This window comes from Macaca nemestrina (assembly GCF_043159975.1).
Source record: "Macaca nemestrina isolate mMacNem1 chromosome 4 unlocalized genomic scaffold, mMacNem.hap1 SUPER_4_unloc_7, whole genome shotgun sequence".
NCBI lineage: Eukaryota > Metazoa > Chordata > Mammalia > Primates > Cercopithecidae > Macaca > Macaca nemestrina.
Window position 1 is genome coordinate 351,758 of NW_027257561.1, and position 69,712 is coordinate 421,469.

The following is a 69,712-nucleotide window of genomic DNA, read 5'->3' on the forward strand; positions in this document are numbered from 1 at the left end:
TATGAACTTTTAGCAAATAAAATACGTCATTTTACCTTGCTACTTTGGAAATAGTACCTTTATCTTTCAAACTGTACTGACAACATGTATCTTACAGTCAATGAAAAACTGAAACTCATGGCCGGGCGCGGTGGCTCAAGCCTGTAATCCCAGCACTTTGGGAGGCCGAGACGGGCGGATCACGAGGTCAGGAGATCGAGACCATCCTGGCTAACACGGTGAAACACCGTCTCTACTAAAAAATACAAAAAACTAGCCGGGCGAGGTGGCGGGCGCCTGTAGTCCCAGCTACTCGGGAGGCTGAGGCAGGAGAACGGGCCTGAACCCGGGAGGCGGAGCTTGCAGTGAGCTGAGATCTGGCCATTGCACTCCAGCCTGGGCGACAGAGCGGGACTCCGTCTCAAAAAAAAAAAAAAAAAAAAAGAAAAACTGAAACTCATATAAGCGGACAAGCCTTATCAAGGTAACAAACTCAGGGAGAGGCAGCGCTGACTCCAACACAGACCTTTCTAAGTGTCACGGCAGGCCATTCTATCCCTCAGGACACCCACCCTGTTCAGTAAAGTCCTCAGTGACCACCTAGGAGGCACTGGCACTGCTCTTTGTCCTCCTGTGTGCCTTGAGTGCATTTTCATATTCAGGTTCTTGCACATCCTCTCTGGGGTGGGTTTTCCTTGTCCTTTGGGACAGTTTTTCTCTCTTCACAAACCTGAGACAATCTAGAGAGCAGAAATCATTTCTGCCCTTTCCTCTCAATATCAGCATCCCATTGGCAGACCGTCAATGTGTCTCTGAGGAATAAAAGCTCCGGCTGGAGGAACAGTTTTAATGACCTAGCATTAATGACATTATGTTGTATTGTCCATTCATTTTAATGTCCTAAAATTTTAATAACCCTAAGGGGTCACCATTTTAGGTGAAACTATACCAGGAGATTCCTCTAAGGCCAAGAGCATCCAGCTGCTCCCCTGAGAGACTCTACCCCCTACCTCAGGCTGTCCTTGGTGATGAGATGACCCCGGGGCTGATACTCACTAGACCCTCCGATAGACATGGCCACAGCGGGTATCCTGGATCATCCCCAGACAGTTCTAAAATGCCAGGACTAGGAAAAGACAGGAGGGTGTCTGAGGACACACACCCTGTAAAGTTTTCACGGGGGGACCTCAACCTAAAGACATTTTGGTAATATGTACACTTAGGAAAGATGAAAAGAAGAGAGGCACAAAGATTTTCTTTTTATTGTAGTATGTCAGATGATTTATTCTCCGCTTTCCTCTCTTGTAAAAGGTTTGGAAACAGAAAAATATTTTGGACAAGGTGGCTCACGCATGCATTCCCAGCGCTTTAAGAGGCCGAGGTGGGCGATCAGTTAAGGTCAGGAGTTCAAAACCAACCTAACCAACATGGCAAAACCCTGTCTCTACTAAAAATACAAAAATTAGCTGAACGTGGTGGTGGGCGCTTATAAGCCCAGCTACTTGGCACGCTGAGGCAGGAGAATCACTTGAACCCGGGAGTCAGAGGTTGCAGTGAGCTGAGACTGCGCCATTGCACTCCAGCCTGACGACAGGGCAAGACTCCGTCTCAACAACAACAACAAAATATATATATATATAAACATACATTTAAAATTACTACATGTAGATAGTATTTGAAGTCATGGGACTGACTGTAGGTAGAAACAAGAGAAGGCAAGGAAAGGTTTTATATTGATATTTACATATAATTATATAAAATATACATAATTATAATATATAAATATATCATATAGGCTGGGCACAGTGGCTTACACCTGTAATCCCAGCAATTTGGGAGGCCGAGGTGGGCAGATCACCTGAGGTCAGGAGTTTGAGACTAACCTGACCAACATGGAGAAATCCCATCTCTACTAAAGATACAAAAATTAGCCAGGCATGGTGGTGTGTGTCTGTAATCCCAGCTACTCAGGAGACTGAATCAGGAAAATCCCTTGAACCCAGGAGGTGGAGGTTGCGGTGAGCCCAGATTGTGTCATTGCACTCCAGCCTGGGTGACAAGGGTTAAACTCCAACTCAAAATAAATAAATAAATAAATAAATAAATAAATAAATAAATAAAACAAGAAATATATATTTATGTCTAAATATATAATTATAATACATACATGTATATGTAAATATACATTTATTATAAATTTGTTAATATATGAAATATGTTTATTTCTGAGACAGGGTCTGGTTCTGTCACCCAGACTGGAGTGCAGTGGCACTATCATAGCTCATTGGAGCCTTGAACAGGTAGCTCAAGCGATCCTCCCACCTCAGCCTTCTGAGTGGCTAGTATTGCATGCACACACCACCATGCCTAGCTAATTTTAAATTTTTTGTGGAGACAGGCTCTTCCTTTTTTGCCTAAGCTGGTCTTGAACTCCTGGGCTCAAGTGATCTTCCTGCCTCAGGCTTCCAATGTGTTAGACGTGGGCCACTGCATCTGGTTTAATGCATTTTTTAATTTGCGAGTTTATATTATTTGATATTTTTAAGTACTGAATGTGTTGAACAATCAACTTGCAGAATTCCTGAACAATGGACGGTCAGCTCTCATGTCCTGGTTCAAATCACCCCAGCACACCACGGCTAGAAACCTTTCAGCCAACTTCCACTTATATCTCCCGGGGCAGGACAATGTCACTTGGCCCATCCCCACTAAGAGGGACTCTGGAAAGGCATGAAACTATTCTGTTTTCTATAATGGAACATGACCAGGGAGGAGGCAGCTGGGAGGGCCAGCTGGGCCCTCCAACCAGCAGTGTCCACCATTGACCAACTGCCCTAGAACTACACCGTGCTGGGCATTTGGGACACTCTTATGAGCAAGAGTTTCCATTTTTCTTCTCATGGGACCTTCACACTAGTGGCAAGAGACTTTTTTTTTTTTTTTTTTTTGAGACAGAGTTTTGTTCTTGTCACTCAGGCTGGAGTGCAATGGTGTCATCATGGCTCACTGAAACCTCTGCCTCCTGGATTCAAGCAATTCTCCTGCCTCAGCCTTCGGAGTAGCTGAGATTACAGGATTACACCACCACATCTAGCTAATTTTTGTATTTTTAGTAGAGATGGGGTTTCACCATGTTGGCCAGGCTGGTCTGGAACTCCTGAGCCACTGCACCCAGTCAAGAGGGAGATTTTAAATCAATAAGTAGAATTGTGATGAATGCCAGAAGGAAGAATGTGTGTGATGGGGAGGGGACCTAAGTTATTGTCTCACATTTTAACACTTTCATAGGCAATAACTAAAAATGTAGAAGCTTAAAACAACACAAGCCAATTTTGGCAAGCTAGGAGTTGAGCCTATTTAAGCGGGTCCTGTGCTTGGGATCTCATGCTAAGCAGCTGGGCTGCATCCTCATCTGAGGCTCCCCCAGGGCAGAATCCATTTTCAGGTCCGCTGAGGTTACTGGCAGAATTCATTTCCTCAGACCCGCTTGGCAAGGGCCCAGCTTTTTGCTTCCTTGCCTATGGGGCCCCTCCAAAGGTCTTTCTCAGCACAGCATCTCCCTCCAGCAGCACCTGCAGGTGGAACATTTCTCTCTAGTGTGCGAAGGTGATGCACTGTGACAGTGACATCCCATTGCTTTTGCCAGGGCCTATGGCTTAGAAGCCAGTCACTGGTTTTGCTCGTATCTAAGGTCAGGAAGACTATGCAAGGGCATAGGTCATTGGGGGGTCAGTCACTTTAGGGTATGGCTGTCACAAAAGAAATTGGTGAGACTTTAAGTGTTGGTAGGGCTGGCCAGGTACAGGGGGGAGGGTGTGTCAGGCAGGGGTGAGGGCATGGAGGGGGATGCAGAGGCCTGCACCCTGGAATGTCCTTTCACTCCCTGAGGTTTTGTTCTCCTGATCCCTGAGTACATCCCAGAACACGGTGGGGCCCTAGCAGGGGAGAGGTAGGGAAGCCTGTGTTGTTCATCCGGGGACCTTGTTAGGCAAATCAGATTAGGGGCCAGGCTTTCAGTGGTGGGTGTGAGCGTGGGAGTGATGAGTGTGCAGGTGTGTGTGGGAAGAGCGATGGGGATGGGGTCAGCCCCAGCCACCATGAAGACCTTAACTGTGCATCCACCCATCCCAGCAGCCTCCCTGAGTGAATGCCTTCAGGGTGCAGGTCCTGTTTTGCACATGGAAGTGAATCAGAGTGGGACACTGCCTTGCCTTAGAGAGGTCACACTTCTTCTTCTTTTTCTTCTTCTTTTTTTTTTTTTTTATTTGCAACAGAGTCTCACTCTGTTGCCCAGCCTGGAATGCAGTGCTGTGATGGTGGCTCACTGCCACCTCTGCCTCCCAGGTTCAAGCAATTTTCCTGCCTCAGCCTCCTGGGTAGGGTAGCTGGGATGATAGGCATGCATTACCATGCCTGGCTAATTGTTGTATTTTAGTTTCACCATATTGACCAGGCTGGTCCCAGTCTCCTGGCCTCAAGCGATCTGCCCGCCTCAGCCTCCCAAAGTGCTGTGACTACAGGCGTAAGCCACCACACTGGGCGAGAGGTCACACTTCATGCCAAGTGGGTGGCAGCGACTCAGACAGCACCCCAGCTGGTGCTGGGAGTGAGGGGTGCTCAGCGTCCTAGGAAGGCAGAGGGCTGCATGAGAGGTTTGGGGAGGAAGGACTGGAGGAGGATTTGAGATTTTCACCTGAGCAGCTGGGTGGATGGAGGGGCTGTTTACAGAGAATCACGAGAATGTGGATGAGCAGGTTAGGGCACTAATAAACCACTTTGTTTTGGCCCACGGAAAATTTGAGATGCTTCCGTATGTCCAGCTGGGGCTTTGGGAAAGGTCAGGGCTGGGCATCTGACTGGGATGGATGTCTCTGGCAGGCAGCAGAGCATGTGGATGGTTTGTGAAGCCCGGAAGGGCATGAGATTTCCTGTGGCAGTGCCCACTGCAAATGGAAGGGCATTTGGCCTGAGCCCAGACATATACAAGTTTGGCAGAGCAGCTATGGAAGTACAGGAAAACCAAGGGTGTGGGGGCACATGAAGCAGGAAGCTCAAATAAGATGAGGAAAGAGGTTTGAAAGACGATCAGGCCTGGGGACAGTGCTTCATGCCTGTAATCCCAACACTTTGGGAGGCTGAGACGAGAGGATAGCTTGAGGCTAGGAGTTTGAGACCACCCTGGGCAACATAGGGAGACCCCATTTCTATAAATAAAAAAATTCCATTGGTACTTGGCATTTCAGGCGGGGAACAGCAAACATATGAAAGCTCTGAGGCAGGAAAGGGAAGTGATTAGTGCTCGCTCCTGGTTCCTTTATCAGACCTTAAAGAGAAGCAGAGACATTTCAGGTACTCCTTGGCCGAGCTCCTTCAGGGAAGGCCTAAGTTCGCTTCTACTTCCCATCTATTAATTTTTTTTTTTTTTTTTTTTTTGGAGACAGAGTCTCACTCTGTCGCCCAGGCTGGAGCGCATGCAGTGGCACCATCTCAGCTCACTGCAACCTCCACATCCAGGGTTCAAACGATTCTCCTGCCTCAGCCTTCCCGGTAGCTGGGACCACAGGTACGCGCCACCACGATCGGCTAAGTTTTTGTATTTTTAGCAGAGATGGGGTTTCATCTTGTTGGCTAGGCTGGTTTCGAACTCCTGGCCTCAAGTGATCCACCTGCCTCGGCCCCACAAAGTGCTGGGATTACAGGCGGGAGCCACCGCGCCCGGCCCTACTTCACTCCTAACGCCCACCATACTTGCTTCCAAATGTTTGCTGAACGACAAGGTGAACGAGTGAATGGGACTACGTGACTTCGGGCAACAGGCAATCCTATTCCTTGGACCTCAGTTTCACTTTTTGTAAAGCAAGCCTGTCTCTCGCTGTCTGCCCTAAAAGCCTGAGTTCTGGCCTTGAGATGAGCGCGTCCTGTAGAGCAGACTGCAGGTGGACGTTGAGCTGGGTCTTCTAGGGGGCCAGGATCCGGCCAGCTCTTGGGTCCGGTCCTCCCGCGGGACCTCGCACGCCCAATCCCAGCGCCGCCCCGCCCAACTTCCCTTTGTTCCCCCAGGCCCCGCCCTCTCCGCGCGGCTTGCTCCCCATTGGCCAGAGGGGGCCCTAGGCGCCCGGCTCCGCTGGGGGCGGGGCGGCGGGCGGTGGGCGGGTCCGTGTGCACCTGCATGGTGTGTTTCCTGGCCGCAGCCCCGCGCCAGCTGCAGCTCCTTGATCCGAGCTGGATCCTGAACGGGGAACACGGGCTGAAGCGGCGCGGCGGCCCCTCCCCGGGGCTCCATTGTTGAGGCTGCCGCGTCTCTGTCGGCTGCTCAGCTGCGCTCCAGTGGGCCCAGGCTCCGCTGCGAGGAGCGAGCGATGCGAGGCGGCGGCCTGAGGTGAGACGGCGCGACGGGCGACGGGTTCTCCGGACCGGGCGGGGTTCTCTGCCCCGGGCGTGGCGGCTCCGAGCTGGGCTCCGCAGGGTCCGAGTTCGGGATCCGAAGTCCTTGCGCCTGGGCTTTGTCTCGGCCTCGTGTGGCACCGGGGGCTTCGCGCCTGCTGCGATAAAGCGTGGGCCCGCGCGGCGGTGCCGGTCGCCCTGCGGGTGGGGGCCGGTCCCCACTGCTCCCCGAGCCATCGCGTCTGCCGCGGAGGGGACTTCATGGACCCGGGCACTGGCTTCTGCCCGGTCCTCCGCGGCGTGGCTGGTCCCCGCGTGCGCAGAGGGGGCCCTGCGAGAACCTACTCGTGGGGCGGGGCCCGGGTCACCGCCAGTGGGAGACTCCGCCACCCTCCCCGCCTTCCCTCTCAGCGAGACTGCTTCGCTAGACTCACCGAGGGGACTGCGCGGACCCTCGGACGAGGGAGTCCGTGACTCTGGGTGGGGGCTTTTTCCTGGCCCCGCATGACAGTTTCCTGTTTTGTCACCTATATAGGTGGCTGCGTGGACCCACGCGCTTGGGTCCTGGCCGCCCTGCTAGTGGGGCTGTGCGGCCCCCCGTGGCTCGTCTAGGTCGACCCCGCCTGGGACGCGCGTGTAGTGGGGGTCCGTGCGCGAGGGTCGCGGTTGGTGGGGTCGCACCGCCCCCGCCGCATGGTTTGTCCTCTCACTTGCCCGGCGGGAGGAAGCGAGAGGCGCGGGCCTGGAGCTGTCGCACAGCGGCCGCACCGACCTGTGTCCTGGCCGGCGGGTCCCGGGGGGCGAGGGGATGTCACCAGGCGTCCCACCGCCGCACTTCCTGCTCTGGCCCCGAGCTGGGCTCTGATTGGAGGGAGCAGGGCCCTTCTGCCGGGCGCTTCTTGATTTCTTCCGTTAGTAATGGGAAGAAAAAAAAATCTGGAAAGCCAGATTGAACTTTGTAACTCTCAGCGCTTGGAGTGTGGAAGAAGCTCTCCGAAGAATTTGGCGCGCTGGAAAATGCGTTTCAAGCAGGAGCATCCACACCCATGGAATGAGGCCAAGGCAGTTACAGTTAGAGGTCAGATTTATGAGGGGAGAGCGAGGGTGAGGTCCGTGGGTGGGGAGATTCTGACCTCAGCTTGATGGGAAGACGTGATGCTGCCCCTCAGACGCCTATTTCTCAGCCACCAGAGAAAGTGGAATCACTCCTTAGTGAATGCTTTCATCAGACTTTTGAAAAACCTGTAATGTTCCAGGAAGGAAAATCGAACTGGACAGTTTTCCCCTTTTAAGAGTGTTAAATGTCCCGGAGACAAACAGCAGAAGGTTCAAGGAGTCCAAATACTCAACCTGAAGTTCTTTCTGAACAAGAGATGGTGTATAAGTAACAGGCATACGAGACAAACCTGAACTAATCATCGCAGCTGTGGCTCCTAGCCCTGTAGCGTGTCATGCAGGCCCTTTTGCCTTCTCTGCCCTCCGCTGTCCCAGACCCCAACGCTACCGCGCACCTCCAGTCATCAGCTCCTGCCGACCCATTGCTATGAACTCTGTTTCGGTGGCTCTCTTCTCTCTGAAGTTTTGCTCTTTCTCCTGAAGTCCTGGTCTTGAAGAGCTTATGATCTGCAGGGACAGATTGGATTTGGGCAGTACATAGTTAACTGTAGCACAGCTTGAAAAATGCTCTGATAGAGGTGGGCAGGCAGTTTGTACATGCGGGTAAATGCGAGGTCTTTTTTCAAAACCATGAATCCAAGTATTCATGCTATTTTAGGTCTGCAATTCTTTGACTCTCCAGAGGATTTTTAGATTAATTCTTTTTTCTGTTACTTCCTAGTGTTTGTTGCATAATTCAGAGTACTTGATTAAAACTTACCAGGTCGGCCGGGCACGGTGGCTCACGCCTGTAATCCGAGGACTTTGGGAGGTCTAGGCAGGCGGATCACTCGAGATCAGGAGTTCGAGACCAACATGGCCAACATGGTGAAACCCTGTCTCTACTAAAAATACAAAAATGAGTTGGGCGTGGTGGTGGGCGCCTGTAATCGCAGCTACTCAGGAGGCTGAGGCAGGAGAATAGCTTGAACCCAGGAGGCGGAGGTTGCAGCGAGTGAAATGGCTCCACTGCACTCCAGCCTGGGCCATAGAGTGAGACTTTCTCTCTAAACAAAAACAAAAACAATGTACGGGGTCTACCTCCGGCTCTGGAATTTTCCTGGAAGGCCTTCTCTTCTGGGCTTCATTTTTCTCACTTTTGAGGATCGTAAACTACATAATTTCCAAGATTTTTGCCCTACACTTTTAATTCTTTCAAGCAAATAGAGCAGAGAAAAATTCTCTTCCCCGTAATGGTGTAAGGAATTCTCTCACAGAAGGGAACACATGGGTATGGAGAAGACAGAGGGTGTATATATATATATATTTATATATATATAAAAATATGTGTGTGTGTATATATATAAATATGTGTGTGTATATATATAAATATGTGTGTGTATATATATATAAATATGTGTGTGTATATATATATGTGTGTGTGTGTGTGTGTGTATATATATATTTTTTTGGGGTTTTTTTTTTTTTTTTTGGAGACAGAGTTTTGCTCTGTTGCCCAGCTGGAGTGTAGTGGCAGGATCTAGGCTCACTGCAAGCTCCGCCTCCTGGATTCACTCTGTTCTCCTACCTCAGCCTCCCAAGCAGCTGGGACTATAGGCGCCTGCCACCACGCCCGGCTAATTTTTTGTATTTTTAGTAGAAACAGGATTTCACTTTACTAGCCAGGATGGTCTCCATCTCCTGACTTCGTGATCTGCCTGCCTCGGCCTTCCAGAGCGCTGGGGACTACAGGTGTGAGCCACCGTGCCTGGCCGACAGAGGATATATTTTTGAGCTCTACATTTCAGAGTTCTTTTCTCTAGCCCTGGCCTGGGTCCCAAGCAGGGAACTTAATTCACTCTATCACTGAAGTATTCTCTTGCTTTGATACCATTGATATGTTGTCCTAGAGATTTGCTGTGGCTACTAGGAGTGTTTCACAGTTAAGAACTGATGCAACCTCTCTTTTGTCAGTTGATGAGTCTATAAACCATGTTGTTTCCTTTAGTATTATGTCCCTGGAACTGGAAGGTCAGAGATGAAGTTTTCTTAGATTGTAAGTCTCAGTCTTTGCTATGTACCTTTGTCTGTCTCCCATGTCACCTGCTGTTTTTTTTCCCCGTTTTTCATTTTAATGTTTTTATTGGATAGGTGTCTATTATTGCAGGCTACCTCAAAACGTTTTTGGATATTGACAGGATATAAGTATGAATAATATGTAAAAGATAACTTCTTCTAGTTCTTTTGAGCAGAAGATTTGGTTTCTATATGTGGCCCTATTAAAGCTTTTGTTAAGTCCAAGTGCTTTCTGAACTTCAGTTCCCTTACCTGTAGAATGGAGTTAGTTGTTAGTAATACCTGTTCTGCCTAACTCAGGAGATTGTTTTGAGGATCAAATGAAATCATGAATGTGATGGAATTTTGTAAATTTTAAATGAAATATTGTATTACCTAAGAATTTTTTTTTAATGCCGTATTAAGAATGGAATGAATCTGGGTTTTCCTTTGAAATCCCAAATATTTAATGTACAGAGAAGTTTTAATGTGTCTGTTGGGGAGCTTCATTAGGATTGTTTTCTATCTTTAACTGGCCAGTATTGTTTTATATTTTAGCATTTTTGGGGAACATCAAAATTTGTGTTTCAGTTATCATTAATATTTTACAAAGTTAGTGAATGTGCATGATTTAGTCTTTACCAATCTCTTCAATTATTTACATTCCCATGTAAAAAAATGCAGTAATGGACGTCCATGTAAATAACATTCCCATGCTTTAATGAAGCATAATTTCTTGACATTGCAGTTTCTAAGTGCCCTGTGTTGAGGTCGGGAAAGCTAAAGGGCAGTCAGAGGTCAAGGTCAGCAAAGCACCACCTTTGACATTTGAAATTCAGCAGCAGGTATCACAGTGAACCCCATTCCAGCATCCAGGAAGTTTCTCTGCCCTGCCTCTCCTCCAGCCACCTCGGAATCTGTGTCTGCAGTGTTGGTCCTGCTTTCCTGTCTCTCCTCTGCCTTTTCCTTCTCTTCACCAACTTCTACCGAGTGCCTCTGGTGTCCCAGACAGTGGCAGTGGGAGGATAAAGGCTAATAAACCTAGCCCTGGTCCTCAAAGAATTGATGTTTTCTGTGCAGACATTAAGTTACACTGTCATATATAGTGTTGACAGACATTGATACAGATTTCCTGTGAAGTGCAGAAGCACCATCCTAGAAGCAGAGATGCAGAGGCAGCACTGGTGACTCACACATGGAGAGCTGGAGTTCTTGGTCTAGTGAGATAAACTGACCTGGACATCATTTCAGTGCAGCGGAGTGAGTGCTGGGATGGGCTCCCTCGGGGCATCTGGGGCTGGGTTTGTCTGGTGTTTAGTCTCCTTCTTGGTACTTAGAGTTTATCAGTAAGATGAGCATTGGGAGGTTTCTAAGTGAAAGGAAAGGCAATCACTTACCTGAAACCTGAAATTTGTAGGTGTTCTGGGCCATTTATAATTCACTGAATCTGTTTTGTCAGAACAAGTCTATCATCTATTGTTTTGGATGGAGTGTGGCCAGCCCTGTCTTGCAATGTAAGGAAGTCCGGAAACGCCTGTCAGGTGTCAACACGGTGCCAGACACTCTTCTAGGGGTTTCCATGTAAATCACTGTATTCATTTCTGTTGCTGCTTTACCACATTTCCACAAATTTCGGGGCTTAAAACAATTGAAATTGTATCATCTCACAGTTCTGTGGGACAGAAGTCTGACGTGGGTGTCACTGGGCAAAAATCACCATGTGGGCTGGGCTGCATTCCTCACTGGAGAATTGTTTCCAAGCACTTTTGGCCAAACATAGTTCCTTGTGGTTGCAGGACTGAGGTGTCTCTTCCCTTGCTGGCCATCTGTTGGGGGCTGCCCTCAGCTCCTGAGGCCTCTATCTGGTCTTTGCACGTGGTCCCATCAGCTCAGGACTAGCTAGGCCAGGGACCTGGTCAGGCTCTCCAGTTCCCCTGTGTGCATTTCTCTTCTTCCACTCGGAGAAAGTTCTATGCCCTATTTTAAAATTTTTTTTGAGATGGAGTCTCACACTGTTGCCCAGGCTGGAGTGCAGTGGTGTGATCTCAGCTCACTGCAACCTCTACTTCCTAGGTTCAAGTGATTCTCCTGCTTCAGCCTCCTGAGTAGCTGGAACTACAGGTGCCCGCCACAACGCCCGACTAATTTTTGTATTTTTAGTAGAGATGGGGTTTCACCATTTTAGCCAGGATGGTTTCCATCTGTTGATCTCGTGATCCGCCTGCCTTAGCCTCCCAATGTGTGGAGATTACAGGCAAGAGCCACCGTGCCTGGCCAGTTCTATGCTCTTAGAGGCTCATGGGATTAGATTGGACCTCCCTGGATAGCCCAGGATACTCCTCCTAAGGCCTGTGGCAAAGCCCTTTTGCTGTGTGACATAGTCACAGGTCTCGGGGGTTGGAATCTCCCATCACAGTTACTGATCCAGTTACTACAGCAGCCAGGGAGGTGCTTTTCATTGCCTCTGGTTAACAGATACCAATTTTTTTTTTCATTTTTGCAAATTGGCAAGAACATGAAGATCCCTCTTTTTTTTTTTTTTTTTTTTCCAGACGGAGTCTCATTCTCTTGCCCAGGCTGGAGTGCAGTGGTGCAATTTTGGCTCACCACAATTTCCACCTCCCAGGTTCAAGCAGTTCTCCTGCCTCAGCCTCATGAGTAGCTGGGACTACAGACATGTGCCACCAGGCCCGGCTAATTTTTGTATTTTTGTAGAGACAGGGTTTCACTATGTTGGCCGGGTTGGTCACAAACTCGTTAACTTGTGATTTGCCCACCTTGGCCTCCCAAAGTGCTGGGATTACAGGCGTGAGCCACCACACCCAGCCATGAAGATCCTTCTTAAGTGAAAAAACCGTTCCTCTGACTTGATGTGAGGCTGTTGGTGAGATTGATAGCAATGGAGACAGGTCCATTAGAAATGGAGCTAAACTTTGTGTTTTGGAGTATTTTGATGGCCTGCCCTGATTATGTAAGTTTTGCTAAGAAGTCATTAGAGTCATTCCTCTACTGGAAGAAACACCCATATGGGGAATTTGGGACCTTGCCTTTTCAAGTTTTACACAAAGGAGACTCTATGAGTGAAAAGTACGTGATTCCAGGTCCATTTCTAGAATGGAAACAGCTGCATCAGCCCAACAGCGATTCACATTCCTGAGTTTGAGAGAATCTGACTATTTCAAGGCTGAAGCCAAAAGCCCAATAAACAATGTTTGTACCTTTATTCATAGTTAGGACTTAGGTGTATCCTGTGGTCAAGAAAACAACTGATGGTGGCCAAGTAGTTTAAAACCAAGCAGGACCTCATTTTATCATGTGGGTGTTTTTGATTTTTTAAATGAAGTTTTTATTTTCCTGTGCAATAAACGACAAGCTCTGACTTGAAATACATTTCCTTTAATAAACCAGAATCTAGGGCTGGGCGCGGTGGCTACGACTGTAATCCCAGACTTTGGGAGGCCGAGGAGGGCAGATCACGAGGTCAGGAGATTGAGACCAACCTGGCTATGGTGAAACCCTGCCTCTATTAAAAATACAAAAAATTAGCCGGGCATGGTGGTGGGCGCCTGTAGTCCCAGCTACTCAGGAGGCTGAGGCAGGAGAATGGCGTAAACCAATGAGGCGGAGCTTGCAGTGAGCCGAGATCACGCCACTGCACTCCAGCCTGGACGACAAAGCGAGACTCTGTCTCAAAAAAAAAAAAAGAAAAAAAAAGAAACCAGAATCTATAATCCTAAGGTTTTCAACCTGGCTTTCAGAAATTTATGAAGTCCCCAAAATCCTGTGCAACAATTTTGTGTATGTGCATCCATGTGTGTTTATGGGGAGACGATTTATAGCTCTCCATACATTTTCAAAGTGGTTGGATTCCAAAAAATTTTAGAATACGCCACTTGGGCCTGGTGTGGTGACTCACATCTGTAATCCCAGCACTTAGGGAGGCTGAGGCAGTAGGATCCACTGAGATCAGGAGTTTAAGATCAGCAACATAACGAGACCTCCACCTCTACCAAAAAAAAAAAAAAAAAGAAATGCTGGGCGTGGGGGTGCATACCTGTGGTTCTAGCTGCTCGGGAGGTTGATCACCTGATCCCAATAATCTGAGGCTGTGGTGAGTTAGAATTACACCACGGCACTCCTCCCTGGGCAACAGAGCAAGACCCTCTCAAACAAAAACAAAAAACTGTATCACTTAATATACTATTGTTGGTCAAGTATCAGATTTTGTTTAAAAATTAAATACTCTTTCTTTTTTTTTGAGATGGAGTCTCGCTGTGTCGCCCAGGCTGGATTGCAGTGGCATGGTCTGAGCTCACTGCAAGCTCTGCCTCCTGGGTTCGCACCATTCTCCTGCCTGAGCCTCCTGAGTAGCTGGGATTACAGGTGCCCACCACCATGCCTGGCTAATATTTTGTATTTTTAGTAGAGATGGGGTTTCACCGTGTTAGCCAGGATGGTCTCGATCTCCTGACCTCGTGATCCACCCACCTTGGCTTCCCAAAGTGCTGGGATTACAGGTAAATACTCATTTTTGCAAAGTCGTACAGCCATACAGCTCTAAGAGTCAGAAATTAACAAGGCTTACAATAAAACCCAGCAATCCCCCACCTTACCCTTCTCCACCCTGATCCCTGCTCCTTGGAGGTTACTATGTTTATGTTTTAGCTGGTTCTTCTAGATTGTGTGGAAGACAAGGATTCAGGTTGCTTACCCTCTCCCCTCCTCCTGTTGCCCACGTTTTTCTCCCCAATCCTCTCAGTATAATTATTGTGATAGTGAGGCCAGGCATGGTGGCTTGTGACTTATCCCAGATTTTTGGGAGGCCGAGGCAGGCAAATCACTTGAGGCCAGGAGTTGAAGGCCAGCCTGGCCAACACAGTGAAACCCTGTCCTACTAAAAAATACAAAAATTCGTCAGTTGTAGTGTCGCACACCTGTAGTCCCAGCTACTCAGGAGCGTGAGGCACAAGAATTGCTTGAACCTGGGAGGTGGAGGTTGCAGTGAGCTGAGATCGCATCATAAGCTGTACACACCACTGTACTCCAACCTGGGCAACAGAGGTCGACGCTGTCTCAAAAAAAAAAAGTATCGTGATAGTGGGATACATAGTACAATAGTGTATATATTTAGTATTCTTCCTGGTTTTTGGCCTAGAGCTTCTAAAACCCTTGTAATTTCCTGAGTGATAGGAACATCATTGGTTATAATATTTGGTCTTAGGTTTCAATACCTGACACAAGAGCTTCTAAGACTTTTGGAATCTCTGGGGTGATAGGAGTGTCTTTTGTATGATAATGAGATGACAGGTGGCTTCAGGCCCCTGGACAGGTTCAGGATTGGGGCTGGTTGCCAGAAAGATTAGTCATGAGTAAAGAGTTGGACATATCAGCCCCACCCCTACCTCTGGGAGGGGAGACGAGATAGGCTGGAGATTGAGCTAGTCACAGGTGGCCAATGACTTCATCATGTCTATGTTATGAAAACTCCATAAAACCCTCTAAATACTGGGTTTGGAGAGCTTCTGGTTTGGTGAACTCATTTGGTGCTGGGGAGGTGGCACTTCCAGGGACGGCATGGGAGCCCCGACCTCTCTGCCCCGTGGTGTGCCCTGTGCATCTCTTGCATTTGGCTGTTCCTGTGTTCTCTTCTTTGTAATAAACCAGTAAAAGTAAGTAAGTGCCAAGCACTTTGCGTCTGTCACCTCTCTTACTTTTTCAGCAACACTGTGTGGCGGATAATGTCCTCATGTTGCTGGTGACAAAATGAGATTGATGCCTTGAGTAACTTGCTCAAGGTCACATAATAAGTGGAATTCAAGCTCTGACTCCAAAGCCTGTGCTTTTAACCAGCATGCTGCATAGCCGCCTCTTTATTTGTTAGGATTTTTGGTGTCTTTAGGGTCTGACACCAAGTTGGTCGTTGTGGCCTAGAGCTGTTATAAGGGAGCTTTTAGCAGCCCTGCTGAGAACAGAGCCAGCACCTCCGGATTGGCAGGGCAGGGGCTGTTCCTGCTGGGACCCGCAGGCCATTCATTCCCTATGGCCCTTGGCTATCTTGCTCATCCACTCCCTCCCTCATTCAGTAGGTCCTGAGTGCCGCCTCCGTGTGGAGGAGAAGGAGGCAGCCTTCCAGCCCAGGTGGGGCCTGCAGGTACACACAGAGAGAGGCAGCTGTGCACTGAGCTGGCTGTCGGCTGGGACAGTGTGGCTCCAGAGGTGGCGATAGAATGCTCTGGGACTGCAGAGGGAGCACGTGCTTCTGAAAGGGAGGAAGGGGCAGGCACCGCAGAGGAGGTGTACGTGAGTTGGACTTTGAGGGAGGAGTTGGATTTCCACAGTGGAACCGAGCAGCTGAGGCTTTCTCAGCAGCTGAAGATCACAGCCAGCCAGCCTCAAATGTTCAGCTTTTCCTGAATTCTCTTCTTTACAACACTGCAGTAAGTTTTCGATCTCGGCTCACCACAACCTCTACTTCCCTGGTTCAAGTGATTCTCCTGCCTCAGCCTCCTGAGTAGCTGGGATGACAGGCATGCACCACCACGCCAGGCTGATTTTGTATTTTTAGTAGGGACGGGGTTTTTTCATGTTGGTTAGGCTGGCCTTGAACTCCCAACCATGAGTGATCTGCCCAACTCGGACTCCCCAACTGCTGGGTTTACAGGTGTGAGCCACCACGCCTGGCCGAGGCCATGTAATTTCTTAAGTGGAAAGATGAAGTACTTGATGAACTCAGAAGTTTGACTTCAAGGCCCTTCATCTTTCCATAACACGTGGTTCCTTCCCTGGTTGGTGGAAGTGACTGAAGAACTCAAGGAAGCTGTGTTTTGTGGAAAGAAGACCTGAGGGGTGTATGGTCTTTCCAGGCTTGGAATCTGCCATGCTGGGCTTCTGAATTGTATAGCTTGGCCATATAGAGAGAAGCCCTTCATTTAAGACTTATTCTTTGGGGGAAATAAAGGAAGGCCACCCGCATGAGACAGGCAGAGGTGATTTTCTCAGAACTGCTGTGGCAAGAGAATCAGCACCATTACTTGCGTGTGGCAGAGACTGACATGCAAGTGAGTGGCTGATGAAGAGTGGGGAAATTTCAGGATGGAAAAGAATGGCTCCCAGTGGAGGCTGTTGTGGGGACTGGAGGCAGCTGTGCAGAAGTGGGTTGTCCTATGTGATTGGTTAGGGGCGTATTTGGCTTTCTCTGAATGATCCTAACTGGAAACAGGGGCCAAAATTAGGGTGGCTGTCAGTTTTGGGTCAAGTCCTGGCCACATGGACAGAGTTGTGGTTTAGTTTCTGGGTTGTGGAGAGAGAGCAGTCTGGCTTCCTGTCTGATGTGCTAGCCTGGCTGGCCTCCTGGCTGTTGACTGTAGATAGGGGATTGGTTTCCTGGGTGGGCAGCTACAGGTTGTGGTCTGAGTTCTGTCTTTATACATATGATCAGGCATGGTCTGTTTGTATATTCAGTCCCTCATTTTTCTTGTCAGTAAAAATATCAAATGACAAATTGGATACATTGGGAACTTTTTAGATGTCTGTGTCCCCTGGAGGAAGTTTTCATGTTCACATTTAATCAGAATGAATATAAACAATTGGGCATTTATCTTAAGATTTAAAATAGGAAATCTTCAACAATACTACCTCGGCGCCATTGCCTCTCTGTCCGTCGTTAGGGAATGTGTTTTTATCCACCGCCGGCTCATCATCCACCAGTTTGTGGTTGATCCAGTTCTCTATACGTCTTGTCTTGTGTGCATGTCATTGTTTGCTAGTGTTAGCTTTCCCCTTCGTCAGTGTAGTTTATTTGTGTAGCATCTGTTGGTAGGAAGTTATTTGTGGAATTTGTGAATGGAAGGGACCTTGGAGGTCTGCTAGGTCAGCCCAGTGATTTTCAAGATAAACGGAAATACAGGGAAATGTTCCAGCTTTTTTGGTGGCAAAACCAGGAATAGAAAGCAGTGTTCTTTGTGCCACAATGTCATTGAAAGACAGCTCAATGTGGGTCTAAAATGCAGAGTAACTAACTTTCATTTATCTCTGCTTCTGACTCTTGTTATCAGACATTTTAAATTGACCTTAATGTGTTAGCAGAAATATGAAAAGTCCTGACTTGTTTACATATAAGGTACTTCTTTGCCTACTCATTTGGTTGTTTGTTTTCAACAGGATTGAAAAGACATTGTTCTAAATTGAATGTTTATGTCTCCCCCAGATTCTTGTACTGGAGCCCTAACTGCCAGTGTGATGGTATTAGGGGGTAGGACCTTTGGGAGGTGATAAGTGTTAGAGGAGGTCATGAGCCTGGGCCCTTGTCTCACAGGATTAGTGCCCTTAGAAGAAGAGAAACCAGGCCGGGTGTGGTGGCTCACACCTGTAATCCCAGCACTTTGGGAGGCCGAGGTGGGCAGATCACGAGGTCAGGAGATTGAGACCATCCTGAAACCCTGTTTCTACTAAACATACAAAAATTAGTTGGGTTTGGTGACACGTGCCTGTAATCCCAGCTACTCGGGCGGCTGAGGTGTTGCAGTGAGCTGAGATTGTGCCACTACACTACGGCCTGGTGACAGAGCGAGACTCTGTCTCAAAAAAAAAAAAAGAAAGAGAAAGCAGGCAGCTCCCACTGCCCTGGTGTGAGGAAACAAGAAGAAAGGTTGCTGTCTGCAAGCCAGGAAGAGATCCCTGTCCCGGAACTGAGTTGGCCAACACTTTGATCTTGGACTTCCAGCCTCCAGAGCTGTGAGAAATAAACTAATGTTTAAACCACACAGCCTATGGCGTTTTTTATGGTATTTCCCTATGGTATTATGGCCATCTGATTTGACTGATACAGAGATGGTTCCAGAATACTGTAGCCTGTATCTAAGTTGGTGATACCATGAAAATAAATGTGGTAGTTCATTCCTTTATATGAAGATAGCGCTGTGAGCCCAGGGCCTTTGCTCATGTCTTAGTTGAGTCTTGTTTTCTTATAATAGCTTCCTAAATTCTCTTTTCCCCCTCTAATTTATATTATATATCTGAATTAATTCATATATGGTATGATTTTATACTTCATGTTTATACAAACTTTTAGTGATTTTATTTCATTTGATTTGATTTTTGAGACATGCCCTTGCTCTGTTGCTCAGGCTGGAATGCAGGCGTACCATCAGAGCTCACTGTAACCCTAAATTCCTGGGCTCAAGTGATCCTCCCGCCTCAGCCTCCTGAGTAGCTGGGACTATAGGTGTGCTATCCTTAGCAGTCCTCTCGCCTCAGCCTCTCAAAGCACTGGATTACAGGCATGAGCCGCCACACCCAGCCCAGTGATTTTTCATTATTAAGATCAAGGACGGGTTCCCTGGCTTGGCATTCAAGGCTCATGATCAGGGCGTGATATGCAAGTTTGGGTTCAGTGTTTCCATTCCCACCATCAGCCTTGCGTTCCAGCTTCTTTCCTAAGCCCTGTTCTGAAGCCCAGCCTCAGAGCTGCACTTAGAATTTATACCTTCTCATCTCTTCATCGTCTTCGCCTATGTTCTAATCTCCATCTGGGACATCGTCTTCGCCTATGTTCTTATCTCCATCTGGGACATCATCTCCACACTTCCGCCTCTTTAAATCTTCTCTATCCTTCAAGACTTGAAATACTCATTTCCTTTACATGATCCCTACTCTGACATCCAAGCTAGAATTAATCTTTCTTCCTTTGAACTCTGATAGTGCTTAATATTTTTCATTCTTTAATTATACGGCAGTCCTGTGTGTTAGATATTCTTATTCTCCCAGTTTTTCATAGTTTCTTTGAAAATATTTGCTGTAGTCATGTATTTTGAATATGTAATGTGAGCGACATTCAAAAGGTCCTGGAGAGTGAAAGGCAGTCCTACTCCCATCACTGCCCTGTGACCACTGTTGCCAGTTTTTGTTTGTTTGTTTTTCCAAGGCAGAGTCTTGCTCTGTCACCAGGCTGGCGTGATCTCAGATCTCTGCAACCTCTGCCTCCCGGTTTCAAGGGATTTTCCTGCCTCAACCTCCTGAGTAGCTGGGACTACAGGCGTGCGCCACCACGCCCAGATAATTTTTGTATTTTTCGAAGAGACGGGGTTTCACCATGTTGGCCAGGATGGTCTGGATATCTTGGCCTCGTGAGCCACCTGCCTCAGCCTCTCAAAGTGCTGGGATTACACGCGTGAGCCACTGCGCCGAGCCTATGTGTCTTGCTTTTAAAAACACAGATGTTGGCATAAGATAAACACGGTTGTCCGCCGGTAAGTATTTAGGTTGTTCCCAACCGTTTGGATTAATCAATGCTGAGTTGTACATAATTCTTGCATATTTGCGTGAATATGTTCATAGGATGCATTGCTAGAAATGGAATTGAGGGATCCAGGGTTCTGCGCATTTTAAATTTTGATGGGTGTTGCTGGATTCCCTTCCGTTAGGGCCATACCGTTATCTCACTGTCAATGTGTAAGGGCGCCTATTTCTATTTCCTTGCCACAGTTTCTTCTCAGCTGTTTTCTTTGACATCACACACACACAAATACCCCTTGTTCCAAAAACATGGACATTTTACATATCTACTTAAAGTGTGCATACACTGATTGAAGCTCTGTGTTGCAGTGATATGTGCTGCTAGGATTGTGGCTCTGTTTCGAATCTGCTAGCCAGGCTATGGCTTTCCAGTCAGGTATTTTTTGTTTTGTTCATGCTGTTGCTGTCATTGGGCTGTGTGAATTTCCCTCCATTGCCCATCCAGATTTCCTTTCCGGTGGGCGGGCTTAGTGTCTAATCTGGCAGCCCTGTTTCCTAGTGACCTGGGCCGAGTGTCTCATTCGGCAGCCCTGTTTCCTGGTGATCTGGGCTGAGTGTCTCTTTCGGCAGCCCTGTTTCCTGGTGATCTGGGCCCCATGTCTCATCCAACAGTCCTGTTTCCTGGTGATCTGGGCCGAGTGTCTCATCCGGCAGCCCTGTTTCCTGGTGATCTGGGCCAAGTGTCTCATCCAGCAGCCCTGTTTCCTGGTGATCTGGGCTGAGTGTCTCCATGAGAAGTTGCACCCATCTTCTCCAGTAGTGCATCTTTTCACAGCAAGCAAAACATTTTCACCACGTTTCCAGTGGGACAGGCACTAGCTCTTTTCTGGGCATCAGGAGACCTGGCTTTGTTCTGGTTCAAGCAACAGCTGGTGAGTTACCAAAGACAATTCGCATCTGGCCCCTGGTCCTTTTCTTTATAAGTAGAATCACAGTCCAAGTGGGCATCACTGCCCTGGTCTCTCTGTGGTGCTGAGTGTTGTGGGGATGATGGCTAAGTGTCACGGTGCATTTCCACCACTAGGGGATTACAGGCCAGCCAAAGACACAGGAGGAAAGCTAACAGCCCCGGGCAGGTACACAGAACCAGAGGAGTTTGGAAGGGTGGTTCCAAGCTCCTTGGTGTGATTGATGTGATCACAATAAACATTTTATCTCTAAGTCTTGGACCGTTGGACCAAGAGAAGAGAGAGCTGGTGTTGAGTTGTAGTGAGAGATGCGTGGTTCCTGTACCTGCTGAACCTGGCTGGGACTCAATTCCATTGAGTCCCATTCCATTTAACCTTCTGTTTCCACCTTTTTCATGCTCCTGCTTGTTTCTCCAGAAAAAAATGCAATAAATTCCTTTCAAAAACTTTACAAAAGCCATAGACGCTTATTGAAAATAGTTCAAATGATATGGAAGTCAGAAAGATAGTGAGTGTTTTTCTGTTGTGTGTTTGGATGAATGTATCTTTGGGGTAGTCACTATTAACACTGGGTGTATTTCCTTCCAGATCTTTTCCAGTGTGCCTACAAATGTGTATGTACACACTGTAAAAAACAAAATAGTACCTGATCAACATTGAGTTCCCCTATTCTCACTGCGTAGTCGGCATGGACATCATTTCATGGTGATACGATGAGGCCGGATCGACTCCTTTTGTTCGCTGGAGTGGCAGGTAATAATAGCTACAGATAACTCACCTTCAGTGGGCATTTACCATGTGACAGGGTCTGTGCTCCAGGCAGGCTACATGAAGTGGGTCTTAAGGCTTTTTACAACAATGCTATGGGTGAACACAGTAATTGTTAACATTTTGCAAATGATAGAATTGCAGTAGAGAGAAGCAAAGCTGCTTGCTCAAACTCATGGCACGATTCCTGAGAGAGAGAGAGAGAGAGAGAGAGAGAGAGAACACTTTTAAAACAGTTGTTGTTATAGTCAGTTGATTTATGATCATTTCAAGAAATAGTGCATTCAGTGAATACATTTCAGGGTCTGGTACAGTCTGGGAGCTGGTTCTGAAAATGCTCTGCGCTAGAGGTAAGGGAGCGATCCATTGGCCCTGGGCTCCTAGTGCAAGGAGGGAGGTCCCGGGGAGAGGGGGCATGGAGAGGAGGTCTCTGAACAAACCTTGCAACATCCATTTCTGCTGAGTCTGGTCCGAGGTCTGGTTCTTGACATGTACACTTTTCAGAGATACTTGGTTTTGATTTTTATCATGGCTCAGCTGAGCAGCCATGGTTGCAAACTGCCTGGAGATGTGGTCTGGCAGGCCAGTGCTATGCCCATCCCTCCCGCTCCTGCAGGAGGGGAGTCATCCTGGGACTAGAGGGCTTCGCCTGTAATCAGCTATCTCATAATAAGTGGATTTGATGCTGGGTTCGCTAGGTCAGGAAATTTCCCATTTAGAAGGAAAACTGATACTTGTTTTTGGGTTTTGCTGAGGAGCCACAGGGTTTAGAGCAGGGACTGGAAGTTTGTTGAGACACACGTGAGTGCACTCAAACATCTTCCATGAAACGTGGAAATAAAGACAGTGTTCCAGAGAGGACCCTGGCTTTGGGATATAAATATTTCTGTAACAGAATGGCACTGGCTGTCTGCTGTATTTTTTTCTCTGCTATTTTGGCAAGTTTTATTTGGGTGTGTGTCTCCTGTACAGAAGGTATGACATCAGTTTTTGCCACCAAGTATTTACAGCCGTTGGTACCTCCTGTGTGGGTCACTTTTGTGCCGTGGTTTCTTTGGGGAAATTGTAGGTCTCCTACCCAAAGCACATTGCCCATTTCAAGGTGCTCCTGGTTTCTGAACACCTGTGGCAGTGCCTTCCATGTGGGTGAAGCCAGCAGAGAAAGTACCCCTCCCCAGGAGGTGGGGACTGGTGATTTCCTGAGTGAGGAGGCCGGGGATGAGCCCTGGACTAGAACTTGTGTCCGGCTGCTTTTCCTTCCCCTCCTCTCCGTCCTATTTTGCCACCATCCCCACTTTTGAAAAATTTCTTATTAAAAATTAAGCAACTATTTTGGTTTCCTTTATTCGCTATTCCTTGCTAATCGTACGCAGAGTGAGCCTGGGACAGTGGAAAGGAAAGTTGCACTTAGCTTCAGATGATCCTACCAGTCCCGCATTGAAGGGTTTCTGCCAGGCGGCATTGTCAAGTGGCGTTGTGGAGGTTCTCCTTTCAGTCCTCAGCATTAACCAACAGAGGCAGGTGGTACTTATTCCTGGTTAATGTTGAGGAAGTTGAGCTCAAATTGGCTAAGGGAACTTCCCAAAGTCACATAGGAAGTAGCAGAGTAGAACCAAACACAGATTGTCTCTGAATCAGGCAGGTTGTCAGATTCCAAAATGGGCTCTTAATTTTTGGAGGTCAAAAAGCTGAACAGACACAGATATTTCTTTTTTCTTCTTCTTCTTCTTCTTCCTTTTTTTTTTTTTTTTTTTTTTTTTTTTTTGGCGCTAGGGTTTCGCTATGCTGCCTAGGCTGGTCTAGGCTCAAGCTGTCCTCCTGCCTTAGCGTTCTGAGTGCTGGGCTTACAGGTTTGTGTCACCACACCCAATAAAACAGACATTTCTTTAAAGAAGACATACAAATGGCCAAAAAATATGTGAGAAAAATGCTCAGTATCACTTATAATCAGAGAAATGCAAATCAAAACCACAGTGAGGTATCATCTCACCTGTTAGGATGAGTATTATCAAAAAGACAAAAAATAGCAAGTGCTGGTGAGGCTATGGAGACAAGGGAGCTCTTACACACTGTAGGGGGGTGTGCACTAGAGCAGCTGGCTGGGCGCGGGGCGCACGCTGACATCTCAGCACTTTGGGAGGCCGAGGCGGGCAGATCACCTGATGTCAGGAGTTTGAACCAGCCTGGCCAACATGGTGAAACCCCATCTCTCCTAAAAACACAAAAATTAGCTGGGAGCGGTGGATCACACCTGTAATCCCAGCACTGTTGGGCAGCTGAGGTGGGTGGGTCACTTGAGCCCAGGAGTTCAAGACCAGCCTGGCCAACGTGGTGAAACCCCATCTTTACTAAAAAATACAAAAATTTACCAGGTGCAGTGGTGGGCGCCCATAATCCCAGCTACTCAGGAGGCTGAGGCATGAGAACTACTGGAACCCTGGAGGCGGATGCTACAGTGAGCAAGCCGAGATTGCACCACTGTGTTCCAGCCTGGGTAACAGTGAGACTCTGTCTCGAAGAGAAAAAAAGAAAAAGAGTAAGAGTAAGCTAGGGCACCCACTATGGCAAACAGTATGGAGGTTCCTCAGAAAACTGCAAATGACTTCACAGTGTGATCCAGCAGTCCCACTACAGTGTAGATACCCAAAGAAAAGGAAATCAGTGTCGGAGGGGCATCCGCACCTCTATTCCTACAGCACTGTTCACCATAGCCAAGATAAGGAATCAGCCTCGGTGTCCAACAGCAGATGATGGATAGAGAAAATGTGGTATTTATACACAGTGGAGTACTATTCAGCCATAACACAGGAAGAAGTCCTGTTATTCTCAGCAACATGGATGGAACTGGAAGATATTATGAAATAAGCCAGGGACAGAAAGTTACACAGCACATGTTCACTTATGTGGAAGGCAAAAAGGAGTGGATCTCATGGAATTTGAAAGTAGACAGAGGATCCTAGAGGGTGAGAAGGGTCGGGGAAGAGGCAGATAGGGAGAAATTTGTTAAAGAATACAAAATTATAGCTGGATAGGAAAAAGTTCTAGTGTTCTATAACATAGGATGACTATAGTTAACAAGAATATATAGTTTCAGGCTGGGTGTGGTGGCTCATACCTGTAATCCTAGCACTTTGGGAGGCTGAGGTGGGTAGATCACCTGAGGTCAGGAGTTTGAGACAAGCCTGGCCAATGTGTAGAGAAACCCCATCTCTACTAAAAATGCAAAAATTAGCCAGGCATAGTGGTGGGTGCCTTGTAACCCCAGTTACCAAGGAGGCCGAGGCAGGAGAATAGCTTCAACCTAGGAAGCAGATGTTGCAGTGAGCTGAGATCACACCACTGCACTCCAGCCTGGGCAACAGAGCCAGACTTTGTCTCAAAAAAAAAATATATATATATATATAGTTCCAGATAATTGGAGAAAGGGCATTGAACGTTCCAACAGAAAGAAATGATAAATGTTTGAGATGGTGGACATGCTAATTATGCTGATCACATACATTACATGTATTATAACATCACTCTGTGTACTTCATACATATGTATAGTACACAATTATGTGTCAATTAAAAAAGAAAAGCTGAACTTAGATTGGAATGGCTATGAAGTAGCTAGCTTTTTCATATTTTTGATATAGACCCTAGGCATTTATTTTAAGTAAACTACAGTTGGCTTCAGGAAGTGTTTAGTATTTGAATTGTAGCCTTGCATTTTATAATACGGAGAAGTAAAACTGTAGGCTTGCTTTAGATACAGTCACAGGGGTTTGCCGTGATGACTTTTTTATGTAATAAGGGGGAAATGTACCTTAATTAATAGGCATATATGATCATTTTTCTCCCTCGTACACATTTTTAGTTGTTGTCCAGGCGTTGTGATACTTATGTAAACAGTATGCGATACCTTAGGGAGGAATCAGAATTTTAAGGTAAGAATACTTAGAGTTATATATGTTTCAACCTTTCAAACTGGACATTTTACATGTCCATTATATAACTGTAATTAAATTTTCAAAAAGACAATGTGTGTCTTTAATATGGGTGATGCTCTAGCTTTTTTTTTTTTTTTTTTGGAGACAGGGTCTCACTTTCTCCCAGGCTGGAGTGTAGTGGTGCGATCACGGCTCACTGCAGCCTCAGCCCCATAGGCTTGAGAGATCCTCCCACCTCAGCCTCCCAAGTAACTGGGACCACAGGTGTACAACACCATGCCCAGCTAATGTTTAAAATATTTTGCAGAGATAGGGCCTCCGTCTGTTGCTCAGGCTGGTCTGGAATTCCTGGATTCAAGTGATTCTCCTGCTTCATCCTCCCAAAGTGCTGTGATTACAGGCATGTGCCACTGCCTGGCCCCATATAAGTGGGATGATGACTTGAGCCTAGGAGTTCCAGACCAGCCTGGGGAACATGGCACAAGACCCTGTCTCTACAAAAACTAACAAAATTAACTGGTCATGGTGGCACCTGCCTGTGGTCTCAGCTACTCCAGGAGGCTGAGGCAGGAGGATAACTTGAGCCCAGGAGTCGAGGCTGGAGGATAACTTGAGTCTAGGAGTCGAGGCTGCAGTGAGCTCTGATCCTGTCTTTGCATTCCAGCCTGGCTGACAGAGTGAGACCTTGTCTCTTAAAAAAAAGTTACTGGCTACCTGATTATTCATAGGAAAAAAACCTGAACTCTGATCGAAACCTCATACCTCGTACAAAAATTAACTCAAAATGGATCATGGACTAAAATGTAAAATGCAAAATAAAGATGAAAAGAGGAGCTAGAGACTGGGAGAAACTATTTGCAAACCACATGTCTGATGAAGGACTCATATCTATAATATATAAACAACTATCCAAATTCAGCAGTGAAACCAAGTCATCTAGTTTGAAAATGAATAAAAAACCTGAAGAGACATTTCAGATAACATATAAGCTCATGAAAAGATGTTCAACATCATGAGCCATCAGGAAAATGCACACTAAAGCCACGTCACTACACACCTATCAGAATGCCTAAAATAAAAAGTAGTAACAAGAGCAATGCTGGTGAGGATGCGGGGAAACGGAATCACTCACACTTGGCTGGTGGGAATGGAAGATGGTACAGCCATTCTGGAAAACAGCTTGACAGTTTCTTAAAAAACTAAACCTGCAATTGCTGTAGGAGGCAGCACTCACATTCACGGGCAGTTATCCCAGAGAAATGAGGACTTATGTTCACACAAAAACCTATATGTATCTGTTCATAGCAGCATTATTTATAAAGTCTAGAAACTGGACACAGCCCGGAGACTGCTCAGCAGGTGAATGGTTAAACAAACTGATGCACCCAGGCCCCAGATACCACTCTGCAGTAGTTAATGACGTCCTTGTTCATCAGTCTTTCAACCTGGAAACCACCATCATGCTTAATCCCCTTTTTTCCATCCTGGGACTGAGTGGACTTCATTTTGCATTTCTTTCTAATGCATTTTCCCTCTGTCCTTTCTGCTTGAGCCTCATGCCTCATTGGAACCATTGTAAGAGCCACCGAATTGTTTCTCTGCCTCATCATGGAATCCTTTCTACACTTCATGCCCCGCATTGCCATTGGAACAATCTTTCCAAAACATGAACAAACTAACTTAAAAGAAATATCCCAGGTAGCCTTCCAAATAAGTACAAGCTTTCTGTTAGAAGTTTGACGTCTTGTCTATAGGGAACCTCAGGACTGTAGAGAGACAGATTTGCTGTCTGCATTTTAAGATCAGGCAGAAATCCCTGGAGGGGCCCATGTGGAATAGTGGCACAAATACTCGTTCTAGAATCAGAAGCCCTCATATCCTGGTTCTAACACTAGCTGGATGTTCTTGGGAAAGTTTTGGTTTCAAACCTCAGTATGAGGAAGCATCATCAAGGGATCACACAAGGCTGCTGGGAGGAGCAGATGAGGGCCATGGTGAACATGCTGTGTAATCCGTGAAGCACGTCGTATGTGTGAGAAGTGGAGCTGTGTGGATAGCGGTTCTGGAATCATTGTATGAAAACGATGGAAAGCACATTCGTAGTTCTGCCTGATGATACCACTGGGCACCTGGGTTGTACACGCCTGCAACATGGGTGAGGCCCGGGTCAGTACAGCTCACAGTTTGGTTTTCATGCAGTTAGAAAGGCCCGAGAGGACCCTTCCCCCCTCCAGCTGTAGGAAGGAGGTGGCTGTCTCCTGCTTATATTTGGTGGGATTGTCTGTGGCTCCTTGAGGACAGGAATGCAGGGAGTGGGGGAAGAAAGCCGGCCTGACTGCTCGCTAGTCAGCCTTCCCCCAGGGAAGAGTGGAGGGGTCATTTCGTGGTAACTTGCCAAGTCTTTCTTAACCCATCTGCTCTTAGAAATGACCAGCATGACAAGTAAAAGACCCATTAGAGACAGATGGGCTGTGTGTCCCGTGCGTTTATGGCTTTGTGGTCTCAGAGCTGCCAGAACTCGATAGCTTTCTGGGGAATGCTGGGTCAGCCAAGGGGCTGAAAATAGTGAGAGGAAGAAAATTCCCCCTCGCTGCTCTGGTCTGGGAGTGATTAGTGAGTAGAGCGGCATGGAGGGCCCAGCCGTGGGGTCCCTCTCAAGCACACCCTCACTGCAGTGGGAACGCGGGTCTCAACCTCCCTTGGCCTCCGTGATTTTTGTCTGTCACATACTCACCTCCAGCAGGGATGTCTATGGTGATGAGATGAGGGAGCATCGTAGCACATGTGGCACTTAGTAGGCTTGTGGTGAGTGGACGCCGGCATCAGTGGAACAGGAGACTGGGCGCTGCGTGTGGACGCACTCACGTACTGGTGGCATGGGTGGACAGAGGAGAGAGGGACGCTCTGCAGTTCTCCTTTTGGTCTGTCACCCCCGCTGTTGTGAGCAGAATCCGGGAGTGTATTCTGTTGCCCCAGTCAACTTGGTAGGCTGATTGCTCAATTTTCTGCTTCCACTTTTGATTTCTTAAGAATGGGAAAACGAATACTTCAGATACTTTTCTGGTTGATGCTATACATTCCTTGATATCAGCTTAATGCTTTTTAATTTCTATGTATTTTGGATGTTGGAGCTTGCCTGACATCTGTGCTTTTATGTCTCAACCTCTCGCGTAACTGTTGGCCACACCAGAACCAGAGAGAAGTGAGTAGACCGATTGGTAGCAGGGCTAGGACTGGAATTCCCCAGCCTTTTGGCACCCAGCTGGCTCTGTTTTCTGTATTGCACTGCTCTTCTCTATTTCGACCCCTGTTAGGACAGTGGATGTGAAATGTAGCCGGGCGCTTTTGGGGGTGTGCTAGGAGTGTGGCAGATGCCTCAGACTGGCATTTTCCCCTGATTCTGAATTCTCATGGCTCAGAGTCAGTCTCTAGGCTACTGACTGGGAAGATGCAGGAAGTTGTTTTGTATGACAAACTATGCCAGGGCATTTTTTTCACCCGGCAATTTGTTTGGTTTGGACTGGAATAAATCTCTGATCTTGGTTTCTTTGTCTATATTATTAGGGAGTGGAGCCTGACTTGTTAACTTAGCCCAATTCATAGTGCTTAGAATCTCAGTGAGTGTGTGTTGAACTGAGAGGAAGTGTGAGAGCATCTTGGACAGTGGTTTGCAAACCTAGCTGCATCTGGGGGGCTGTGAAAAAAGCATGTGTGCTTACTCCAGACCAGTTGAAATAGAATCTGCAGGAATGGAGCCTGGGCAGGTATAGTGCTGTTAAAAACCCCCAGGTGGTTCTGATATACTGTAAAGGTTGAGTAAAGGTTGAGATGCCCTGATCCACAGTGAATTGGAGTCCTGGATCATAGACATGCCTTATGCTTTCACCAGCTTAGAATGGTTCTTGTGCTTTAGAACTGTGAAAAAGTGTTATGCAAACAAATGTGGAAACAGCCTAAATGTCACATCCTGTTATTACCTGTCATGAAGTATATTTACCAGTTACTCACTCTACTCTGATCTCTACCCATTCCACCTTTTCTTCATGGAAAAATAATTTGACAGTTGGTTATGTAGAACCAGAGTAAGTCTAGTTTGATTGGCGGGAAACGATTTTGGGTATGAAGTACTCTTTAGGCATTTATTGAACTCTTGTTTGTACCACCGCTGTGCTGGACAGTTTATAAATATTACTTCTTTAAACAAGGCCTATGGAGTCAGGCTGCCTGGGTTTTGCTAACTAGCTGTGTCATTTGGGGCAACTTTTTAAGCTTATATAAACCTGACTTTCATCTATGAAATGGGATGACAGGGGGTCATGATCATCTCACAGGATCATGCAAATGTGTGTGTAAAGTGCTTAGTTTGGTGCCTAACACATAGTAACTACTCAGTAAAGTTATTATTACACCATCATCATCATATTTAAATGTAAATATTAAGAGCTAATAAATTTGTAAAAGGTACTATACCCTTACCCCTTGAACCAAAGACTACTTTAGTTTTACGTGGTTGGGTTTATTTATCACTTAAATATTGGCCTCTTGAATACCTTGAATTTCAATTGAACGTAACCAGAGGATTTCATAATTGGACCGTTGCCTCTGGAAGTTGGAGCTTTGTTTGTTTGTTTGGTTTCACTTCCTACACTAAGCATATGGCTGTGCACATCTTTATGATGACTTTTGGTACTGGGGAATCAAAGCTTCATTCGCTTTTTGGAGGAGATGACCTTATGCTGTATGAAGCACTCAGACTTCGTTAACTATGTACCATCCAGACAAGACCAGGTGCTTCCCACGGCAGCCTGTCCTTTTCTTATCTCTCTCATCAATCTAGCATGTTCCTTCTATTCCTCTTTATATTAGAACTTCTCTTTGAACAAGGAATGTTGTTTTGTCACTGCTAGGTCCCCAGCAATTAGTAATGCCTAGCACATACTAGGTGCCTCCTGAATGTTAATAGGTGATAATCTAGCAGTACACAAGATAAATCCGCAGGTTGAGATTTAAGCTGTGTGGTATGAAGGCTGCATTGACAAACTTATTAAATCAATTTTGTTAATACAAGTTTAACATATCTTAGTAACTGACTTAGTTCAGGAATCATTTGCTGAGTGTCTTCTAGGCCAGACACTGGGGACAGAAAGGTAATAATATATGATCCCTGCCTCATGTGCAGGAAGTCTAGTGCGATGGACAGATGCGTGCTAATGGCTGCCATGGAATACAGTGAGTATTAGATAAAGGGGCACCCTGTGTGCCCTTGGAGCATAGAGCAGGGCTTGTGTTCTGGGAACATGGGCTCCATGTGAAAACACAATTTAAATTCTCTTTTTTCTTTCGTTTTTTTTTTTTTTTTTTTGAGACAGAGTCTTGCTCTGTGGTCCAGGCTGGAGTACAGTGGTGTGATCTCGGCTCACTGCAACGTGCTCCCCCCAGGTTCAAGCGATTCTCGTACCTCAGCCTCCCGAGTAGCTGGGATAACAGGTGTGTGCCACCACGCCTGGCTAATTTTTGCATTTATAGTAGAGATGGAGTTTCACCATGCTGGCTGGGCTGGTCTTGGACTCCTGACATCAGGTGATCCTCCCGCCTCGGTCTTCCAAAGTTCTGGGATTATAGTCATGTATGTATTCATCCTTTTAAATATCTGCGGGTAGCATTTAACTTTAAATGGGTACTAATTAAACTATTGAATGACTTTAGTATGGATTGAATGACTTTGCTCGGGCCTCGTTTTTAATTTCCTTCATTAGAGAGAAAAAAAAAAATGCAGGTTGAATATCCCTCATCCAAACTTCTTGGAATCAGAAGTGTCTCAGATTTTTTTCCTTTTTTGGATTTTTGAATATTTGCATTATACCTGCTGGTTGAGCATCCTGAATTCAAAAATCCAGAGTCTGAGCTGTTCCAATGAACATTTCATTGAGCATCACCTCGACACTCAAAAGTTGAGGATTTCAGAGTTTCCAGTTAGGGAGACTCATCCTGTATGGGTGCTGGGTTGTTGCAGGAGTTTTGGACCAGAGGTTGGGTGACTAGGCTTTGGTTTTCGCTTTGTTATTAAACGGGCTGTTTTATTCCATAATCTCAGCTTTAGATCCCCCGGTTGTCAAAGAAGGGAACGGGCCATCTGATGTTTAAGGCCTCTGTTAGTTCTGACTTGGAGACACCTGGCTTCCGTTCATCTTCCTTAGGAGTGGACAAAGAATATGGGAATTTTGAAATCGTTAATCAACATCTACAGGGTCATTGCAGCCTGGTTTTGGGTAAGGTCATCTTTAGTGAGCCCAGGGAGAAACAGTGGTTTAGCTGTCAGCTGAGAGGGGTAAGCGGTCCTATTAATTTTCCTCTGTGTTAGTGAAAGCATTGTTAAGTGTCACAGCGTTAGTGGAGCTGGCTGGAAAGAGGAGGGGAACTCACTGTTACAGGTTATATTGAATGTCTTTTCAGTCACTAAATGCTTTTTATGATATGTTTTTCAGGATTTCAGTGTTGTATGATTTCTCTGGGTTAAGCACAGGAAATTTAACATCAGCAAAAAAGAATGCTCTTTCTTTTTTTTTCCTTTGAGATGGAGTTTCGTTCTTGTCGCCCAGGCTGGAGTGCAATGGCATGATCTCAGCTCACTGCAACCTTGGCCTCCTGAGTTCAAGCGATTTTCCTGCCTCAGCCTCCCGAGTAGCTGGGATTACAGGTTCCCACCTGCATGCCTGGCTAATTTTTGTATTTTTAGTACAGATGAGGCTTTGCCATATTGGCCAGGCTGTTCTTGAACTTCTGACCTCAGGTGATCCTCCTGCCTCGGCTTCCCAAATTGCTGGGATTACAGGCATGTGCCGAGATGCCTGGCCTTGAATGTTCTTTCTATGGGAATTTACAAAAGCCAGCTTTTGAGTCTAGTGGCAGAAAACCTCTTCATTGTTTAGCTGTGCGGTGAGCTTGGAGGGCTTCAAGCCCAGCTGAAAAAGCTGTAGTATTCTATGTCAGTTGGCTGTCTTGGAGAACTTAATGAGCACTGGACTGGAGTGATACTGTCAGAGTTCATGAGCGGTTTGAGGCTCTCAAAGCCTAGATACTGCGGTTGCCCAAATACATCAGCTGGACTCACTATTTCTCTCGGGAGTCGGGGGGTGGAAAATGCTGTGGTCTTAACTCTGCTCTTAATTTTACAGTGCTGTTATTAATGGTAAGAATGATTTCATACGTTTGCATTTTGCTTCGTAATTCACAGAGAATTTTAAAATCTGTTATCTGATTTTATTCCCTCAGCAGTTCTGTGAAAAAGGTAGAGCACTTTCATATCTTCTGTTTTTCCATGATTCTCTTGTGGCTCACAGAAGCTAAGAGCCTTCACCAAGGTGAATGAGTTGCAGAGCTGGGAGTAGAGGCTCAGGCTTCTAGTGACCCTGTTTCTTCCTTGATAGCTTGCCCTGGTGGCGCTATGCTCAGGTAATTGCGCATGCTCGGTTTGGTCTTTTGTAAATCCCTGCCTCATTTCGGGGGAAGTTCTTGGGAGGTTTCTATTCATTTTGGAGCATTTAAGTATTTTGTCCTCTCTCCCTCTTCCCAGATGCATGGGCATTTCTGCAGGCCCCCAGGCTGGCTCTTTTGCGTGGGGGCGTCTCCTGTCTCCACGTTGCTTGCACGCCCCGGGGCCCCCTCGTGCCTGCCTCCACACTGCAAGCTGTTTGATAAATGTTACTAAGTCAGCATCGTTGTTTTCTAGAAATGGGACGGGGTATGGATGGCACGTTCTTTTCTGTGTGAAGTCTGCGATTGTATCATTCTGCCTTCCCCGTGTGTGCTCCTTGAGGGTGTCGCTGTGCTGCGGTCATCTGTGTTCCCTAGGGTGCCTCCCTTGGAGTTCGGGCGGTAGTAGACATGCAGTCAGTGTTCACAGCCTGAATGAGAGGAAGGCCAACAGAGCCATTAAATCTGGAAAATGACAAGTGAGGGAAAGGAATTTTTATTGAAGGCATGTGAAAAAGAAATCTTTTTAGAAAAGTTGACCTGTTTCTCAACTGGAGTTGAATTTCAGCTCAGAAAAGCAACTGTGTGCCCAGAGGGCTTTGGGATTTCAGTTTGTGACAGATGAATTGAATTTGTTGTTGTATGAATGTATTATCCTTTTGTGGTTTTATTAGGCCTTTCTCCCAAAAGGAATCGATTTTTCTATAAAAGTCAAACTTCCTTTTTGAGAAGTGTAACACTAATTGTATGGGATGGTCTCCCAAAAGATTACCTGCCAGGAACCAAACACACTGCCTGAGACTCACGGCCCCTGGTTTCTGCCTGTGCAGCTGCAGGGCAGAGAGGCACGCTCGAGCTGAAATCAAGACGTGTGTCTGCATCTTCTCTTTCTTGACTGCTGTTTTGTCTCTGAGCTGGCCTGCTTTCAACGTCTAGGAGCTTGGTGGGTGTAGACACATTACGGTATGGAGGAGGGATATGGTGTTGCCACAGCCAGGAGACTGGCTGAAGTCTCTGTTCTCTTCCTGCTCACTGCTCTGACTTTGTATGAGTCACATTTGTAGGGCTGTGCACAGCGGCTTACACCTGTAATCCCAGCACTTTGGGAGGCCGACCTGGGAGGATGTCTTGAGCCCAGAGTTTGGAACCAGTCTGGGCAACATGGTGAAACCCCATTCCTACAAAAAATAAAAATTAAAAAATTAGCCAGGTGTGGTGGCTCCTGCCTGTAATCCCCGCTACTGGAGAGGCTGAGGTGCGAGAATCACTTGAGCCTGGGAAGTCGAGGCTGCAGTTAACCATCATCACGCCACTGCACTCCAGCCTGGTCAGAGCAAGACCTTGTCCCCAAAAAAACAAACAAACAAACAAACAAAAACCCATTTGTAATAGTGGCAGTAGTTAACTTTTGAAAGTTTGAAGAAAAGTTTCTAAATAACCTGTGACCATGGACAACTTACTTAGCCTTTCTATGCCTCAGTTTCCTCATCTATGAAAAATGAGAGAATATGGTACTGATCTTACAGGATTTCAATGAGAACTAGACGAGATCAAACTCAGAGCCTGGCACCTCGTGAGTGCACACTCAATGTTATTATTTCAACATTTTAGAGGAAAAAGAATGCTAATGGGTCACTATGGCTAAACATAGTCTATCACTGGTGTTACTCATGCTATTGGAAGGAAGTTGAATTCCATATAGATAGTGTGATGGAGAAAGTATTTTGGGCATTGGCAGTATTGATTCAAAGAACAAAGGATGTGTCTGTCCTGTGTGGAGAGCCGTTTCCGCTTGTTTCTTTAAATGCTATGGGAAAAGCAGTGGACCCTGTGCTCTCTGCCGGACAGCTTCAGTCTCCGAGTATTGATTTGGCCAATTGTCGCTCGCTGTCATCATGGCAGCAGCAGTGGAAGGGACAGCTTGTCTTGATTTGCATTTTTGGGTGTTTGTGCTATTTATAGACAATTAAGACTTGGAAGCCTGTTTATGGCAAGCTGGCAAATTCAGCAAAACATGGAAAAACCTGTTAGCAGAGTTTGCACGTGTGCGGGCACAGAGCAGCCAAATAAACACACACGTTTTCCTGTATTTTAAAACCCTCTGAAAAAAAAAAAAAAAAAAAAGACATTAAACCATTGCCCAGATGGCTTATAGAGCTAGAGCTTTTTCCTTGAAGTACATGAGTATGGCTGTCAGACATCTGAAACCCGAAACCATCTTAAAACATCATTTGGATGCTACCCCCTCTCCGCCCTTTTTTTCCATTTGTAAGGGACAAGGATGCAGGAAGGAAAGTATTAGTTTACAAAGGCTTTTGTTACAATTAATCGTTCATGTTCTTTCTTTCGGTATCTTATTCTCTGTTTACATTTTTTTTTATTTTTACATTTTTTGAGACAGAGTCTTGCTCTGTCACCCAGGCTGGAGTGCAGTGGCATGCTCTCAGCTCACTCCAACCTCTGCCTCCCAGGTTCAAGTGATTCTTGTGCCTCAGCTTCCTGAGTAACTGGGATTACAGGTGTGTCCCACCACATCCAGCTAATTTTTATGTTTTTAGTAGAGACAAGGTTTCACTGCGTTGGTCAGGCTGATCTTGAACTCCTGAACTCAGGTGATCTGCCTGCCTCAGGCTCCCAAAGAGCTGAGAATACAGGTGTGAGCCACCGCGCCCAGCCGCTGTTTCCATTTTGTAACACTAGTGTCACCCCAGTGTAGGGTGGCTAGGGGTATTCTTCTTTCCTGTTTCCTGGTGTATTTTCCTCTACAGCGTTGATCACTCTTTAACATACTTTTTGGTTGTCTGTCTCTACCTACAAAAATATATGTTCGCTGTTATATCACCAGTGCCTGGCACGTAGATAGTCAGTCAATATTTGTTGAATGAATGAATGAATGAATGGGCTGAAAGAACCTTCTTCTTCTTTCTTCTGTCACTTCACACCATATGCTTTTGGAAAATGCTATATGAACAGGGATCGTAAGCAGCAGAGGTTACACACATGGCTGTGGGATAGCCCATCATCCTCAGATACTTGTCTGGAAGGAGGTGGAGTACATGAGTAGAAATGATACAAGATAACTTCTTCAGGAAATCAGCCAGGTGTCACAACTTTTCACATAGGCGTGTGATGTTAGTGTATGTGTGTATGAAGAGCTGTCGTGGCCTAGAATCACGGGCCTTTAGATCCCTTGTACAGATAGAAAAGTAAAGGCGGAGGCCCAGGAATGCTGTAGGCCACCGAGGTAGAGTCCCTGTCTATCCTTCTCAGTGTCCGGTCACTTCTCAGTGCACTCCCCTCTTTACTGCTAAAGCCACTTTCCTTGACTCTGAATGTGTAACCACAAGGGAGAAAATGTACTCCAGGCTCACAATTTGTGGAGAAAAAGCCCAGCACCTAAAATAATGTTCACGAAGTTTGTTCCTGGAAAACGTGGCCATTTCTATCATATCTTTGAATTTCCCTCTTTCTCATACATTTTATAAACAAGACAGTAGAAGGAGATTCGTGAACAGCCACTTTAGAACAAGGGGGAAAAAATCAAACCTAGAACATTCCAGTTTCTGTTTTCTTCTCAGTTTAGGGCTGAGGCACTTTAGCTTCCTGTCTAAGGGACTACTCAAATCTGATTAGAAGCCATTGTGGGCTGGTAATTATCCGTAATTTTAGGAAGACAGATGCAGCACCAACTCTGTTCTCTGATAGTAGGCTTATGAATTTTAAATTTGCATGGCAGGAGAATCAGATGGTGAGGTGGGATAAGCGTTCAGATGCTTGGTCATTGATAGCTTTTTACTTCCACGTATCACATGGGGATTTGGGACTCGGGAAGCCCGCTGAGAACTGATGACTATCTGTCCCCTGAACAGCTGGGGTCTTTTTCATCCTGAGCTCAGAAAGATCGCTCCTACTGCAGCCAGGGAAGACAGGTTGTTGACTGGTTAGAAATCATGGCAGGTTATTTTCTCCACCCGCAGTTCGCAGTTGAAACGCAGAGCTATCAAAAAGTTGTCTTCTCTGTTGTATTTCAAATCTGAGTGTTTAAAAATTATTTAAGCAAATTAAGCATTTCTTTAACGGTAGTTGTGTGTGTTCTTGATGCGAATGAGAGGTGCATTCCCTTGTAAAATCTCTGGGACTTTATAGGAGTATGTGAGCCTTAGAACAGAAGTTGGTTTTCTAGATGATCACGTAAATATGATGCTGAGCACTAGACAAAGATGTTGATTGAAGCGATTTAAAAAAATTTTTTCTGAGTTCAGATTTTACACCAATATTTAGAAAATCAGCAAAAGAACTTGGAGGAATGTTCTCAGGCATCCAGTTCAGCCCCCTGCGCACATTGTCATAAAATCCGAGTGTGTGTACAGGGAGACGCATTCCTTTCTGTTCTCATCACTGGTCCTTTCCTGGCTCTGCACCTGCCTGTCATGCGCGTCCGTGCGAAGAGACCACCAAACAGGCTTTGTGTGAGCAATAAAGCTTTTTAATCACCTGGGTGCAGGCGGGCTGAGTCCAAAAAAGAGAGTCAGCGAAGGGAGATAAGGGTGGGGCCGTTTTATAGGGTTTGGGTAGGTAAAGGAAAATTACAGTCAAAAGGGGGTTCTGTGGCGGGCAGGAGTGAGTGTCACAAGGTGCTCAGTATGGGAGCTTTTTGAGCCAGGATGAGCCAGGAAAAGGAATTTCACAAGATAATATAATCACTTAAGGCAAGGACTTCATTTTCACTTCTTTTGTGGTAGAATGTCATCAGTTAAGGTGGGACAGGGCATTTGCACTTCTTTTGTGATTCTTCAGTTACTTCAGGCCATCTGGGCATATACGTGCAAGTCACAGGGGATGCGATGGCTTGGCTTGGGCTCAGAAGCATGACATTGCCCTCTTCCCGACCTTCCCTACCTTTTCCCTCCTGTGCGGTTCTCTCACAAAGTGAATGGCCTCAGCCACAGCTTCTCTGCAGCTGCATCAGACTGTGGCGACAGGAGTGGTGGCTCCTGCAGGGCCGGCTGTCCCCACGGAGCCCAGTCTTGCTTGCGGCTGGAACCTGGTCACCATTTGCACCGAAAGTATGTAATTCTACAGAATGAGAGCCAACATGCTGGGAATGGAGGTGTCTTTATCACGGTGCTCTGCATATTTTAATCTTGGGTAGAAAGTATGGAAAAGTATGTGATACCTGTGGTTTGATGTCAGAAGGACATTGTGAACTTGATGTGGACTGAGAATGTTCAGGTGCAACAGGCACCCCGGCTTCATTAAATGAGACTTCCCCACCTCCCTGCCAGGCATGCATAGGTGTATGGCCACATCTTATGTGTCATCCTTATCTAGAGTGCGCCTTGTCATGCTTAAAGTTACATGATGATATTCTGCCTCATAGAGTAGGTCCCAAACCGCATTCAACACAGAAATATACTCTTGCTATTATACATAGAAAGGGCTTTCATATACCAAGCGGGAGAGCAGTCCTAAAATCTGGGCTGGAATCACAGAAGGAAGGTTTGGGAAGCAACAGATTCCCTAGTCCAAAGCTGGTTTTTGATGAACCTAGAAACAGGACCAAGAGAAGTGAATTTCCCTAAGGCCCTGACAGTGTCTCACGGTAGCATTTGAACCTAGCAGTTTCTTGACCTATTTCTTTCAATGATTAGTCATGCTTCCTCTGATTCCTATATAAACATATTCCTCATTCATTCTTTTGTTTCAGTGAATTATTGTAGTGCTACCACGTAACAGTATTGGAGTCAAAATGTGGCAGTGTTTATCCCTTTCCAAGGTTTTTAGTTGCACAGTTTGTCAAAGTTGTGCTAACAGTTTCTTGTTGGTTGCAAGGTGTCCTTTCAGAAGCCAATTTTGTGGTGTATTGACGTTGATTGTTGGAGGTAGTTTGGTTAGAACGTACTTCGAGTGGCTGGCGTGGGCCTGGGGAACAGTGACAACTGCCTGCTTCATGGGCAGAGATGAAGTAATTGCTTCCTGGGAAGTACCATCCTCCTGGCCACACTCTCCAGCCCATTTCGTTTGTGTTGGTTTCCTCGCATCTGCACGTTTCTGGCTTCATGTGAGTCTCATTTATTGTAGCATATGACTTCAGGCTGTGGGGAAGAATGGCCATTTTAGCACAGAGATGCACACAAAGGAACAACTGGCTAAATGTGAGTGAAGACATTCTTAGAGGGGGTTTCATTTTTTTTATTCTTTAACAGGCAGTCTGGGAAGCATTCTGGACATGTGGCCTGTGCTGTCACAGTTCCTCCCTGCAGGATCCCAGATGTTTGGAGATTGTAGTGATAACTATTATCATTGAGAATGTCATTCTCACAGGCTCTAATAAGTCAGGATTTATTCAGTGTTAATTTGTTAAAGACAACTGTATTTCTAGCCTAATCCATGTGAGACGTTTCTCCTGGCAGTGTTGCTGGGGGTATTCCCGTGGCTTAGTCTTCGGGCAGCACACGCCTTTGAATACTGCTGAAGCTGTGAGTACCCAAAGCGCACTGGAGTACTTTTGCCATACGGGGTGTTAGTCACTGATACACGTCTCAGTCAGACCTGATGGATTCTTGATCCCTTCCTTTCTTAATTTTTTAATTTTTATTTTTTATTTTTGTTTTTTAAGAGCATAACCCCTTAGGTGGCCACCATGAATCTCTGGTGTTTTCAGTTGGCTGCAGCCTATTTGCCGTCTCTGGTTCAAACATATTCGAAGCCTGATGATGCTTCCCTCGGTTGTTCTTCTGCTGTGTGACCTCCGTGCCCGCAGGGTTCAAGAGTGTCAGAGCTGGGAGCCACCTTCACAACTACCAGGGTTTCCGGAACCTCCTTTATCTAGCCCTGGGGACGGAAGAGGTGTCATCAGAGTCGGAGGCTTATTAGGGTTACACGCCATTGATAACAAATGAGGAGGTTTTCTTTTATATAAGGGGAGCTTCTTATAATGTGCTTTAGTAGGGTAAAGAAGCTTTTGAGATTTGCTTTCTCTGGAAAGATAATTTGTGATCCTGCTGTTGCTTTCAAGAAAAATATAATTTGCATACCAGTGCATGTTGTATTACTGAGCACTGGCTGACAAATGGTTCTTAACTCATCATTCACTCCGCCACTGTTTCTTGAATGGCGTATGTGTGCCAGCTGTAGTAGGAACTTGCTAGGCTCTAGGACTAACCCTTATGAAATAGGGGTCCTGGGGGAAGCAAATGCATATAACTATAAACGTTTGAGGGGATATCAGAGGGGTGCCTATAGGTACAAAAGTTTGTTCATTCATTGTCCCATCTAGGAGGTTTTGTGTCTTAGCAGCGTGTTCCATAGCAACCCATCCCTCTATCAAAATATTCATCATGTTATTTTGAAATTCTCTGTTTAGGTATGTGTTTTTCTGACTACATTTAGAACTGGTTAAGGACAGGCTATGGGGTATGTATTATATATATCTACACACACACATATATTTATATATATACACATTACCATTGTAAATATACTATATATTTATATATATACTCATATATATATTTCTCCCTCTCTATATATACATACACACCACACACATATATATACACACATATATATGAAATACACACACACACACACACACACACACACACTTCTACTGCCAAGCACAGAAAGTCAATACTAGGCAAGAGTTCTTTTAGTGTTCATGAAAAAATAGATGTGTTAGTTGAGAGCGTCCTTAAGTTGCCAGGGGAAAGACAGGATGGATTCACAAAGGGAGATAGTGTGTTTTTTTTCCTTTGTTTAACTCTTGAATTCGAAATAATCCAGACTTATGGAAAAGTTGCAAAAATAGTACAGAGAATTCCCATATACTCTTCCCTCAGATTCCCCAAACATTTCACCCCATTTGTACTTTCTTTCTCTGTGGATATAATTTTTTTTTTCTGAAATGTTTGAGAGTGGAAGGTAGCATGCAGGCAGGGTGAAAGGCGGAAGGAGAGAGGTGGGTTGGGAGGCTTTTTTTTTTTTGACCTTCTGAGATGGCGTTTCACTCTTGTCACCCAGGCTGGAGTGCAATGGCACGATCTTGGCTCACTGTAACCTCTGTCTTCTGAGTTCAAGTGATTCTCCTGCTTCAGCCTCTGGGATAGCTGGGATTACAGGCGCCCACCACCATGCTTGCCTAATTTTTTGTATTTTTAGTAGGGGCATTTCACCATTTTGGTCAGGCTGGTCTTGAGCTCCTGACCTCTGATGATCCACCTGCCTTGGCCTACCAAAGTGCTGGGATTACAGGCATGAGCCACTGTGGCTGGCGATTGGGAGGCTTTTGCAGTAACCCAGAGCGCTATGATGAGGGCTGGACCTGGTTGGAAATGATGAGAAAGGTGAGAAGTGGTTAGGTCTGGCATATATTTTGAAAGGAGAGTTTAAATGGGTTGGATGACAAGAGAGAGAAAAAGAAGTTTTAAGGATGATGTCAAGGATTTTGGCCTGAGTAACTGGAAGACTAGAGATGCTGTTATTGGGATCGGGAAGACTATGGGAGGAGTGGGTTATAGCAGGGGGAATCAAAAGTGTGTTTTCGGCATGCTAAATTTGAGGTCCAAAAAGGGATATCAAGAAGTGTTGGCTGGGCGCGGTGCCTCACGCCTGTAATTCCAGCATTTTGGGAGGCTGAGGCGGGCAGATCACCTGAGGTCAAGAGTTCGAGACCAGCCTGATAATTATTAAAATCGATCATTGATGTTTACTAATTAATCATATTATTGCTCCTGATACTGCAGGGGGTGTATACCTACCTGTGATGTTGTTCCTAATATCCAGGGACAGAGAGCATGATTTTAGTTTTAATATCACAGTAGGTGTACACTCACCATGTGAAACTGATCCTAATATCCAGGGGGGTAGAATATGACATGACTCCCAACATAGCAATGAATGGACAGCCACCTGGTGATATTACTCCTAATATACACAGAAGAAGCGTATGATATTACTCCCAATATCCCAGGGAGGGTACAGCTCTTCTGTGATATGGTTCCTAGTATCTGGAGGGGGAGAGGATGATAATAATTCCAGTATCACAGGCTGTGTTCACCCGCCCTGTGATATTGTTATTAATATTCTGGAAGGGAGAGGATGATATGATTCCCCATAGAGCAGGAGGCGTACACCCAGCCTGGGATATTGTTCCTAATATCCATGGAGAGGAGAGGCTGATGTTACTCCCAATATGGCAGGGGGTGTACATCCACCCTGTGATATTCTTCTTAATATTCCAAGGCTGAGAGGTTGATACTACTCCCAGTATCGCAGACACCGTACACCCCCATGTGATATTCTTCCTGATATCTGGAAGGGGAGAAGATGGTATTAATCCCCATATCGCAGGAGGTGAACACCCACTTTGTGATATCTTTCCTAATATGCAGAGGGAGAGAGGATAATATTATTCCCAATATTGCAGAAGATGTACACGCTCCCCCATGATATTGTCCTTAATATTCCAAGGCACAGAAGACGATGTTACTCCCAATATCGCAGAAAGTGTACACCCCCCAGTGATGTTGTTCCCATGATCCAGGAGGGAAGAGGATGATATGACTTTCAACCCCTGCACCCTGCAATGCTCTCACCCTGCAACACCGACACCAGCTCAACCTGACATGGGACCAGAGGTGCTGGCTGGGGGTGTTCATTGCTTCTCTTTTCTCCCTTGCCAGACTCAGTAGAGGAAGCTGAGACCGAGCAGCCGCAGGAACAAGGTAGGTTTTGCCCGTGGCTCAGGCTTCCTCTGGTTATGGGCTGGGTCTTGGAGTAACACCGGGGGAGGGGACAGAGCTGAGTACAGTGGGCAATGGATGTGGCTGTCACCCCTCTGTGGTGTGGGCCGGGGACTTGAGGGACATCGCCTGAGGTGGGCCTGAACCTCCCGTCTACTCTGGCACTGGAGGCCGTGGGGTCCCACACTTCTTCCAATGAACATGCTGACCCCTGCCTGGTCACCGACCGAGGTGGGACATCCTTTCCACTGCTGGAGACCACATGTAGCTGTGGGTTCCTTCTTCATGACCTGGAGAAGCTGCAGTTCACCCTGTGCTCCGCCTCAGAGATGGGAGGCCACACTGCCCTCAGCGGGTAGCAGAATGCAGAGCTTTAGGTTGCAGGGGCCTCAACTGAGGTCCCTGAAGGGTCTGCTCCTTCCTGAGGGGAGCCAGTGGGGAAGGGAAGGCTGTTGTAGGTTTGCCTCAGGGAGGGGGTGGTTCCACCCTCTGCCAAAGTCACTGGAGCAAAGGCACATGGCTCTCCAGCTGCCCCGGAGGCCAGCGTAGTGGCTGGGAGGGGCTGTGTGCCTCTGCCGGATTGGGGAGATTTCTTAGCTAATCTAGTGTAGTCAAGTCAGACATTTGCTTCTAAATCATATTTATTTATTTTTTTAATTCCAAGGCTTTACAGATGAATAAGGAGGCAGTTTGTACTGAAAATATTTTTTACATGTGAGCTTGAAACAGAGAGTCTGTTTAAATCTAGTTTTTTCCTTCCCAGTAATGCCTCCTTTCATCCCAGGTTTTCCAACAGGAAATGCGCTTGTTTGCTCACCTCTGGGAGGGGGCTTTGGCTAGGAATCCACCAAAGCCAGCAGGCACCAGTGGGCTGCTGGAGCACGCTGGCCTTTGTTAACCCTTTAGGAACTGTGGGCTTCAGGTTTTCAGACCATTGAAGGTGAAGGTGGCCACAGGGGCCTGGAAGCTTTCCCATCCTTCCTGCAGCGATGGTCCGTTTCCCTGCACGGAGATGGGTACATGGGTACAACAGCCCTGTCCTGTGCCGTCAGTGGCTTTACCAATTTTGCATAGCAGCTTTTGAGCTGATCAATAGCTCTGATTGGCTGTTGAGGATTTCATGGATTCCTGTACCCCACCGGGGGGCCCAATATGCTGACAAAAGTTACATTTGTAGTTGTAGTGCTACATATACATGGGTCCAGTTAGAAGGCTTTGATTCTTTCTAAAGGGAAAGGCATCTCTGAGGGATCACTGAGCTGACATAGTCTCCTAAAACCATGCTGTGAGGTGGGCGACAAAGCAGGACAGGAGGGTGATTTTGTAGGAGAGTCGGGCCACGGGCCTGCGTGTTCTCTCTGTCCCCATAGTGCCGGAGTTCCTGTGTGCTCCAGGCCTGGGTTTGCATTGCACATAATTCTCAAGGGCTCATGGCAAGCTGTGCCAGGGACACAGAGAGAGGGGATGTGGGGACCTTGTCCCCAGTGGACCAAGGACTCAATGCTGAACTCTAATCTGTCTAGGTGTTTTTGTGACTTGCAGAAATACCTCCACCTTGCCTGGGCCTGGAGCCACAGGCGACCCTGCCGAAGGTGAAGAATGTTCTAGAACAATGCAAGACCTGCCCAGGCTGCCCCCAGGAGCCAGCATCCTGGGGTCTCTGTGCGGCATCCAGCAACATGAGCTTGCAGGACCCCGAGGAGCCTTCCTTCTTCTTGGAAGCTGAGGACGACTGGGAGGACCCAGAGGCCCTGACCTCACTGCTGTGTTCCTGAACGTCCCCGGGTACAAGGCCAGCTTCTGTGGCCTGTACGGTGTGGCATGGCCATGGCTGAGCGGCATGTTCTGCAGCTTTAGCGACGAGGAGGAGCTGACTGGGCGCCTGGCACAGGCCTGAGGGGTGGCCAAGAAAGCTGGCCTCTTCATGGCCCTGGCCAGACTCTGCTTCCTCCTGGGGCGGCTGTGCAGCAGGAGGCTCAAGCTGTCCCGGGCCCGGGTGTACTTGGAGGAAGCACTGGGGTCCCTGGAGGGCAGCTTTGGGGACCTGTTCCTGGTGGTGGCTGTGTACGCCAACCTGGCCAGCATTTACCGGAAGCAGAACGGGAGAAGTGTACACAGGTTGTTCCCAAAGCCATGGCCCTGCTCCTGGGGACGCCGGGTCACATCTGCAGCACCGAGGTGGAGGAATAGCTCCTGCAGCTGGCCCTGCAGCAGATGGTGGGTGGCCAGAGCCTGCAGGCCGCGGCCCGGGCCTGCTTCCTGCTGGCCAGGCACCATGTGCACCTCAAGCAGCTCGAGGAGGCCCTGCCCTTCCTAGAGCTGCTGCTGCTTTTGCACAGGGACTCGGGAGCCCCAGAGGCTGCGTGGCTCTCAGACTGCTCCCTACTGCTGGCTGACATCTACTCCTGGCTCCTACTCCTGGCCACAAGTGCCTGCCCCACCTCGTGCTGAGCCTGTGTCATGGTGGCCTCATTGAGGACACAGGACTCACTGGCCGGCTCGCTAAGAAGCGTGAACCTGGTGCTCCAGAACTCCCTCCAGCCCCACAGCCGCCCCACCCAGACTTCCCACTACCTCAGGTGAGCGCCGGCCTCCCTAACCCCAGGCACAGGCCACGTGCTGCGCGGCCTTCTCCACACCAGCCTGGCCCAACTGTACAGCCACCGTGGCTATCACGGCCCAGCCATCACCTTCATGACACAGGCGGTGGAAGCCAGTGCTGTTGCCGGAGTCTGTGCCATCGTGGACCCCCTGGTGGCCCTGGCCTGGCTGCACGTGCTTCATGGACAGAGCCCGGTGGCCCTGAACATCCTGCAGTATATTCAGGATGCAGTGGTGGCCAGCGAGGACCAGGAGGGTATGATTGCCAACATGGTGGCCGTGGCTCTGAAGAGGACAGGCCAGACGAGGCAGGCAGCCGAGGGCTACTACTGCGCCCTACGGGCGGCTTGGTACCTGGGCCAGCGGAGGAACCAGGCAGTGGTGCTGGCCAACTTCGGGACCCTGTGCCTGCTCTGGGGTGCCAGAAGGCTGGCCCAGCACTACCTCCTGGAGGCCGTGCGGCTGTTCTCGAGGCTGCCCTGCAGGGAGTGTGGACAGGACTTCACCCACGTGCTCCTGTAGCTGGGCCACCTCTGCACCCGCCAGGGCCCGGCCCAGCAGGACAAGGGCTACTATGAGTGGGCCCTTCTGGTCGCCGTGGAGATGGGCCATGTGGAGAGTGAGTGCCCCAGTTCCCCCTGTGCGCCTTCCGGGGCCACTCGGGTCAGGGCATACCTGGGGTTTGTGATTCGGAAACAAGGGGTGGTTTTTCCACCATCGAAAGTGCTGAGTCATGGCCAGCAGCAGATGTTGGCAAGCGCCCTGGAGACAGGCGGTTCCCATGCAGGGCCAGGCCCTCTGTGCCCTACTGAGGCAGCCAGCTCTTCCTGGTTTGCCCAGGGACCATCCTGCCTTGAGCATGGAAAGTCCTGCTTGCTGGGAATCCCTAGACATAACCCTGGGATCAAGGCAGGCTCTGCTGCGCTGGGACTTGGGGCCCCTCCATGAGCCAGGCCCTGACACCGGTTCTTGTGCCCGTGTGATCTGCTTGGTATGTTGGCAGCCTGCGCACCTGTCATCCCACTTCACAGGGGACAGGGGGTGGGTGATTGCCCAAAGCCGCAGAGCAGTTCATGCAGAGTGTGTCAGGCCCCACCCACAAATGGGGCTTGTGGAGTCCTCGGGTGGCAGGGACTGAGTGTGGGAATGGAAGCTTCAGGCCAGAGAAGCCACAAAAGTGTGAGTGGTGTGATGGCGGGGCACCAGTTGGCCCCGGGTTAGGGAAGCCTCTTTAGTGTGGGACCAGAGGGTTGAGAGGATTTAGTCAAGTAATAGGTGGTGGGGGAGGGGCTGGTGGTGTAGCCTGTGTGAAGCACCAGGGATGAGCGAGTGGGGGTGAGTGAGCGGGAGTGTGAGCGGGGATGAGTGAGTTGGGGTGAGTGAGCGGAGGTGTGATGGGGGTGAGTGAGCGGGAGTGTGAGCGGGGATGAGTGGGTTGTGAGCAGGGGTGCGTGAGTGGGGTGAGCGAGCGGGAGTGTGAGCGGGGATGAGTGGGTTGTGAGCAGGGGTGCGTGAGTGGGGGTGAGTGAGTGGGAGTGTGAGCGGGGATGAGTGGGGTGTGAGTGGGGGTGAGTGAGCGGGAGTGTGAGCGGGGATGAGTGGGGTGTGAGTGGGGGTGAGTGCATGGGGTGTGAGTGAACAGGAGTGTGAGCGGGGATGAGTGGGGTGTGAGCGGGGATGAGTGAGTGGGGTGTGAGCGGGGATGAGTGAGTGGGGTGAGTGAGCGGGAGTGTGAGCGGGGATGAGTGGGGTGTGAGCGGGGATGAGTGAGTGGGGGTGAGTGAGCGGGAGTGTGAGCAGGGATGAGTGGGGTATGAGCGGGGGTGAGTGAGCAGGGCTTATGCAGGGAGGTGCAGAGTTGGGAGCGGGTGGGTTGGGTGCTGGATGGTGAGAAGCTCTTCTGGAGAGCTAAGCAGGGCCTGGGGCCTCAGGCTGTGGCTTGGCCTTTTCCCCAAGAGCACTGGGGAGCCATGGGGTGCTATCGAACAGTCACTGCAGACTGAGCAGTGAACGGACAGTAGGTGGGCAGGGCTGTCTGAAATCTAGGCCGCAGAGGATAGATGAGGAAGTTGAGTCCAGGAAAATGGCTGAGTCGAGGGATACTGTTGAGTCCCCTCTGTCTTGCAGCGCTTTGTCATGGCATCGTGAGACCACTCAGAGGTGCCTCCTGTGGCCTGGGCCAGAGCCCCAGGGGCTGTGACCAAACCTGCCCATTTCCCAGCACAGGCCTGGCACCCACTCCTGGCCCTAGGAGGGATGAGATTTTGGAAAGGACCGTGTGAAGGGGCCCTGGTCCCACATATCTGCCCAAGGAGGGGTGGGGGGTTCTGACCCAGGCTTCTTCCCCAGGGGCATTGTCTGACTGGAAGGAGACCCTCCAGGAACCCAGCACCCCAGCCCCCACTGCAGCCTCCGGTGGCTCCTGGCACAACAGCCTGTGGCACCTCCTCCTACGAGGCCCTCCCCGGGGTGCTGGGGGATTCAGACTTGGAAATGCAGGCCAGGGAATGGGGATCATGCTTCTCTGTCTCCCCACCCTGAGCTGAACAGTCGAGGAGACCGAGGGTGCCGCTGATACCCCACATGCTTCCTTGGGGTCATTTTTGAGTCACTTTCGGTAGTTTGTGTCCTTCTAGGAGTGTGGCTGTTGTGTCTGGATGGTCTGATTTCTTGGTGTACAATTGTTCGTAGTGTTTTCATGGAATCCTTTTATTTCTGTCAGGTCGGCAATAATGTTTCCTCTTTCATTTCTGATTTTAGAAACTTGGGTTTTTATTTATTTATTTTTATTAGGGATGGGGTCTCATCATGTTCCCCCAGGCTGGTCTTGAATGCTGGCCTCAGCGATCCTTCCACTTCCGCCTCACAAAGCGCTGGGATGACAGGCGTGAGCCATGGTGCTCAGTCTCTGATTTTAGTCATTTGTGTCCCGTCTTTCTTTTCTTGGTCAGTCTGGAGAAATATTCGTCAATTTTGTTATTATCTTCAAAAAACCCACCTTCGTTTCTGTTGATTATCTGTTTTGTTTTTCCATTCTCTGTATTTTTACTTCCCATTTCCACTCTCACATTTATTATTTTCTTCCTTTTATTCACTTTGGGTTTAGTTCTTTTTCTAGTTTCTCAAGGTGGAAGGTTAAGTTATTGACTTGAGATTTTTCTTCTTTCTTTGAATGTAGACATTTACAGTTATAAATTTCCCTTTCAGTGCTGCCTTAGCTGCATCTTGGAATTTTTGATACGCTGCGCTATTTTTTTTTTGTTTTAAAGACAGAGTTGTGCTCTATTGCCCAGGCTGGGGTGCAGTGGTGCAATCTTGGCTCACTGCACCTTCTACCCAGGTTCAAGCCATTCTCATGCCTCAGCCTCCCGAGTAGCTGGAATTACAGATGTGCACCACCCCACCTGGCTAATTTTTTTTTTTTTTTTTTTTTTTTTAATAGAGCGAGACGGGATTTCACCATGTTTCCCAGGCTGATCTCAAACTCCTGGACTCAAGAGATCCTCCTGCCTCGGCCTCCCACTGTGCTGGGATGACAGGCATGAGCCACTGCGCTGGCCCGGGCTGTGCATTTGTTTGCATTCTTCTCAAATTAGTTTTCGGTTTCCCTGATGGTCTCTTTGACTCACTGGTTGTTTAGCAGTATGTAATTTCCACGTATTTTTGAATCTCCCACATTTCCTTCACTGTCGATTTCCAGTTTCGTGCCAGTACAGCTGAAGAACACCTCTGCTTTGGTCTCAGTCCTTCTCCATTCACTGAGGCTCATTTTGTGACCTGGCACATGGTCTGTCATGGGGAATGTCCCATGGGTGCTCGAGAGGACGGTGTATTCAGCTGTTGTTGGGTGGCGTGTGTGACAGATGTCCATTCGGCGTACCTGGTTTCCGGTGTTAATCTCCGGAATGTTTCTGACACTAGAAAATCAGAAGCTTTTGACCGTTCCCAGTGTCCTGGCTTTGGGAGAGGCCAGTGAACCTGTGGGTTTGGAGCCTGGTGCCATGAGAGAAGCATGTGTGGGAACGCCAGGGGCCGGCTTTGAACCCCATTCCCCCAACATGATGCTGTGTGTGGCAGACATGACGCTTGGCTTTGCTCTCTCAGGGTTCCATCTGCGACAGGGGCTACTTGTGCCCCTGGCCTCATCAGCTCAGGCTGAAGGCGGCCCTGGTCCTGGCCAGAGGGGCTTTGTGAAGCAGAAATAGATGGCCTGGTGCAGGGGCCGAGCCTGGCCAGGACCTCGGCCCTGGGAGTTGTAAAGAAGGCCGGCCTGTACCATGAGCATCTGCATCAAGCTGTGCCCATGTCACGGTGTGCTCGGTGTCTGCCCTGGCACGGGTGCATGGCCTGTCTGCGCTCAGGCTCCCCGCCTGTGGGGCCCAGGCTCACAGAGGTATGAAAGAGGCAAGCACGGCACCGGGGTCTCCGAGCCCAGCCAGCCTCGCTTCGATGCTGGGAGACTAACGTCTTCCATTTTGTCCTCTGCCCAGGCCAGCTGCAGGCCGTCTAGCGGCTGTGCTACTTCTACAGCGCCGTCATGCCCAGCGAGGCCCAGTGTGTCATCTACCACGAGCTCCAGCTCTCCCTGGCCCGCAAGGTGGCCGACAAGGTGCTGGAGGGGCAGATCCTGAAGACCATCAGTCAGCTCTACCTGTCCCTGGGCATGGAGCAGTAAGGGCTGGTTTTGCAGTGGTGGAGGTGGGGGCGGGCAGGGCAGGGAGAGGGGCACAGGGAAGCTGGCCCAGGGCGCCAGCAGCCCCTCTCCTTTTGATCATTTGGTTCTTTGGCATCAGATGCTTTGAGCTGGTGCGCCTGGGGTCGTTCCAGGGCTGCTGCTGGCCCGTGAGTCCCAGCTTGAGCCTCCCTTGTTGGGTCAAAGGTCATCTCAACCCCAGCAGAGGCAGTACGTGCACTCTGGGCTGTTCTTCCTACTGTGGTGGCTTTTGTCGTCTGACCTCTGCCTGCCCCGAATCTTCACTCCTGGCCTTCATCTGTCCCCTTAAATGTGACCACAGCAGCCACCTGTGGCTTCTCTCCCACAGAAGACAGAGCCAGCTGTGTCACCTGCTTCCCTGGGGCACGGTTTCCAAGGTCTCACGTCCCATAAGTGGCCTACTCGGCTTCCCCCAAGCATCCTGACCTGGTGGGGTAACCATGGCCCTGGCCACCCCACCCATAGGGCCCAGTGACATTGCTGCAGTCACACCCCCTCGAGTGTTGGACTTACTGAGAGAGCAGGGAAGGAGCCAGATTCCATGGCGACCCAGGAGACTGGCTCCAGTCTTGGCCTCAGGTTCACAGAAGGAAATGGGCCAGTGTGCTAGAGCCATGCTTCTCAAAGTGTAGTCCCTGGACCAGTAGAGCAGCATCCATGTCACCTAGGAGTTTGTGGCAAGTGGGAGTTCTAGGGCCTGCCCCAGGCCTGTGGAACCAGAAGCTCTGGGGGCAGGGCCAGCAATCTGTACAGACCGGCCTCCGGGTGACTGTGATGCCTGCACACCTTGGGAACCATCGGCCCAGATAGCCTCTGAACACTAACGGCTCCTGGTGCATCTGGAGAAGACACAGGCCATGTCTGGGAGGCAGGGGAGATGGACTAGCACACTCCTCCTGCCACAGGGCAGCATGATGCTCGATTCCCTCAGAAGGATGTCCTTCATCTTTTCCATGCCGTGTGTGTTCACCCTGGCCCTCCCAGCAGCCTGGGAAGGGCAGAACACTGCACACACGAGAGGGCCGTTCCCAGTCCCCACATTCCAGGTTCATCTGTCACCAGACCCACGGGTGGAGGCAGACTGGTTCCAGGAGGATGAGAACCCTTGTTCTGACACCTGTGTCTGATTCCAGGGCCTACAAATCTTCTCTGGACTACACCAAACGAAGTCTGGGGATTTTCATTGACTTCCAGAGGAAAGAGAAGGAGGCGTATGCCTGGCTGCAAGCAGGGAAGATCTATTACATCTTGCGGTAGAGTGAGCTGGTGACCTGTACATCCAGGTGAGTGGCAAGGGATGCAGGAGGACCCCTGTGCTGTTCACTCTCTCTCCATCCACCCATCCATTCATCCTTCCATCATTTATTTACCTGTTCATCCTTCCATCCATCCATCCATTCTTCTGTCCATCCATCCATCATCCATCCATCCACCATTCATCCATCCTTTTATCATCCATTTATTCACCCGTCTATCCATCCATTCACCTGTCCATCCACCCATCCATTCATCCTTCCATCATCTATCTGTTTACCTGCTCATCCTTCTATCCATCAATCAATCATCCATCCATCCATCCATTCTTCCATCATCTTCCCATACACCTGTGGGTCCTTCCATCCATCCATCCATCATCCATCCATCCATCCATCCTTCCATCCTTCCATCATCCATCCATTCATCTGTTCGTCTTTCCACGAATCCATCCATCCATCCATCATCCATCCCTCCGTCCATCCATCTATCATCCATCCATCCTTTTATCATCCATTCATTCACCTGTCCATCCATCCATCCATTCACCTGTTCGTCCATCCATTCACCTGTTCGTCCATCTATCCATCCTTCCATCTATCTTTCCATCATCCATCCAACTGTTCATCCTTCTATCCATCTATCCATCCATCATTCTTCTGTTCACCTCTTCGTCCATCCATTCACCTCTTCGTCCGTCCATCCATCCATCCTTCCATCCATCCTTCCATCCATCCATCCTTCCATCCATCCATTCTTCTGTCCATCCATCCTTCCATCCATCCTTCCATCCATCTTTCCATTATCCATCCAACCATCTTCCATCCATCCATGATCCATCCATTCACCTGTCCATCCATCCATCCATCCATTCATTCATCATCCATCCTTTTATCATCCATCCATCCATTCACCTGTTCATCCATCCCTCCATCCATTCTTCCATCCTTCCGTCATCCATTCACCTGTTCATTCTTCCATCCATCCATCATCCATCCATCCTTCCATCATTCATCCACTCGTCTGCTCATCCTTCCATCCATCCATCCATCCTTCTATCATCCATCCATTCACCTGTTAATCGTTCCATTCATCTGTTCATCCTTCCATTCATCCATCCATCATCCATCCATCCATCCATTCGTCCATCCATATCATTCATTCATTCAGCCACCATCCATCCATCTGTTCATCCATTCATCCATCCATCCTTCCATCATCCGTCCATTCACCTGTTCATCCTTCCATCCATCCATCCTTCATCCATCCATCCATTTATCTATTCATCCATATATCCATCAACCCATCTATCATCCATCTATCCTTCCATCATCCATCCACTCACCTCCTGTTCATCCTTCCATCCATCCATTTATCCATTCATTCATCCATCCATCCTTCCATCCTTCCATCATCCATCCATCTTTCCATCATCCATCCTTCCATCATCCATCCATTCATCCATTCATCCTTCCATCCATCCATCATCCATCCAGCCATCATCCATCCATCTGTCCATTCATCCATCCATCCTTTTATCATCCATCCTTCATCCATTTATCATCCATCCATTCACCCGTCTATCCATCCATTCACCTGTTCATCCATCCATCCGTCCATTCATCCTTCCATCAACCATCCATTCACCTGTTCATCCTTCCATCCTTCCATCCATCCACCTGTTCATCCTTCCATCCATCCACCATTCATCCATCCACCATTCATCCATCCATCATTCATCCATCCATCCATTTATCCATTCATCCATTTATCCATTTGTCCATATATCCATCCATCATCCATCCATCCTTCCATCAACCATCTACTCACCTCCTGTTCATCCTTCCATCCATCCATCATTCATCCATCTATCCATTTATCCATTCATCCATCCATCCTTCCATCATCCATCCATTCATCTGTTCATCCTTCCATCCATCCATCATCCATCCATCCATCCATCATCCATCCATCCATCATCCATCCATCTGTCCATTCATCTATCAGTCCATTCATCCATCCATCATTCATCCATTCTTTTATCCATCCATTCACCCGTCTATCCATCCATTCACCTGTTGTTCCATCCATGTGTCCATTCATCCTTCCCTCATCCATCCATTCACCTGTTCATCCTTCCATCCATCCATCATCCATCCACATATCTGTTTATCCATCCATCCATCCATCCATCCATCATCTATCCATGCTTCCATCATCCATCCATGCTTCCATCATCCATCCATCCACCTGTTCATCCTTCCATCCTTCCATCATCCATCCTTTCTCCCATCCATCCATTCACCGTTCGTCCATCCATCCACCGTTCGTCCATCCATCCATCATTCATCCATCCACCCACCAATCTACCTATTAATCCATCCCTCCATTCATCTATCTGTCCATTTGTTTATCCACACATTCGTCTATCCACCATCTATCCATCCACATGTACATACATCATCTACCCTCCACCCATCCATACATTATCTACCCACCCATACATACTTACAGACATACACACAAAATTCCACCCACCCACCCACCCATCCATCCATCCACCCACCCATCCACCCATCCATCCATCCATCCATCCAAGCATTCATCTATCCGCACACCCATCCATCCATCCATGTGTCTACATCTCCTCATCCATTCATCCATCCATCCACTCATTCCTAAACCACTGCTGAGCACCTGTTGTGTGCCTTTTCCCTCCCTCCAACTGGTTCCCTCACATCCTCCCCCAGTGGCCTGCATCTTCTCCCTGAGGGCAGAGGCGTGGCCCCTCACAGTGCACAGCACCTGCTGGTATACAGCACATGCTCAAATAATGTGACCACTCAGTTAACACACAGAAGAGCTTGCTCCAAGTGACACGTGGCACATCTCCTTACAAAATGAATCTATCATAGTGGCTGTTTTCAGAGGCTTTTCCAAACACAGTGTGATCTGGAACAAATTGTGAAGCCCACGAGCCTGGTGAAGCTTTCATTATTGAGCACCTGCTGTATATCTCCTTGAGCTGAGGAGAGGGATCAAGAGCTCATGGCCAAGAGAGGACCAGGCCCACCCACAAACACTGCGGATGTGGCAGGGATGTGGCAACGCAGAAAGGTGCCAGGGGCTGGGCTCCCAGCAATCTGGGGGCCACGGAGACTGTTTTGAGTGCAGGGGGAGTTGGCTAGGGCTAGCCTTGTTGGTAGGATTCACAGGTATCGGGCTCCTGGGCTGCAGCTGCTCAGTCACCTCCTGGCACTCAGGTGCATCAGTTCATTTTCCTCATGCCAGTGGTGGGGGCAGCCCTCATGCACAGGGTTTGAAAAATGCTCAGGTGTACCTGTAGTGTGTGAGAGGAAGGAGGCTGGCAAAGGTGCGCGTAGCCACCTCGCTAGGTGTGGGTCTTGAGGGAACTTCTGTCTCCTTTCAGGTGGCACAGAATGTGGACCTGTACACAGGGAACCCCAACCTGGGGCTGGAGCTGTTTGAGGCAGCTGGAGACATCTTCTTCAATGGGGCCTGGGAGCGGGAGGAAGGCATGTCCTTCTACCGGGTGAGCTGGCCTGTGGGCTGATGTGGGTGGGCCTCAGTGGGGCACCTGGAGGCTGAGGTACAGGTGTGGCACGGTAGAGGTCTCCCACCTGGAGGCAGGGCCACCCATGCACATGATGAGTTTCCAAGTGGTCTCACCGGAATGATATTGACCGTGCCCCTGCCCGGGACAAACGCTCGGGGTCTGGACGTGGCAATGGCTGTACCTTGGTACCTGATGACCTCAAGCAACCATGAGTGGGAAGTCCTGTCCCCATCTTCCAGATGAGGAAACTGAGGCTCAGAGAGGCACAGGGACATGTCAAAGGACACACAGCATCAGTGGGAGGCCCAGGTCTGCATGCACCCCGAAGTGGGACGGCTTCTCCCTTCCTCTGAGCTCACGGTGTGGCTCAGCCGTGGGCACAGATAAATGTGGTGTTTTTAGAGCAGAGAGGAGTGCTGGCTCCCCCCAGTCAGACCCCCGGTGCCCAGGTGGGAGAGGCTGGTCTGAGGCTGTCGAGTGTAGCTGGATGGGCCTCAGGTGACTCTTCAGCCCCCAACTTGGGTGTCTGAACTGTGTGTTATCCCAGAGCACAGAGCTGTGTCGAGGTGCAGGGGTAGCTGGGGCGTGGGAAGCTCCAAGTACATGTTTGAGCTCTGAGGAGGGCTGTGGGCAAGGTGGGTGCTGCGGGAAACCTGACCCCACCTGCCTGTGTGGTAGGACCAGGTCCTGCCCCTGGCAGTGACTACGGGCAACCGCGAGGCGGAGCTGCAGCTACAGCTGTGCAACAAGCTGGTGGCACTCCTGGCCGCGCTGGAGAAGCCCCAGGAGGGCTTGGAGTTTGCCTACATGGCCCTAGCACTCAGCATCACTCTGGGTAAGTCCCCTGAGCCCCCACCCTGCCAGGACCCACACTTTGCCAGAGCCCAGCCTCCAGGTCTGCAGGCCAGGAGCTGAAACAGCTGCTGGATTTTCCTGGTCTCCTGTCCAGGCAGGCAGATCGACCCAACTGGCTTCCCCGTCCGGCTGTGGGGCACAGCCCGAGGTCTCTCACGCAGTGCAGAGCTCCCTGCCTGCCTGAGCTCTGCTTCCTCTGCCTGTTCCTGCTGCTGACCACAAGGGCCGCCCAGTGTGCCCTCTGCCTTCCAGACATGCCAGGCATCTCGTTGGTTCCTGTATGTGTCAGGCTGAGTGGCACATTCCCTTTCTCTTGTGCCCTTCCCACCCTTATCAACCACATGGCTCTCTGGCTGATAAAATCCCAGTTCCCCTTCCAGCAGTCTGCCCCTTAAGGCCAGGTATCCCCTGGTGCTGTGCCAGGGTCGTCTGTCCCCCTCCAGAGACAGGGAACCCTAGGCAGGCCACATGCCCCAGCGCCTTGTGCCCCGTGGCCCAGTACACAGTAGGTGTGCAGCTGACTCCCCAAGGTAGGGGTTCTGATCGTGACACACCCAGGAGGAGTCAGATGTCACGTCGTTGGGTTGCCTGGAGGCGGGGTCCCGGGAGCACCTGGACTGCATGGCTTTTGGGCTCCCCTGGTTAAAACCAGTGAGCAAAGGCAGGTGGCTATGTGTAGGCACAGAGCTGGGCCATCCAAGTCCGACTTTGCCAAAGCCTCACAGTAGACAGGGGCAGGCCTTATTAGTTCTGCTTTGCACATGGGAAAGTGAGTCTGGGAACCTGGAAGGGAATGGCCAGAGCTGCCCAGGTGACCACAGGTGCCTGGAGGCAAGCCAGGTGTGCTGCCCGGGGTCTGCATACCTGCTCCTGAGGGGCCTGTGCCCTCCCTGCCCCAGGGAGCCGCGTCCTCACACCTGCCCCTTTGGCCTGTACCCCAGGGGACCGGCTGAACGAACGCGTGGACTACCACCGGCTGGCAGCCCTGCACCACCGGCTGGGCCATGGCAAGCTGGCGGAGCACTTCTACCTCAAGGCCCTGTAGCTCTGCAACTTGCCCCTGGGGTTTGACGAGGAGACCCTCTACTACGTGAAGGTGTACCTGGTGCTCGGTGACATCATCTACGACCTGAAGGTGGGTAGGAGGGGCAGGGCTCGGGGTGTTCCCGGCCCCCTTGGAGTGAGATCTCCACCCAGACCCCAGAGGCCTGGGTTCCAGCCTTCCTTAGGAACGGCCCAGTGGCCTCCCTGAAGCTCTGCACCCAGCTGGAGGAGCCGGCAAGCTTAGCAGATACAACCCAGCTCCCAAGATGGCCAGGCCCCACCCTCAGGAACTCAGTCTCAGCCAGGGAGGCTGACACATGATTGTGCAATGGTGGCCTCCGAGTAAAGAAGGGGGATTGTAGTCAGGGGGGCCCTCCTGGAGGAGGTGACACCAAAGCTGAGTCTTGACAGTCAAGTGTCAAGTTGCATTTAACAAAGAAAACAGGGTTGGGAGAAGGACATTTCGGAGGACGGCATCATCCTCACATTGAATCCACGTTGCAAGATCAAATCCTGGCACCTCCTCTAGGAAGCCTGCCCAGGGTGCCAGCCTGCACTGAGCAACTCCTTCCTGGAGTCCCGAGACACCTTGAATCTTCACACCACCCAGGAAGGGTGGGGTGGGACCCCAGTGTCTTACCATTGGGTTCACAGACAGGGAAACCCCAGCTTAGGGCAGGTGCAGTGGGGCGGGGCCCCAGCCAGCCAGGCTGAGGCCTTGCTGGGTCGGGTCTGTCTCGAGGGGAGGTGCTGTGCTCCCTCTGCCCCCAGCCCTGCAGGGGTGGAGAGCTGGGACTGGCAGACTCAGACCTGGGGTGTCTCCACCCCTCTGCCCAGCAGGCACCGCTCCCCCTCAGCATCGCACCGGCGCCGCGTCAGTGCTCCTTATGGGCTGAGGGGCCAGGGCGCTCCAGTCCAGGGGCCGAGATCTTGGCGGCCTTAGAACAACATGAGGAGCTGGGGCAGCCCTAAGACCCCGCCCCGTTTCCCCCACCTCAGGCCTGGGGCTGCCCGGGAGGCCTCTTCCCAGTGCTGGCGACACCTGGTGGTCAGAAGTGGTCCCTGTGGTCTCCCAAGTCCCAGCCAGACAGGGAGGTGCCAGGTGTCAGGCCCAGAGGGACGCTGCTCAGGGGCTCGCCTGGGACCCAGGGGGACGGGCCTCCCAGAAGAGGCCTTTATCTCTCTTGGTCAAGCCTGCCGCCCATTCCGCCTGTCCAGGAGAAAGGAAAGGGCCAAGTAGTACCTGAGAGGCCAAAGTCCACGGTTGGGGTCGAGGGGCAGAGGCCTCCTTCACCTACTTCCCATGCACAGCCCTCCTTCCCATGCACAGTCCTCCTTCCCATGTACAACCTTCCTTCACCTCCTTCCCATGCACAACCTTCCTTCACCTCCTTCCCGTGCACAACCTTCCTTCACCTCCTTCCCGTGCACAGCCCTCTGGGCCTCATCGTGACTATGCTGTCAGCGCAGGCCAGCTTCCCACAGGGAGGCCGCCTTGGAATTCCCCAAGGGCGGCTGTCTTTCCAAGGCTACACCCTCCTCCTTGTATAGGAGGCTCTGGACCCAGGGCCCAGAGGAGTGGGAGAAAAAGCCGGGCTGGATGGAGCCTGGAAGGCTGGCAGAGAAGCAGGGGTAAATGGGCATCTTTGCCAATTGCCTCTAAAATGGGGTCCCCTTTAGTCTACACATGAGAGTGAGCCCTGGAATAGGGTGGATTAGGTGTGTCCTGGCTCAGCCTGCCACTCACTAGCTGCTTCACACACTACAGGCACATGGAAATGCACACACACACAGGCACACGCACACACAGGCATGCACACAGGCACAGAAACATGCACAAGCACATGCACAGGCACACGCAGAGACATATGCTTTGGCTGGCTCCTTCCTGTTTAGTTGGGAAGCCCCCACCCCTTCAGGAAGCCTTTGCCTTCCACCCCCGGCTGAGTCTGGGGCCTCCTGGGCTTCCCTCTGCCACAGCCCGGGCCACCCTGTGTGGTCATTGTTCACTCAAAGGTCCCTCAGACTGGGAGCAAGGACGTTAGGCTCAGCCACGCACCCAACACAGAGTCCAGTGTTCGGCTGGGCTGGGGGGCATTGGATGAGCAGTGGCGGTGACTCGGGGCCTTCTCACGCCCCTGCTCTGTGTGTGGGGTGGGGCAGTGAGGGAATGGACTGCTGCATCTTGGACTTTCTCATTGGCCCTGGGAGCCATCTTGAGATGGTAAAGAGGAACAGGCCAGGCATGGGTCTTAGAGAGGTCCCTTGGGTGACCCCCATGTGGAGGAGGTGCCTGGGGAGAAGCCGGGTGGGGGATGGGAGGGTCAAGGAGGAGGTCTGGGAGACGGCATCCCAACCCAGGGATGGTGAGTTTGAGCCAAAGATGCATTGAAAACAGGAGTGGATGTCTGGGGAGTCACACTCCATCAATATTTCAGGGAACATTGCCAGAGAGGACACCTGTGAGATGGTTTTGTACCTGGCCTGGCCCGTGGAGGGCCTGGAAATGGTCAGCATGGACAGGGGCCAGAGGGGAGCCTGGGTCACTCAACGCTGTGCCCCTGCTGTGGCTTGGAGCCACGGGTCCTGCATGGAACTCTCAGAGCAGGCAGGATCTGCCCTGACCTCAGCCCATGGGGAAAGCAGCCACTGCCTGCAGAGAGGGAGGGACTGGGGCAGGAGGCGTGGGGTGAGTGGGGCGTAGGGACAGTCAGGAAGGCTTCCAGGGGTGTCAGGGTCATCCCCACCTGCAGCTGAGACCACAGCAGTGTCACAGGCTTCGGGGCTCATGGGGTGAGCCAGCATTGGCTGGACATGTGGAATGACCTGGAGACAGGAACGGCCTCTGGGAAGACGGGCTCCGAGTCCCCCTTTTGCTGAGCATGGCCTGTCCCTTTCAGGACCCCTTTTGATGCAGCCGGGTACTACCAGCTGGCACTGGCAGCTGCCGTGGACCTGGGCAACAAGAAGGCACGGCTGAAGATCTACACGTGGCCGGCCACCATCTCCCACAACTTCCTCCTGGACCGCGAGAAGTCGATCCTCTTCTACCAGAAGGCCAGGACCTTCGCCACAGAACTCAACGTCCGCAGGGTCAACCTACCTCCTCTGCCACTCTGCGGGTGGGCCCCGTGGTTGACCCCAGCCACCCTCGCTGAGGACAGCATCCGAGGGAATGGGTTTTGTGCAAGGAGGATGGTCTCCTGCCTCTCCTTGTGTCTCCGTGGCTCATTTTCTGGGAAATGGAGGCATGAAAACAGGGTTCAAATAGCAATAAATGGTTTTTTTTGCAATAACACACCAAAGTCCCCAGGGCATCCTTCCCTGTGTGCTTCCTGGGCTGTGTCTAGGGGCCAGCTCCTTCCCTGGTGGCAGCCCTCTTGGGGATGAGAAGGACTGTGAGTCCAACAGACCTGGGCCAGGTCACCATGAGCCTCGGTTTCCTCGGCGGCCAGAGGGGAGATGGTGGTGGAACTCTGGGCAGCTTCCTGCTCTCCCTGCTCAGAGCTTTTGCTGTAGGTCTCGTGCCGCCGTTGCCTTTAACCTTCAGGCCACTGTGCCCGGATGTGGGGGATGCTAGTGTCCCTGTTCGCCATTGGAGAAATAGAGGCACAGAGAGGTTAGGTGTCTGGCTGACCGTCACACAGCAGGTAGGGGCGGAGACGCAGAGCCCAGTACACTGACCACCACACCACCCTGTCAGCCTGCAGCCAGGAAGGTGTCCCCCATTAGGACCCAAGGTCAGCTCCTGGACCTCTCTTGTGGTGTCAGGAGAGCCACAGGCCAGTGAGGGTGGCGACGGGCATCCCTCAGTCAGTGTCCTCTGCTCCCAGACTTGGTTGGGCCAAGCCTGGCTAGTCCCACCTCTGGCCACTGGTCAGCCCTGCGGGAAGTGAGATGCAGGGATCTCCACCTGTGTAGACGCTGTTACCCAGTATTGAAAGCCTTATCTGGGCTGACCACAGCTATCCCCACATGCCCCTCCCCTTCCGGCCCCCGGCCCTCATCCCAGTCCCAGGAATCCCAGGTTTTCCTGCTTGGAATCTCTGGGCCCCAGGGAACACAGCTCACACGGTCTCTTTGCCAGTTTACGGCAAGGAAACCGAGGTTCAGAGACTGTGGGTGTCCCACGTGATTCTCACGTACACTGCACTCTCCCAGGCCCCTCTTTTAAACACTTTAAATGAGGTGACTTTCACATCACATGCAATTACCTATTTCAACGCGATTAATGTGGTGGCATTTCTGTATTCACAGTCCTGTGCAACCACTCATGCCATCTAGTTTCAAAATGTGTTCATCTCCCCAGAAGAAACCTCCCATCCTCACTAAGCAGTTACCCCTCCTTGGTATCCCCAAGCCCCTCGTTTAATGGAAGGGGAAACTGAGGCCCGCAGAGAGACTTGCCAGTGGATGGAGCTCTGATAATAAGGAATCAGGCACCCATCTGCTGGTTCAATCCTGGGTTGGTTTTCCACCCAGCAGAGGTGACAGAGCCAGGAGGTTCTGGGACCCCATGCTTGCAGCCAGAGCCCTACCCTGAGCCTCCCCACCAGGGGGCAGCAGAGAGCTTTCCAGAACCAGCCGCGGGGCTGGCAGGAAGCAGCGCGTCAGAACTGCTGACAAACCTCACGTGGACTCCAGATCCCTGTCTCTGTGGGTTGGGCTTGGGAATTGGAGAGGAGGCCGCATGATTGGAAACGAAGACAGCACGGCCTGGCTGGAGCAGCCGGAAGCGCCGTCACGTTGCCTGAGGACAGACTTCGTGCCCGCTGGGTTGGACCTGCAGCCATTCTTCTCGGGGTGGGGCCCCTAGGTCAGGGTTGCTCTTGGTCCCCGACCTGCCTCAGAGTCCGGGGGGCTTTGGAACTGTGCCTCCCCATCTCCACCCACCCTGGCTGGTGCCATGAGGGGCCTGTATCCTGGGATCCTGTTCCTCTTGGGCAGCAGAGACTGGGGGACCAGAGGAGATGACGGGTCTTCAAGCCCCACATTCAAAGCCCAGCCCACCCCTGACAGTCTGGGGGTTCGGGATGAGGGAGTTGATGTCTCTGAGCCCCAGTTTTGCCATCACTAAAATGAGGCCGACATACTGGGGCAGAGTGCCAGCCCCCGGGCTAACAGAGGCCTGTTTCCTACTGACAATCCCTCTTACCCCTAGGAACAGCTCCAACAACCACACACTAGAGAACACTCAACCCAGGCCAACTTGTCAGAGGCACGAGAACCAGAGCGACTCCATCTTGAATGGGGGCTGGGTAAAGGGAGGCTGAGACCTGCTGGGCCGCATTCCCAGGAGGCTAGGCATTCTTAGTCACAGGATGAGATAGGAGGTCCCCACAAGATACAGGTCATAAAGACCTTGCTGATAAAGCAAGTTGCAGTAAAGTCGGCCAAAGCCCACCAAACCCAAGATGGCCACGAGAGTGACCTCTGATTGTCCTCACGGCTCATTATGTGCTAATTATAATGCATTAGCTGTTAAAAGACACTCCGACCAGCGCCGCGACAGTTTACAGATGCCATGGCAACATCTGGAGGTTGCCCTACATGGTCTTAGAAGGGAGGGCAGAAACTCTCAGTTCTGGGAATTGCCCACCCCTTTCCTGGAACACTCATGAATAGTCCAACCCTTGTTTAGCGTATGATCAAGAAATAACCATGAAAATGGGCAACCAGCAGCCTTTGGCACCACTTTGCCTATGGAGCAGCCATTCTTTTTTTTCTTTTTTTCTTTTTTTTTTTTTTTGAGATGGAGTCTCGCTCTGTTGGCCGAACTGGAATGCAGTGGCGTGATCTTGGCTCACTACAACCTCTACCTCTTGGGTTCAAGCGATTCTCTTGCCTCAGCCTTCCTAGTAGCTGGGATTACAGGCACCTGCCACCACGCCCAGATAATGTTTTGTATTTTAGTGGCGACAGGGTTTTGCCATGTTGGACCAGGCTGGTCTCGAACTTCTCACCTCAGGTGATCCACCTGCCTCGGCATCCCAAAGTTATAGGATTACAGGAGTGAGCCATTGCGCCCGGCCAGAGTAGCCATTCTTTTATTCCTTTCCTTTCCTAATAAACTTGATTTCACTTTATGGACTCGCCCCGAATTCTTTCTTCTGTGAGATCCAAGAAACCTCTCTTGGGGTCTGGATCGGAACCGCTTTCCAGTAACAAACTTGCTTAACCTCTCAGACCCTTTTTCTCTTCATCTGTAACCAAAGACAAAGACTCCCCCGAGGTTCCAAAAGTGTGGAGAGAACGCATGGGAAACGAGGGGCACAGAGTTGGTGTGCAGAACCAATATCACAAAGTGAGTGTCAAGCCACTGTCATACTGGAAGGAATATCATGCTCTCCCCCACAAGTTATGAGGAACAATATCACAGGGAGGTGTGTACCTTCTCCGGTAGTGGGACTAGTATCATCATCTCTTCCTTTAGATGACAGGAACGATGTCACAGGGTAGGTGTACACCCCGTGTGTTTTTGGAAGCAATGTCATTCTCTCTTCTTCTAGGTTTTACGATTCACATCACAGGCGGGGTGTACACCCCTTATTATATTGGATGGCGTCTCATCCTCTTTCAACCTGTATCTTTAGAACAATATCCCATGGGGGTTGTATATCTCTTCAATATTGGTAGTAATACCATCTTCTCCTTTCCTGGATATCAGAAACAATATCACAGGAGGTGTGTACACCACTTGCAATGTTGGTAGTAATATCACCTCTCTCCTGTGGTTATTAAGGACAAAATCCCAGGGCGGCTGTACGGTTCCTACTTTATTGGGAGTAATATCATCCATTCACCCCCTGGATATCAGGAACCATATCACAGAAGAGTTGTCCACCCCCTTCGATATTGTCAGCCATGTCATCTTCTTCCCGCCAGGATATTAGGAACGATACCCGAGGTTTGGGGGCGGTTTACACCCACTGCGATATCGAAAGTAAAATCAGCCTCTTTCCCACTGGATATTAGGAACGATATCACGGGTGTGTGTGCACCTTCTGGGATATTGGGAGTACTATCAGCCTCCACCCTGCTGCATATCAGGAACAACACAAAGGGGGCAGGGTGGTTACATCCCCTGTGATATTGAGAGCAATACTCTTCTCTTTCCCCTGTACATTAGGAACTACATCACAGGGGTCTGTACACCTTCAGCGATATTGGGATTCCTGTTATCCTCTCCCCCATTGAATGTCGAAAACGATATCACAGAAGGGTGTACACCCCCTGCAATATGGCCAGTAACATCATCGTCTCTACCTTTGGATACTAGGAACAACATCACAGAGGGTGTGTACACTCCCCTGCAATATTGGGCATAATGTTATCCTCCCTTCCCCTGAATATTAGAAACGATATCCCTGGTGGAGGGAGGTGGAGTACATTAAGAACAACATCACTGGGTGGCTGTACTCCCCCTGCGATATTTTGCGTAGTATCATCCTCTTTTGCCTAGGATATTAAGAACAATATCACAGGAGGGGGGTACAGCCACAGTCCCTGCGTTATTGGGAGTAATAGCGTCTTCTTCCACTCTAGATATAAGCAACAATATCCCTGGGTTTGTGTACATCCCTTGCGATATAGGGCATATTGTCATTGTCACCCAATGTGGATATTGGGTGCAGTGTCTCAGCGGGGTTTACACCTTCTTCGATATTGGGAGTAATATCATCCTCTCCCCTCAGGATCGTAGGCTAAATGTCGAAGGGGTTTTACAACTCGTACGATATGGGCAGTAATAGCATCCTATCCCCACCTGGATGTTAGGAACAATATCACAGGGGACTGTACACTTCTTGGCATATTGGGAATCTTATCATCCTCTCCCATTTTGGATATTATGAAAAATATTAGAAACGAGGTGTACACCCGCTGAGATATTGAGAGTAATATTACGCTCTCCTCTTCGGGATATTAGGAACAATATTGCAGGAGGTGTGTACAACCCCCGTGATATTGGGAGTAATATCATTCTCTCTCTTTGAATATAAGAAACCATATCACAGGAGGATGTACCCCCCCCCGGTGATACTGGGAGTCATATGATGTTATTCGGAACAATAGCACAGTGGGTGTGTAAAATCCCTGCAATATTGCCACTAGTATTATCTTCTCCATCCCAGGATATAAGGAACAATGTCACAAGGGGATGTACACCCCTGTGATATTGGGGATAATATCTTCCTCTCCCCGGCTGGCTATTAGTAATATCTTCCTCTCTCTGGCTGGATGTGAGGGAAAATATCACAGTGGAGGACGACGCCCTTTGTGATATTGGGAGTAATATTATCCTCTCGCAGGTTGGATAGAGGGAACAAGATGACCGAAAGGATGAATACACGCTGCGGTAGTTTCATTCATGTCAGCCGCTACCCCCTGGTTATTAGGAATAACATCATAGAGGAGTGAACACTTTCTTCGATATTGGGAGTAATATCATCTTCTCAACGCCGGATATCAGGAACAAGCCTATTAATTGTTAATATTAATAAATACAATAAAAATTGATACTAATCATCAACATTACTAATGACAATAAAGATACTAAATATTATTGATTCAAAATGTTAATGATTAGTATTAATAATTAATAATCATAACACTATTAATAATAAAATAATGGTATCAATAACTAATGTTACTTAAGTCAATACAAAGTGATACTGGCAAAAACACAATAATTAATATAAAAAATTAATATTAATAAATAACATAATTATTAAAAATTAATTTTGGGCATCCATCACCATCTATTTAAATTAATTATCAATATTAATGAGAAAATATTAATTGATAATATTATTGATAATTATTATAATTGATTATTAATATTTAATAAATAATTCTATCATGTTACCTGAGCAATATTCTGAAGATACACACACGTCTGTGAAAGAGTTAATCACTTCCAGAGAGAGAAACGATACTACTCACAATATCGAAAACAGGATGTGAGTCCACAGTGGCTCCCAATAGCCAAGGGGGGGAGAGGGGGTGGCTATTGGTCCCCACCTCGCGGGGGGTGGCTCACCCCCCTGCGAGGTGGCTCCCAATAGCCAAGGGGGGGAGAGGGGGTGGCTATTGGTCCCCACCTCGCGGGGGGTGGCTCACCCCCCTGCGAGGTGGCTCCCAATAGCCAAGGGGGGGAGAGGGGGTGGCTATTGGTCCCCACCTCGCGGGGGGTGGCTCACCCCCCTGCGAGGTGGCTCCCAATAGCCAAGGGGGGGAGAGGGGGTGGCTATTGGTCCCCACCTCGCGGGGGGTGGCTCACCCCCCTGCGAGGTGGCTCCCAATAGCCAAGGGGGGGAGAGGGGGTGGCTATTGGTCCCCACCTCGCGGGGGGTGGCTCACCCCCCTGCGAGGTGGCTCCCAATAGCCAAGGGGGGGGAGAGGGGGTGGCTATTGGTCCCCACCTCGCGGGGGGTGGCTCACCCCCCTGCGAGGTGGCTCCCAATAGCCAAGGGGGGGAGAGGGGGGTGGCTATTGGTCCCCACCTCGCGGGGGGTGGCTCACCCCCCTGCGAGGTGGCTCCCAATAGCCAAGGGGGGGAGAGGGGGTGGCTATTGGTCCCCACCTCGCGGGGGGTGGCTCACCCCCCTGCGAGGTGGCTCCCAATAGCCAAGGGGGGGAGAGGGGGTGGCTATTGGTCCCCACCTCGCGGGGGGTGGCTCACCCCCCTGCGAGGTGGCTCCCAATAGCCAAGGGGGGGAGAGGGGGGTGGCTATTGGTCCCCACCTCGCGGGGGGGTGGCTCACCCCCCTGCGAGGTGGCTCCCAATAGCCAGGGGGGGGAGAGGGGGGTGGCTATTGGTCCCCACCTCGCGGGGGGTGGCTCACCCCCCTGCGAGGTGGCTCCCAATAGCCAAGGGGGGGAGAGGGGGTGGCTATTGGTCCCCACCTCGCGGGGGGGTGGCTCACCCCCCTGCGAGGTGGCTCCCAATAGCCAAGGGGGGGAGAGGGGGTGGCTATTGGTCCCCACCTCGCGGGGGGTGGCTCACCCCCCTGCGAGGTGGCTCCCAATAGCCAAGGGGGGGGAGAGGGGGTGGCTATTGGTCCCCACCTCGCGGGGGGTGGCTCACCCCCCTGCGAGGTGGCTCCCAATAGCCAAGGGGGGGAGAGGGGGTGGCTATTGGTCCCCACCTCGCGGGGGGTGGCTCACCCCCCTGCGAGGTGGCTCCCAATAGCCAAGGGGGGGAGAGGGGGTGGCTATTGGTCCCCACCTCGCGGGGGGGTGGCTCACCCCCCTGCGAGGTGGCTCCCAATAGCCAAGGGGGGGGAGAGGGGGTGGCTATTGGTCCCCACCTCGCGGGGGGTGGCTCACCCCCCTGCGAGGTGGCTCCCAATAGCCAAGGGGGGGAGAGGGGGTGGCTATTGGTCCCCACCTCGCGGGGGGTGGCTCACCCCCCTGCGAGGTGGCTCCCAATAGCCAAGGGGGGGAGAGGGGGTGGCTATTGGTCCCCACCTCGCGGGGGGTGGCTCACCCCCCTGCGAGGTGGCTCCCAATAGCCAAGGGGGGGAGAGGGGGTGGCTATTGGTCCCCACCTCGCGGGGGGTGGCTCACCCCCCTGCGAGGTGGCTCCCAATAGCCAAGGGGGGGAGAGGGGGTGGCTATTGGTCCCCACCTCGCGGGGGGTGGCTCACCCCCCTGCGAGGTGGCTCCAATAGCCAAGGGGGGGAGAGGGGGTGGCTATTGGTCCCCACCTCGCGGGGGGTGGCTCACCCCCCTGCGAGGTGGCTCCCAATAGCCAAGGGGGGGAGAGGGGGTGGCTATTGGTCCCCACCTCGCGGGGGGTGGCTCACCCCCCTGCGAGGTGGCTCCCAATAGCCAAGGGGGGGAGAGGGGGTGGCTATTGGTCCCCACCTCGCGGGGGGTGGCTCACCCCCCTGCGAGGTGGCTCCCAATAGCCAAGGGGGGGAGAGGGGGTGGCTATTGGTCCCCACCTCGCGGGGGGTGGCTCACCCCCCTGCGAGGTGGCTCCCAATAGCCAAGGGGGGGAGAGGGGGTGGCTATTGGTCCCCACCTCGCGGGGGGTGGCTCACCCCCCTGCGAGGTGGCTCCCAATAGCCAAGGGGGGGAGAGGGGGTGGCTATTGGTCCCCCACCTCGCGGGGGGTGGCTCACCCCCCTGCGAGGTGGCTCCCAATAGCCAAGGGGGGGGAGAGGGGGTGGCTATTGGTCCCCACCTCGCGGGGGGTGGCTCACCCCCCTGCGAGGTGGCTCCCAATAGCCAAGGGGGGGAGAGGGGGTGGCTATTGGTCCCCACCTCGCGGGGGGTGGCTCACCCCCCTGCGAGGTGGCTCCCAATAGCCAAGGGGGGGAGAGGGGGTGGCTATTGGTCCCCACCTCGCGGGGGGTGGCTCACCCCCCTGCGAGGTGGCTCCCAATAGCCAAGGGGGGGAGAGGGGGTGGCTATTGGTCCCCACCTCGCGGGGGGTGGCTCACCCCCCTGCGAGGTGGCTCCCAATAGCCAAGGGGGGGGGCGAGGGGGGTGGCTATTGGTCCCCACCTCGCGGGGGGGTGGCTCACCCCCCTGCGAGGTGGCTCCCAATAGCCAAGGGGGGGGGCGAGGGGGTGGCTATTGGTCCCCACCTCGCGGGGGGTGGCTCACCCCCCTGCGAGGTGGCTCCCAATAGCCAAGGGGGGGCGAGGGGGTGGCTATTGGTCCCCACCTCGCGGGGGGTGGCTCACCCCCCTGCGAGGTGGCTCCCAATAGCCAAGGGGGGGCGAGGGGGTGGCTATTGGTCCCCACCTCGCGGGGGGTGGCTCACCCCCCTGCGAGGTGGCTCCCAATAGCCAAGGGGGGGCGAGGGGGTGGCTATTGGTCCCCACCTCGCGGGGGGTGGCTCACCCCCCTGCGAGGTGGCTCCCAATAGCCAAGGGGGGGCGAGGGGGTGGCTATTGGTCCCCACCTCGCGGGGGTGGCTCACCCCCCTGCGAGGTGGCTCCCAATAGCCAAGGGGGGGCGAGGGGGTGGCTATTGGTCCCCACCTCGCGGGGGTGGCTCACCCCCCTGCGAGGTGGCTCCAATAGCCAAGGGGGGGCGAGGGGGTGGCTATTGGTCCCCACCTCGCGGGGGGTGGTCGGCTCACCCCCCTGCGAGGTGGCTCCCAATAGCCAAGGGGGGGCGAGGGGGTGGCTATTGGTCCCACCTCGCGGGGGGTGGCTCACCCCCCTGCGAGGTGGCTCCCAATAGCCAAGGGGGGGCGAGGGGGTGGCTATTGGTCCCCACCTCGCGGGGGGTGGCTCACCCCCCTGCGAGGTGGCTCCCAATAGCCAAGGGGGGGGCGAGGGGGTGGCTATTGGTCCCCACCTCGCGGGGGGTGGCTCACCCCCCTGCGAGGTGGCTCCCAATAGCCAAGGGGGGGCGAGGGGGTGGCTATTGGTCCCCACCTCGCGGGGGTGGCTCACCCCCCTGCGAGGTGGCTCCCAATAGCCAAGGGGGGGCGAGGGGGTGGCTATTGGTCCCCACCTCGCGGGGGGTGGCTCACCCCCCTGCGAGGTGGCTCCCAATAGCCAAGGGGGGGCGAGGGGGTGGCTATTGGTCCCCACCTCGCGGGGGGTGGCTCACCCCCCTGCGAGGTGGCTCCCAATAGCCAAGGGGGGGCGAGGGGGGTGGCTATTGGTCCCCACCTCGCGGGGGGTGGGCTCACCCCCCTGCGAGGTGGCTCCCAATAGCCAAGGGGGGGCGAGGGGGTGGCTATTGGTCCCCACCTCGCGGGGGGTGGCTCACCCCCCTGCGAGGTGGCTCCCAATAGCCAAGGGGGGGCGAGGGGGTGGCTATTGGTCCCCACCTCGCGGGGGGTGGCTCACCCCCCTGCGAGGTGGCTCCCAATAGCCAAGGGGGGGCGAGGGGGTGGCTATTGGTCCCCACCTCGCGGGGGGTGGCTCACCCCCCTGCGAGGTGGCTCCCAATAGCCAAGGGGGGGCGAGGGGGTGGCTATGATCTGAGTGTGTCCCCACCTCGCGGGGGGGTGGCTCACCCCCCTGCGAGGGTGGCTCCCAATAGCCAATGGGGGGCGAGGGGGTGGCT

The 69,712-nt window shown here is 50.3% G+C and overlaps 1 pseudogene; it reads left to right on the top strand.

Annotated features, from left to right (window-relative positions):
• Positions 1-20,488: 20,488 nt before the first annotated feature.
• LOC139361072 (SH3 domain and tetratricopeptide repeat-containing protein 1-like) lies at positions 20,489-59,878 on the top strand (annotated as a pseudogene).
• Positions 59,879-69,712: the final 9,834 nt, after the last annotated feature.